Here is a 72,089-nt window from a genome sequence, read left to right on the forward strand (position 1 = left end):
AGATAGAGTGGAGCGTGCAGAGCTCAGAGGAAGTGGCCAGGTCGGAGGTGGCAATTGGATGAGTTAAGGGGTCGGAAATGTGAAGTGCCATGGTTCGCAGTGTTGGATCCGCAGTTTGGAAAGTGAGGAGATTGTCAGCAGCGAACTGAGATGATAGGGCAATGTGGGAGGAGGCGGGGGTTTGTACGCCAGTGGCGTGTTGGCGGCGGGTTATAGCTGCTACGGAAGGGTTGGGTGGGAGGACTTGAAATGTCCAGGACTCTCCGTGTAATGCACCTGCTTTGGCTAGTGCATCGGTGTGATCATTGAAGTCTTTATCTTGTCCTGGTTGACGTGAATGACCTCGAACCTTTTTCCAGTAAACGATCATGTCGTGTTTGGTGACAATGGCATCGCCTGTTTGGAAGAGTTCCTGGTGCTTGACAGGCTTGTTGTTAGCTGTCTTGAATCCATTCTGTTTCCAACCAGCTAAATGGCAGGTGAAGCTGAGATGGGCGTAGTTCGAATCGGTACAGATGAGGAGTTCTTTGATGTCGTGGGATGCAGCCATTTGTAGCATAATGAGGATGGCCACTATTTCTGCGTACTGCGATGAGTGAGGGCCTAAGCTGAATTGTTGCGGTGGGCAAGGGTCGTTGTTGAGCCAGACCACTCCCGCGCCAGCTTTTAAAATGCCCTTATGATAGTAGGAGCAGCCATCGACATATGCTGTGGGCATCCCTTCATACACATTCTCCTCAAAGTACCTGTGATTCGTCAGTTGTGGTTGTAGCGGTTCTTTGGATTCCGCTGAGGTGTACAACGTATCCGTTGAGCAGTTTTGGCAGGCCGCTAGCCCGTTTCCAAGTGAAGATTTGTAGTTTTGGGCATATCTTGCTTCAACGTCCCGTCCTTGGAGTGTCATTAGCCAGGTAGCTATGCGTGCGTTGGTCACCACGCCATCTCTGATTCGTTGACTGTTGAGGTAGGTGACTGGTTGATGACAAGTCTCGATGATGACTTTCTGTGCACCGATGTAATTAGAGAAACGCTGGATAGACCACACAGTGCAAAGCAAAGCTTTTTCGCAGTTTGAATACTTGCATTCTGGGGGAAGTAGTGTTTTGCTGGCATAAGCGACCACTCGCTTGTCTTTGTCATGGAGCTGGTATAGGCCTGCGCTGAGGCAATGGCTGGAGAATCCAGCGTCCAGATAGAATTATTTTCCTGGGACTGGGTAAGCCAGGCACGGAGCAGAGCACAGGCGCTGTTTGAGCTGGCTCATAGCTGTGTCCTGGGCTTCCGTCCAAACGAAGGGTTCATCCTTTCTCAGGAGGGAAGTTAGTGGTCGTGCGATGTCAGCATAGTTCTCGATGAACTGTCGTGAGTAATTGCACACTCCCAGAAAGCTTCGCAGTTAGTTGGCGTCTTTATCATTTGGATTGCTTGGATGCAGTTCGACAGTGGCTCGATGTCGTTTCGTCCGACGAGCAGGCCGACATAGTTCACCTTGGTTTTGCACCACTGTCCTTTGTGAAGAGCAATCTTAGCTCCTGCTGTTGTCAGCTGGTTTAGAACATGATCGATTTCTTTGAGGTGGTCTTCAACGCTTAAACTTTTCATCAAAACATCATCCACATAGACGAGGTTGCCTCTGGCTCTGGCGTCAGGGCATGCTTTGTTCAGGAAGATGTTGAATTCTGCTGGTGAGTTGGCGTAGCCGAAAGGGCACCGTGTGAAGGTGTACTGTCGATTGCCAAAGGTGAATGCAAGCTTATGTTGGTCTTCGGGGTGGACAAGGATCGTCCAGAACCCGGAGGCGACGTCCAGTGTGGAAAGGATTGTCGAGCCTTTGATTTTTGGGATTTCTTGGTCCAATTGGGTCATAGGCCATCGTGACAAGGGTACTTGTTGGTTCAACTTGCGATAGTCGATGGTGGGCCACCATTTTCCGTTGGGTTTTAGGACTGGCCATATCGGGGCAGAGTATGTGCTGTTACAGGGCCGGATGACCCCCTTTTCCAGCATGGAGTCAACAATTTCTTGCACTGGCTCATATGACGCTATTGGGATTTTATACTGCCGCACAAATGTGGGTGGCGCATTTGGGTTTGTCGGGATGCGCACGGTGTGGATGTTGGTCAGTCCACAGTCCAGTGAATCCTTTGCAAAGGAGTCCTTGTACTTGTGCAGAACCTCTTTGAGTCCTTGGCAATCCATTTCATTTTGGAGGGCATCCGCCTCACTCAGGATCTGCTGAATTTGTGCGTTGAACCCGGCGTAGGGTTCTTCTGCAGCTGAATCATTTGAGGGACTTTGGGCCCCGATGGTCACTTGTGTAGGTGATTCTGTCGCAGGCTGTGTTGAGACAGCGTAGACAGCGAGGTGAGTATCATCTGTTAGTTCTGAACGGCAGACACTTGCTTTGGACAAGTGATGGCAATGACTTCATGAGGTTTTGTGAATGTTATGGTGTCATTGTATTCGTCTGACATCAGCTGGGCTGGTATAGGGCCTATGACAGGTACCGTCAGTTCAAAGTCGTGGAATGGCTGGTTGATGAGCCATCCCAGGTGACTGGCTTTGGGAACGTGGATGTCTTGGGCCGTACAGTTGTTGAACAACACATACACAGCACGGGATGACAGTTCAATGAGAGGTGTGGCTTCCAGGGTCAGTCCGAGTTTTAGGTAGGTCCTGGAAGGTTGGAAGAAGCCTAGCTTACTGTTGAGAGCCTGGCCAGGTCGCATGTTGAGGCGGACACTGACACTCTTGCTGTAGGCAGGTATTGTGGCTTCTTGCTCAGTGATAATAGCGCATGCGTCTGGCATGGTTTGACCAGACTGGAGGTTCTTGAGGTTGACTGACGTTGTCAGTTGACATGACAGGGGAGCCCATATGATGTCGTTCACGGTATCAATGCAAGCATTGAGCCGGACGATGATATCCGCTCCAATGTAGATGTCATGAGGTAGGTCAGGGACTACGAGGAAGTAGTGACTCAGATGTCTGTTGTTCCATCATATGTCTACAGCGCAGACGATCTTGGAGGTGGCCATGGTTGTCGACCAGGGACTGAGAGGGAAGCGGCTGTGTTTAGCAACGTGTGGTAGACTTTGGTGTCTTTGCTTCAATATTCTAAATAGCTTCAGGCTAATGGCTGAGTTTTCTGCCCACAGGGCTAGTGTCGCATCTGACACTGATGTGCCGTGGACATCTATTGCCGTCATGATTCGAAGGGGGCCTACGTTTGATTCAGTTCTTGCAGTGAGCAGAGGAGAGGGTCCTGGTCCTTGCTGCTTGAGCTTGGTTCAGGCCTTGGTTCTGATACTGCACCATCATTCCGTGAATTGGGGGTGGTGTCTGTGACTTGGCACTGCGACTCGTTGGAGTCTAATGACTGGCAAGGCAGAGGTTCGCGGACTTATGTCCACATCTTTAGATGCTTGAAGTCTATTAGAGGTTCAAAACGATTAAGCAGATCTTTCCCAATGAGGAGTGGGTGGGGAGACATATATTGGATGAATGAGATCCATTGATCCCACTGTCAGGTGGATTGGAGCCACATGTTTCAGTCGTAGGCCCGTGTGGGAATACGCTTGGAGGTTCAGCTCACACCTTTGGAGTTTGAGGGTTCTGTTAGTCCTCTTTGCTCCTTCTTGGACTTCCTCGAGGAGTTCGGCAGACATTAGAGTAATGTCGGCCCCCGTGTCCAGAAGGGCTTCGACCCTGATGTGTCGTTTGATGATGATGGAGAGGTAAAACTTTCTTGCTATACCTTTCTCAATGAGATCGCCTAGGAGTTGAGGGACTGGAGTTTGGGAGGAAATTGTTAGGATGTCAGGACTGATGTGGTGTTCATTGGAGGAGTGGCAGACGACCAAGACAGCACTTTCAGGAACTTGATGGGATTCGTCAGCAGGTGTTTGTTGGACGCTGCTGTGATTTAGAGGATTGGGTGTTGAGTTAGTGTCTAACTCTGTTGCTAGGCTTTCACGTGGGATTTCGTGGTAGTTACGGTTCTCTGAGAGTGAGGTGAGGGAGTGCTGTTTTCTGTGCCTGGTTGGGTCAGCTGGTCGCTGCCTTCTCTTCCGGCTGCTAGTCAGGCTGAATCTGGTTTCTCTTTCTTTTCCCACTTCCGATCCTCCTCCTTTCGTTGGAAGAACTCTTTCATCATCATTTTCATCAGCTCTTGTGAGTCGAAACACAGTGGTGTTTGAGCTTGGTCAGCTTGGGATCTTTGTGACTTCTTTCATCGATTCCTTGGACTTGTTGCTCCAGGGTGAGTTTGTCGTTTTCCCTTGGAGTTTCCCATGAGCTTTTCCCTCTTGAGTTTCCAAATGAGCTTGGCTGGTTCCATGATCTCTCCCATTGATTCTCCTGAGGCCTTGATTGGTCCCATGACTTCTCCCAGTTCCGTCCAGGTGAGCGTTGACGTCCATGCGGTCCATCCCAGCGTTCGTACCTCTGTTTAGATCGGGTACCAGCGTGGGAGTCTCGTTCTTTGTTGGACGAGGGTGCATTCCACTCTCTGGGTGGCGGCTTGGCAGTGTCTTGGCGTTCGGTGCCCTCTAGAGCCAGCCCTTGACTTTGAGTGTTGAAGTCAAGAACTGCTGGAGTTTTGGAGCCCTTTTCTGAGGCCATCTTTTGTTTGCCGTAGGCTTTCTGCGCCAAGTCTCGCAACTGTTGAGCATTCATTGTTCGTGGGCATGCGAGAACGCCAAGATGGTGACTTACTCCGGGATGGAGGTTTCTCAGGAAGAGAGTTTTGAAGTTCAAAACATCTTTGTCCGTAACGTTAGGTCGCATTTCCAGATGGAAATCGATATCTTGGAGGTAAGCTTGGACATTTTGGCTATTTGGCACGCTTGCCAATGTTCCTGGCGAGCTTGTTGAGGTCTTTCAGGTCCAAGCCATGCGACGATCTGCGGCTGGTTGCGGCAGGTTCTTTTGGCTTTGCCATGAGGTGAAGTTCTTCAGAGGGAGCTGGTGAATGTTTCAACACCACCCCCTCCACCTTTTGGTCATGTGTCAGTCCAGGAACAAGTGACCCGGTCCTGCTCGGCAGGGGTGAAGTCGGTGCGCGTTGTGTCCTCGACGGCTCACGGTGCAGTTCGTAAGCGTGCTTGAGTTCCTCTTGGAAACTATCGGATTCCTCTTTGAGGTCGTCGAGCTGTTGTATTAGGCGGCTGATCTCGTTTCTTGACTCATCCAGGTGAGTTTCAAGGGCTTTGATTCTGCTGTTTTTATCCCTGAAGTCAGCCTTTGCCTTTTCCAGTAGCTGTTCTGCATACTGTAGCTTGTTAGAACGATCAACGTAGTCTGCCTTGACCTGTTCCATTTCTTGGGTGTTAGCTACTAGGGTTTCTTTTAGCTTATTGATCTCCTCCTCAGCGCCTTGTTCCACCTCATCAGTCCTTTCCCTTTATTCCTGAGCTTCCAGTTCCAGCTGCTCAATGCGTCGTTGTGCACGTGTCAGCTCCTGCTGGAGCTGTGCAGTATGCTTGTCGCTCAATTTGAGGGTGGCGATGAGTGTGTGACTTAAGGAGCCGGTGATCTTGGCTAATTCTTTGTGAGTGTAGCTTTGACTTGGGTCTTGTGCCTTGAGGCTTGTTATGTTGTCATCCAGCTGGTCCTGTGTCTGATGTTTGAGTGTTTCAGCAGTGTTTCGAGCTTAGGGAGGAGGCTGTCTGTCGCCAAACTGAGCCATGTTCCTAGGTCTTCCCAGTGGCCAACATGTTCTGTTGTGCGAGACATGTTTTGGCGGAACGAGGGGGATCTTGAACCGCGACTGACACAGACCTTGAAGAGAAAAACAAAACAAACCAAAACAAAACAAAACAAAACAAACAAAGCAAACAGGGGTGTAAGAGTGCAATGTAAAGTGTGTGCTAATGTTGAGTGTGGTTCTCTGTGACTGTGGTCCTCTGGGGGCGTGCTTCTAATTTGTAGCCTCTGTGGGGGAAAATTGAACGCACACACACACACAGCTGGAGAACAGAGAAAGGAAAGAAGAACACCAACAGAGCAAGGAACAGGGTAATACTTGGATGCTTCCCTTTTTCCTGTAAGGGAAAGTGAAAACAGAATAAACAAAACAAAATACTCCTTTCTGGTGTCAGATTTTTCTCTTGTTTTCTTTTATTAAGTCTTATTTAGAAGGGTGCTTCTAGTCAGAGGATTGTAAATGGGGGTGAAGGAAAACAATAGCAATGACAGTACTGGTCCCTTAATGGCAAATTGACATCACAACGCTAGTTTGAGTGTCCTTCGTGCGTGCGTGCTTAAAGTTTTCGACGTCTACCTTCTCGGTGACCTGTTTTAGCCTGGCAGGGTAGGATTTCACAGGGGGGACATTAAATGGAAACAGTTTTGAAATGTCGTCTCAAGTTTCACAAATACCTGTTCAAGGGTTAAAGTCCTCTGCTTGTGACAATCCTACAGGCACAATCTCAGCACACAGTAACAATAATCAAATTAGGAGATAGCAGCAAGGAGACCAGAGAAGAGGAAGAAGAGTGAGGAGTTGCTCCCAATTTTAGGATTAGTAACAAGGGTGTCAGCGTGGTGGCGCTGTTGGATTGATACGCTTAGGGGGTTGGTTTTGCTGTTTTAATAGGCTAAAATCAACTGTCCTAAGTTTTGAGGAAACTCTAATTTCCTTTTGGGGTTTTGCTTAATTGGGAGGTTAAGTCTCTTATGCCCTAAGTTTGCTGAGAAGTTAAATTGTCCAGCGGAATCCCACGGCCGGGCCCACCGTGGAGGCAATGTCACTTCACCAGCCAAGCACTAGGGGGAGCGCTATTTACTATTAGGCTTAAGCCAAGAGTAACTCCATAAAGTTTTAGCTGAGTTAATTAAATAACTGAAGGAGAGAAAATAAGGCCTAACAAGTAGGACCAGAACTTGATTGCGAATGAATTTAGTTTCAAATTAGAAATTGTGGTTTCTAATTATACTTTAATGATGTTATCATTAAAACTGATAGGATGATTAGGATTAAAATTGGTCAATAATGTATCATTGAAATAGGGAAGCCAAACCCAAAATTTGATGAAATCAAAAATTTCAGAGCAATAATGATAATCAATTATCAAAATCCAAAGATGGTTGTCATTCAAATTATCAGAGCAATTAACATTTCATTAATCAGCAATTATTGTTGCAATCTGGAAACAGGAACCGTAATTAATTATTAAATTGAATTAGAGTTTTCAAACTCGTAATTAATTATGAAATTAAATTACAAATTTTGGTTTCCCAAGGATAGCAGGTTCCTAGCATTCACTGATGTCATTAAAAATTCATAAGCGCAATTTATAATTCATTAAATTATAAAAACACTTATAATTATGTTAATCAGTCTATGTGGAAGCAGGAACTGAAATTATTTAATGAAATGAAATTAAACTTTAAAATTTGGGATTAATTATTAAATTAAATTACCAATCTTGAATTGAACTTGGATCCCTATAACAAGTTACTAATTCCTCCTTGTGTCATGAAAGTCACAAGAACAAATTAATCTGTACCATCCTAATTACTTCTAAAGAAAATTAAAAAATTTCAGGCCAGAAAATTAAACACTTTGATAGTCAATGATTAAGATCTTAAAGTTATTGTCAAATTATCAAAGCCCCCATGATTAACTAATCCGTGACTATGTTGCTAGGTGGGAGCAGGAGCTGAAATTACTTAATGAAATGAAATTAATTTCAAATTTGTAATTAATTCTGACATTCAATTAACAATTTCAAATACTTGACAATAGCAACGTATCAACTGATGTCGATTAAATAATAGGGACAGTTCATAATTTACTTAATCACTGTATTATCAAAGTAATGAGGCCAAAACCCAGAATTAATTCCTAATAAAACCAGTTATTAAACTGATACCCGCTAAAAACCTTACACAAATGCTTATTAAACCACAGGTGAGCTCGCTAACTAACTTCCCATGATAATTAGCCACAGTGCACCGTAATGGTTTATTTAAGTTTGCACTTGTTACAGTCCTTTTAAATGGGAGGAGAGGGATAGAACAATATTATCCGTCTGCAATACCGGAGGCCGCACTTTCAGGACCGCAGTTGTAGGACCGCACTTCTAGGACCCTATTTTTTTGTGACAGCGCCACCTACCGAGCCAGAGAACCGCAGTCCCAGGAATGCATTTCCAGGACCCTAGTTTTGGAGGACCGAAAAAAGTGCAACTAAGACAGTATTTCCACCCAGTTTTAACTACATTAGAATTTTAGAGTTTTTTTTTTTTTTTTAAGTTTTATTACACCCAAATACTACTTTCTTTATTGCAATTAAACCTGGTTCCTAGGACTGTTGAGTAATTATTGGGTCTAAGTAGCATAATATAATAACTCAAGTAAAATAAACAAGGAATCATGGTATAGTCTTTTCAGCCACTAGATCAACCACATTTTCAAGTACAGAGGGAAGACACAAGGATGACTCTGGGGTAGATTTAAGATTGTGTATATTTTATAAAATAATATAGCCTATTACAACAGTTGAACTTGAACACACAAAAACTAATTTGTTCATGACGTGAACCACATAGAAAGAACTTCATGGACAACGTCTTCACTGACTCATAAGAGAGAGAAAGAGAGAGAAGTGAATGAAATAAGGAACATTTAGTTGAACATGTTCTACTCTCTAATTTTAAATTTCATATTTAAAAGATCTTAGTTACCACAGAGTGCACACACATATACGATCCAAAAATAATGATATCAATCTTCATACCAATTAATGTTCATAATACTATTATTGCATACTGTTAAAAGATTTGGAAATTTTTTTTTTTGATGTTGTAGGAACAAAGGTTCTTGAAACATTCATGTCAATAAAGCCCATCTGAACTGAAAAAAAAAATAATAGAGAGAGATGCAAGACATCTGAATAGAAATAACATATTATTGACATGAATTTAAATATTTAAAGCACACGTTGTGATGTATGCAGCAGCACTACCTACCACCTGGATGCTCTCACCTCTTTTCTCAGTTGTTTCTCTATCACCCTATTCAATTCTTCCACTTCACTGAAATAGTAAATGGAGAACATAATCACTGCTAGGTTAACAGAAATACTGTTAACGCTTAAAAAAAGGATACATTGGACATTGTGTAAAAACAATTACAATACTTGACCAATTTATTTATTTATTTTTTGTCATACTATTGCCTGCCCTGAGCTGTGTCCTTGAAAGCACTTCATATAGAGTACAGTACACAGTAAATGACACAATCTAACACGTGGTATTTTAACAGTCAATTATTATGATGGCCTCTCTGTTATGTCTGACTATTAAAATGTCATATGTCTCAACCAACATTATAAAACCATGTCAAAATGAAGAGACGTACTCATAACATGTATTGTGGGGTAACTTTAAACAGGCTGACTGTGAGCTCGTGACAGTTAAAACATTAAGATTATTTTAACTTAATTCAAATGGAAAAACAACGAGTAATTAACAAGCTTTCACAACGAACGTGCTACAGTTTATTGTGCTGTCAATAATTCAACACAGGCTTATCATGCAACAGTTTCCTTAAATGAATGTGCTAATTAATTTTACAGCATTAGAGGCTAATATATGATGGCTATGCATTCAAGACTATTTAGCAAATCACTTCGGCCAAGTTAACTTTCAAATGAAATGCATCACAATTGTTTTTAATGTTAAACAAATAAATATTGATTCACATTTGATACTCACACTCTGACTGTCATCCATCTTCGCTGGTCCTCTAATTCGGTAGGTGGCGTTGTCACTAAAAACCAAGGGTCTTAGAAATGCGTTCCTGAAAATGCAGCCTCCGGTTTTGCAGGCAGATGCTACTCGGATAGAATGAGTAACGTAAAGCAGAGGGAGGAAATGACGTGACCAATCTTAGCGTATAGCTGTAAACGTTAAGTCACATCAACATTGCAAAACACTGCATTCAAACCTACAGGCTACAGAATGCTACGTGCTAATCACTAGCTTCAAATGCTACTAGTTCTGCCTAGTAGGTTTCAGTTAGCTTCAGTTAGCTTTAGCTTTGGGGCTATGTTATTGTTTACAACAGATTCAAAATGGCGTCGGGGCGGGGCCCACGCACTGAAAATTTTTCGGAAAAAAAAATCTCGGAGGACTTCCGGCCAAGGCTGTCAGTAACACGCCCACATTGGCCTGTGAGTTCTAAGCTGCGACTTGTCTAACTCACGTGAACTGGCTCTGCACTGAACAACCAAAAGCACTATGTAGATTCTTGTCTCTGTATCGCGCTGAATAATCTCAACTCGTTTAGAGCGAGATAAATTAATCCACCGATTAATTATTATGACGCTTCTCGGCCAAAGCGGTCACTATGGTGACCCACACCCGGATGTGAGTTATACACAGTTTCCCTACACACAGCGGTGTGGGTGCCTCTCACTCCTGGAAAAAAACCACAAGCACTATTTTAGATTTCCTATCTTTATAGCGCTGACCACTCACTCCTTCGAATGAGGTAAATTACTGTACAGATTTACTGTAATTAATACAATAACGCTGTCGAGGCCGCGGCGGACCTCAATAACGCTACTTCTGATCTGTTTTCACAGGAAAAACACAGTGGATTTTTTTATCACACAATTTTCATTTCTTGATCAAGATCAATAATTTTCCCACAGAACGCGTTTGGCCACTCCTTCTGAGTGCCGCTTTTTACATTCACTGTTTTAGTGAATCAAAGTGGCAGAGAAATAAACAATTAGCTTATCTGATATCCTCGCCAGGGAGATAATAGTTTAATTGTTTCCACATCGGATTACGCAATGCAGATCAAAAACTATTGAAAGGCCTTATGATAGGAATAAAACAAGGAACACGCTTATTTTTCCTATATCCATGCACTATATCCAGGCACATGCCTTTATTTATAATTTTAGCTTTAGGGAATCAAATCGTAGAAATTCGATTTTGATCTGATTAATTGATATTAATCAAACATGTATAATTTGTACCTTATTAACGACTCGACCAGCGAGTATTAATACAGTATATTTTAGCAATTCGGCTTATTGTGGTGGCCACGATAATAATACAGAATTGGTTGGGTAAATCAAAGAGCACAGGTAACAAAATCTTTGGCAAATAATTTCAGATTTGAAAATCACGGCACCAGACCATCCATTAAAAATGAAACGAGAGTTTATTTACTATTCTATGATACAATACTAACAAAACACATACACACACATACACACGTTATGGCAAGATGAAAGCAGTTTGAAGAAAGTTTAAGGCTATTCTCTTTCCTGAGAATCAAGACGACCTGAAGACGTCACAAATAGAAAACTCGACTATCGTTATCTTTTAAAGATTCATTCAATTCAGCTCAGCAAATAGAGATTGTTTGTTTGTTTACTTGCTTTGAGTTGAGTTGAAGGCTGTTCTTCTCTCTGGATGGTTGCTTGAGGGAAATCCCAGACTTTCGCGCTCATGTGTCGTTGTCGCGTGACGTCACTCGGGGAATCCTCTTTGGATTGGTGGCTTCCTGGCAGTGCAAATGGCAAGGCTTTGAAGTTCTTACGCTGCAGGCTTTCCAAGTTACTTTGGTCAGACGTGGACAGAGTGTCCTTTGAGATGTCCTTTGAGATGATCAGCTAGATGTTAAGTCTGTAGGCGGGTGAGGCGAGACCAAAGTTTCCAAGCAGCCAAGTTTTCCAGCTTAGTTTTTCTTCCGCAGCTTTTCCAAAGCTGGGTGTCTGTTTTTTATCAGACTGATGTAAGTCCATCCTATTCACTGTCTGATCCAATCATATTGTCTCTGTAGGGCGGAGCCCCGCCCAGCACGGCTTCTCTTCGTGCATACATTATCTTAATGTTTCATCCATCATGTGAGGCACATTTCTTAATAACTTCTTAATAACTTCCGGCATTTGAGATAAGCTTTAACCCAATACTACACACGGCCATCTATTCAAAAAGGCAGTTATAAGGCAAAGATCAAACTAAAACACACCATGCATAACATAAAACACCAAGCATATATATATATATATATATATATATAGATATATAGATATATATAAGACATCAAACATGAGGTATTTGTCATATAGAATACCTATAATTTTACCTATTAAGAGGGTTAAGTCATAGATTAAAAATATCCTAAGTTCTAATAACCACAGCAAGATAAACAAAACATCAAATACCACATTCATATATATATACATTGTCTCTTGAGTATATTGCTTTAATAGCAGCAGTCTTTTCTTGATTGTCCTTTTGGCAAAGTCCATAAAAGTTTGGGTGCCTCTTTTGTTGAAAGAGAAAAGAGGCGCGTATTCTCTTGGAATGCAGTGAAGAAAAGGGAGTTGTTATGAGGTCATGAGGATGTCTGTGGTGTAGGTTTGTTGAGGTCTGGTCAACGTATATCTGTCTTTTCTTGTTGATACCATCATTGACTTATGGTCGAAAGCAGTCAGGGGATTCAGGAAGGGTCTGTGCTGGAGCATGTCCAGATCCCACGTGCTTTGTACTGTCTGTTTATTCGACTTTATTTATGGTAAACCGGTCAGGAACAACATTGTCAGGAACAACTTCAAAAGGGTGGCCAGATGTTCTTCTCCCAGCTTCATGGGTCTCATGAGATGATAAGGAGAACAGGCAGGAAGCTAGTCAGATACTTTGGGCGTTGTGTTGGTCATTTGTAAAATTTTACGACGCTGCGATGGAGAGTAAGATTCCTTGGAATGTTCTGAGTTAAGATTATATGTGTGTGTTCTTTTCGACCAGGTTCTACATCTTCTTGTAAACAGTAACATTTTATACATTTTAACAGTAACATTTTTTAAAAACACTTGAACGTGGGTAAGTTTCATAAAAAATAAATAAATAAACAACATTTTAAACAAAATGCTGAAAAAAGACTTCATGAGTCAACATTTTATTCCATAACGTTACACAGTTTTGATGCTGTTTTATGTCGGATGATCGTGTTAGATTACTTGTGGAAGCATCTGTTGTTTTTCAGTTTCTTCTGAAATGGAGTGCAGCTGGAGGAAAACTAAACTAGAGGTATTTCATTTAGCTTGGCGGGAAAGTACCCTATCCTACAGAAAAGCATTTTAAACTGCTATATCTGATTACTTTTCATCTCTTCTAGAAGAAACAAACATAACCCTCGGTATTTATTCAATACAGTGACTAAATTAACAAAAAATAAAGCATCAACAGGTGTTGGCATTTCCCAAGAGCATAGCAGTAATTACTTTATGAACTACTTTACTTCCAAGATCGATACCATCAGAGATAAAATTGTATCCTTGCAGCCGTCAGCTACAGTATCGCATCAGATAGCGCACTATAGATCCCCTGAGGAACAATTCCATTCATTCTCTACTGTAGGAGAGGAAGAATTGTATGAAGTTGTTAAATCATCTAAACCAACAACATGTATGTTAGACCCTATCCCATCTAAACTACTAAAAGAGCTGCTTCCAGAAGTCATAGATCCTCTTTTGGCTATTATTAATTCATCATTGTCATTAGGATATGTCCCCAAAACCTTCAAATTGGCTGTTATTAAGCCTCTCATTAAAAAACCACAACTTGACCCCAAAGATCTAGTTAATTACAGACCGATCTCAAATCTCCCTTTTCTTTCAAAGATACTAGAAAAGGTAGTATCCTCACAATTATATTCCTTCTTAGAGAAAAATGATATCTGTGAGGAATTCCAGTCAGGATTTAGATCGTATCATAGTACTGAGACTGCTCTCATTTGAGTTACAAATGACCTGCTTCTATCATCTGATCGTGGTTGTATCTCTTTATTAGTTCTACTGGATCTTAGCGCTGCGTTCGACACTATCGACCACAACATTCTTTTGAATAGACTAGAAAACTTTGTTGGCATTAGTGGAAGTGCCTTAGCATGGTTCAAATCGTACTTATCTGACCTCCATCAGTTCGTAGCAGTGAATGAAGAGGTATCATATCAATCACAAGTGCAGTATGGAGTACCTCAAGGCTCAGTACTAAGGCCGTTACTTTTCACGCTTTACATGTTACCCTTGGGAGATATTATCAGGAGACATGGTGTTAGCTTTCACTGTTATGCTGATGATACTCAGCTCTATATTTCTTCGCGGCCTGTTTCTCAGTCCGTATCCGATCAGATGGTGGATCAGCACCAAGAGATGATGTCTACAGCCCTGATCGTCAGCAGAGACCAGGACACCCAGATGAGCCCCAGAGACATATCCCCAGTGAAGACCTTTTATTAAAATACAATAAAACTAAAAATATAACAAAATAACTAAAAATATAATAAAATACCTAACTACATAATATTGTTATTGTTGGAAATTGCAACAAAATAAAAAATAGAAATATAAACGTTTGAACTGCGGGTTTCGTCTGGCCAGAGGAGAACTGGTCCCTCGACTGAGCCTGGTTTCTCCCAAGGTTTTTTTTTTCTCCATTCTGTCACAGAGGAAGTTTTGGTTCCTTGCCGCTGTCGCCTCTGGCTTGCTCAGTTGGGGACACTTAATTTCTAGCGATTATTGCCAATTTGATTGCACAGATACTATTTAAACTAAACTGAGCTAGACAATGACATCTCTGAATTCAATAATGAAATGCCTTTCACTGAAAATTGAGTGTTTAATCTTATCATTATACATTACTGACACTCTGTCCTCCAATTTGATACTGGTAAGTGCTTTGACACAATCTGTATTATTAAAAGCGCTATATAAATAAAGGTGACTTGACTTGACTTAATGTGGGGTTTGGGTTTTGTTTTTGGGGTTCATGTTTTCATGTCTTTTATTTTGAAGTTTAGTCATGGTTCCTGTTTGTTTCATGCTTCCCTTGCCCTCATGTCTTCATGCTATTGGTTCCCTTGTTCTTTGTGTCACGTTCTGATTGGTTCTCTTGTTCATTGTGTCATGTTCTGATTGGCTGGTTCTTGTCATGTGTCCAGTCTTGTTTGTTATAAGTAGCCATGTCGTTGCCTTTGTTCCTTGTTGTGTATTGGTCCATGGTCCAGGCCCACCATTGCTCCACAGTCCCGATCCGCTGCCATGCCATGATCCAAATCCTGTTCCCTTGCATGGGCCTGGCCCTCCATCCCTCCCCCAGTTCCGCCTCCGCTCCACCGCCCTCCTGGACTTTTTGGGCTGGGTGTTTTGTCAGGGCGTCTGGAGCCACCCTTAGAGGGGAGGATATGTAATGTGGGGTTTGGGTTTTGTTTTTGGGTTCATGTTTTCATGTCTTTTATTTTGAAGTTTAGTCACGGTTCCTGTTTGTTTCAAGCTTCCCTTGCCGTCATGTCTTCATGCTATTGGTTCCCTTGTTCTTTGTGTCACGTTCTGATTGGTTCTCTTGTTCATTATGTCATGTTCTTGTCATGTGTCCAGTCTTGTTTGCTATAAGTAGCCACGTTGTTGCCTTTGTTCCTTGTCGTGTATTGAAGTTGTAACCCGTCTGTGAGTCTAGTTTGTCCATGCCAAGTCTCGGATTATGTTTGTATTTTCGATCACTTTGTAAATAAACTGCACTTGGGTTCTTGCTACGCTCTCCTGCAGTGGACTAATCATTACAGTGGTGTTATTGTGTTTACACTTGTTTCTCAACAGCTACAGCAAAATATCATTATACGGAAATTTTAATTGGAGGAGAGTGTTTAGAAAAATTTTCCAATTTCTGACAGGTGTTTGAAACCAACGTGCAAAATCTGCAAGAGAAAAACAACAGTTGACTCATTTGACTCAAAACCTTGTCTTTACTGAAATTACTGACCAGTCTTAATGAAATCTTCCCTTTTGACAACCTGCCCCACTTACAATCTCTCCTATTAAGTGTACAGAGAGAAAGTTGTGTTGAGATGCTTATGAGCAAGTTACCATGGATTACACTTATATTATATTTGCCAACCTTTAATCCATTTAATCCATATTTGATGTCATATCATTAAATTCATAAGTCACATTAGTTGACCATATAAACTCATTAAAGTATTTCCAGTTGAATTTGCATGATTATTGCAAATCTCTCTGGCTGCTTCTACAGAGAAACTCATTTCCACTTTTGCTTCATGAAGCTGGAAGAGTCACAAGCTCATTGCCCTTACTGAATGTGTAATTAAGCACATGTGTGGGCTGTGAATTGTTGACTACTCGTGCCTCTGAATCTGCACTGGACATTAAAGAAACACGGTGGCATTCTCAAAGGTCTTTAGTCCTTATTAATGTAGAGTGAATCTTCAGGATATTACTCTTTCTGATCAGAGTTTCCTTGTTTTTACTAATTATGTAGTTGCAGGGAGGATCATTACATTAATGAAATGGTCTGTAAATGTGCCAATGTAAACAATAATAAGGTTTCATGGGATGCAAAGACAGAGATTTAAGGTGGGTGTAATTTGAAAGACATGAGTCTTTGAATATGAGAAACTGTTTTCCCTGACTCATATCATTTTTTATTTTTACATACAAAAAATAAAACAATTTTAACTGTCAATTTAACATATACTTATCTCAAAATCAAGATAAAAGATGATTAAATGCTGTGTATGTATTGTTCATTGTTGGTTCAAAATAGCTAAATCATTAGGCTTAACTATTAATGACAATGTTTACAACAAATTTAACCTTGTTGTAAAGTTTTTCCCAGAAAACCTTGTGAAACAAAGGTGATGATTGAAGTATCCTCCACATATGGAAAATAGGATAAAAACTAACAAACTGGTCTTAGAGCATCCTTGAATTCTCTGGAGTGTGAACGTCAAACAGTTTAGTCAAAGTCAAAGGTTTATTTTTATCATGGTTATGAGGATGCCCCCAGCTTCAGGGCAAGATCTCAGAAGTGATTGAACAGCCCAATAATGTTTGACTGCTTCTCAGTGCTGCTCCTCCCTTTGGGATCCAGTCACCACAACAATCACATCCATCACAGACCCCAGACTGGGCATAACCTGAAGACAGTCTGATAAGGTCAACCAGCTCAGCCATTTGTTTGCATGTGTGTGTGATTAGAGTCAAGTGAATGGCAAAATCTTAGAATGTCTCATATTTTGTGTATCTACCTCTGTAATTAATTTTTAATGGAATACTATTTACACAGAAATTCATCACAAATACACGGAGAAAAGATGTATTAGTGCTTTTAATTATCTGACTAATACAAATTGAGTCACAAGAAAAACATAATTCCATTTTTATTCACTTATTTGCAAAACAAACTCATTAAATTTTAGTGGACTGTAATGGATCGGCAGAAATCCATTATTAAACATCACAAGCTTTATAAACATTTAAAGTGTGATGTATAAGAAAAGCTTTTTGAACAATTTATTATTCAGAATTATTCCCCCATTAAAATGAATACAACATAACAATCAGAATTTCAGTCATAATTAAGGAAATAATAATGAGATACATCAACACCAACACATAATACTATTCAATTCCAGTATTAACTGCAATACTAACATTTTGTTTTCACACCACAAGTTAACATCAACTGTGGAATGTACATTATATTGATTTATTCAACATCAATTCAGATTTTTAATTTTTTTTTGATTTTTTGAATTCATTTATGTGATTTATGACACTATGAGCATGGAGGCACAGTCTAAAGGCATGTAAACTGTGAATCTGATTACTGCTGATCTGAAACACTGTAAAGTTTAGCGCCATGCAATAAGTTACAGTGTAGCCTTACTTCAGGCTTACATAGGAAAGGTATTGATTTGAAGGCAACAACAATAAAATTACAATAAAAAAAAAAGAGTCATAACAACGATGAAGCAGATCATCCAAACAAAATGAGATCTCTCTCACCCCAGAGAGCCATCAAGCAAACATTTTAACCTTTCTTACTGCGTTGGTCTTGTTTTATTTACAGCCTCAGCAGGTGGTCTCTCATACCGTTCACTTTCTCATTTTTTTCTTTTTATGTTTCTTGTTATACCCTTATAGCCCTGGCCATCATACCCACATGTTACACACTCTTTTTCCATTCAGTATACTTCAACACACAACTCCGCTCAAGTGCTCAGCTTCCTCCCTGCTGTGAAAATACACCATGTTCTCTAGAGTTCACTCATGATGGTTCATGTGGATGGATTTCAACAAGACGGCACCAAAATGTGGTCCATATATACATCAAAAATCCAGTCATATCAGGAGCCTAACAAAAGCTTTATTTTACATGGAACTGGTCGATTCATGGGGCGGCCACGTTGCAATCACATGACCAGATGAATATATTATACTTTATCGTGATAACTACTTTGCTGAATACTTTCACTTGTGGATTAAATTAATTGTGACCGGCGTTGTGCCCATTTTCGACCCCCTGACAAATTATTACCCCTCTCGTTATCGTTATATGATTGCCTAATCCTAACCCCACCCATAATCCTAACCCCTCCCCCACACCTATCCCTAAACCTACCAATACTAGGGGGGTAATAATCTGGCAGGGGTCAGAATTGGGCACAACACCGGTCAGTTGCATCGGTAACTACAAATTGCTACATGCAAAATACATCCACACCACTAGGTGTCAGGTGGACTGCAAGTCCAGGACAATTAAATAAACATTAAACAAACTTTCTACCATAGGCGGAGGGTGAAGCAACTCCAGGGTAAGACTAAAAACAGCCAAATGTATTAAACATCATAAACCCATCTTTTTAGGCAAGAACCAGATGGGTGTCATGTAGGCTAATAAAATAAGGGGACTGAATTTGTATTGAACGTGATTACAATTGAATAAAAATAAATAAATAAAAAAAAAACATTAGAAATTGATAATTATATAACGTGTCCTTTCCACGGTTATTCAAACAGCAAATAAATTTTATATAGAACGTGACAGTATCACTAACTTTGATCTATCGCGAGCACTCTCAAAAAAAAAAAAAAGTATTATAATCACTGAGGCTGTATACATGAAATTAATCTCTTACTTACATTGTACATACATATGATTCTGCGCTTTGTCTGGATTTTGTCAGAGAACACGCTCTCAACAGAACTGATGAGTTTCAGCGATGACTCATCTGAATGGCTATTGCATTCCAAAGCTCAACAGAATTGTGTGCGATTTGTTAAAATGCGCAACACTGTAAAAATGCCTAAAATAAAATACGGTGCAACGTGAACAGATCTTAATTTAATGCCATAATCGACACTGTCTATTCATTTTCACTTTATTGGCAACAGACGTAATAGATTCAGTTTGTTTGTGCAGGAGCATTTTTGTGGCATTTAGTGGCATTTTTGCCCCAAGTCCCCATGGCCACGCCTTTTTTTCTACCATTTCATGGAAAATCAGTTATCTATACTGCACCATGAACTAGAGAGCTTCCTCGTCTTACTCATCCTCACCTCTAAGGCACACACACACACAAAAAAAACAGCAGTCTCAAATTTCCCATTTTCTTTGGCTTTCTTTAGTATTATCACATTCCATTATCCATTATTATCCATTATTATCATTGTCACAGACCCTCTGTCTACTATTCTAGTCAATTCATCTCTCTCTAAATGGTTCCATTTGACTTATGTTTGATATAAAGCTCATCTCGACACTGTCCACAAGTCTTTGAACAGAGTTTATAAGAGATGAGCTGAACATTTATTGTGTGCTGCTTTTCCGCTTTCCTTCAGCCACACATATTCTCAACCAAGGCTCACTGGAAAACTGTGCCTGTGGCAACATTTATGCAAAACGATAAGTTGCCCCTTAACACCTTTTGTAGTATGTTCAACAAAGTGAAATGTCCACTGAGTAATTCTAAAACTGCATTCAATTTTCCCCAAAACAGATGAACCTGAATTTGGCAAACAATGGAAATAAAATGTTCTGGTGAGTGGTGCTAAAGGTTAATGCTGTATTACATTTAAAAATGTACCACCTATAGTGGTTTACTATATACCAATTATAAAATAATTTTTACTTGGTTTACCAAAAATTTAAAATTGTAGAGGCTCGTTTTTCCAGTGAGCCATGTTGGACATTCTATCATTGCAATCTGAAGACTCTCCCCTCTGCAACTTGCAGAACAAGGCAGTGTTCATATGAAGCTACTTTAGAATGAAAGAATAATTTATTTTCCGTCATCCTGCATTCTTCTCCAGTTTGCACACGAGCGTTGCCTTTTTGCACACAGACTGTTGCTAAGGCGACGGAATGGCAACAATGTCTCGGTGTGTTGTGAGCAAGAGTCACTTCTTTGACAATGTAGCAGCCTCTGCTTTGAAAGCCCCTGTTGTGCACCAGTGAATTAAATAAAATTCATAATGGTGTATGTCCTTGTGTTCAGTTATTCCAGTGTTGGTAAATTACATAAACTGGATAGAAAGATTGTGTACACAATAGTGAATGTCTGCAGTCTGTTCCCTTCATAATATAAAAGAAAAACAAAAAAAAAAACGTTTCACTCTTTTAGCTGCACAACAAAGATATACATTTAATACTTCGAATGAAAAACAATGAATATCTGGATATACATGAGGGTTTTTTTTTGTATTTACACAGTTTCGGCACATTGTTCTTTGTTTTTTGTGTGTATTTTGTGCTACATTTCTTCCCATAAACATTGTAAGTAGGGCTGGGCGATATGGCCCAAAAAATTATCACGATAATTAAAAAAAAAAAAAGGATAATCATATCAGTCGATATCGATAATTATCACGATAAATGTCAAATCTTTGTTTAAAGCCAGATTTTTTGCTCCAAAGTGAAAGTTGTAGAAACCAGAACATTAATTTTCCTTAAAATAAATATCCAAATAAAGTTATTTTTTTATTTATTATTTTTTATTATTATTTCTTAGTTTCTGCATGTTCTAATGAGTGATATTGTTTAAAATCAAGAAACAGGTTTGGGTTGCCTGATAATATTATTAATAATAATAATATCACTTTTTTTGTCTCTTAGAAATGCACATTTGATAGTAGCTTGAGTTAGGAAGCAGAGGTAAATTTTTTTGTTCATTATCAAAATCAGTAACATATGGAAAAATTGTAGCAACCTCAGTTTTATATGGATACATTTATTCTGACCAAGTTTTTTTTTTTTTTAATTAAACATCGTTCTCCCATAGTAGCATACATTTAAATCATGATAAACACAGTTAAAACCACACATATGGTTTTAATAACATACAACAAACTCAATACCATGGTAAAAATATAACTAGGCCTATATGGTTTTTAGGTAGCCTATTTGTATGAAAAACAGTAGTCTAAAAACATTCAGTATAAATGCACACATGCTATAGCTTAACCACACATACTTACTATAATTATATACCTTTACTCCTGTAATGAAATTCAGTGTGAATATCCCACATTTCTGCCACAATACCATGGTGCAGTGAGTGTTACTAACGTTACAGTAAATCCATGGTAAATCATGGCTATGTGTAGGTTGAAAAGCCTTCTGACTGTCTCGTTGCACACAGTGTTTCTCCTGTTTGGCTTTAAACTATCACAGAGTAATTTGTGTTCATCGCTGAATTCAAGCGTTTCACACTGGATCTCACAGCGCTGTTTAATGCTCGCGTGACCGAGTAAACACATCTGCTCTAGTGAGCTCGCACCGCGCGGCAGTTTGAACCATAGACTGTATAAAAATAAAAAGATTGAACTGTGATCCCAGCGGATAAACGGTCCGTGTGGCGCGATTCAAATGAGTCGCGCTGTTTCGTTCTGTTTTTGGTGCATACGCATTATATCAAACATTTATCGAACTCTTCATATCGTTTTATCGAGGAAAATTATATCGTGATAATTATCATTATCGAATTATCGCCCAGCCCTAATAAGTGTCTCTGGTGCCAGTTCTGCAACGTTTAAAAGCTCCATATGCGATTCAGTAGCATGGACATTATAAATTCTTGTAATTATAACTCAATACTAAAACATTCTTCGCTTCAGCGGTCTCTTCTTTGCTGAGTGAAATAGAGGAATGGAATGGCTGAATCTTGATAGCATTCAGTAAATCGTTTCTTTGATGACATTGGTGGAGAAGGTCTGGTTGCTGCAGATGCTGATAGAGTGTCTGGTGAGAATGCGCTTCTGTTTCTTATGGCGGCATGGCAGAATTAGGTAGCGAAGCGTGGAAAAAAAAATTTGCCGGTAATTGGCCGAGACGAGGTTGTAGAGGATGGGGTTGATGGCCGAGCTGACATAAAAGAGCACATTGGTGACCATGTAGAAGTAGTGGTAGAAATTAAAGAGAGCACTGTGGAAGAAAAAAACAAAACAGTTTGTTGGTGCAGCATGCATATAAAATATTTTTAAAGTGGTCATATAATGCTATATCCACTTTTACAAGTTGATTGTACTGAAATGTGTGTTGGCAGTGCCTGTACACAACTATCCTATAATGATAAAAATCCATCCTGTGTTTTTTTTTTTTTTAAATCTAATATGTTTTCCCTTGTCTCAAATCGAGCTGTTCGTGTGACGTCACAAGATCGGAGGCCCCTCCCACGATAGTTGATTGACAGCAGCGTTTCAACACAGACTGCACTGGTGTCTTACCGCCCTGAGTGAGCTGTCATCAGTTGTTTCACCGCTGGAGCAGATGTAGACAAGAATGATTCCTAAGCGATTGAGGTGTTTTGTTGCTGGATGTAATAATGAACATAGCAGTAGTCATTTACTCCCGTCATCTGAGCGGCTGAAGAGGATTAGGTTTTGTGCTGAAGGGAATGCGCCCTCCATCTACCTAAATGCGTCTTTCGCGCGAATCATTCGTGATCCAGCTTCACCTCCAGAAAAAGTGAGTACAAGGTTTTTTAAATGAATCTTTGCAAATGGCCTTTCCTAATAATGTGCTAATTAGCAAGTTTCACGATGAATGCGGCTAAAGTAAACAGCCCCTCAGAGAGCGGCTCGGAAGAGAGGGGCGGAGTCAGCAGAGCTCATTAACATTTAAAGGAGAATGACACAATACCGCTTGCTCTGACAAGAGCTGTTTTTGACAGGGTGAAAAAGGTGCTTTTTACACTACCAATGAGAAATTTTAACCAAACTATGTTACGGAGTTTTCATTTAGACCCTAAAGAATAATATCAACTTGTGGAAAATGGGCATTATATGACCCCTTTAACTGGTAGCTGTTTTAATCTGAACCAAAAATCAGAATTTTGTGAATGAAATACTTTTTAAGTCTGAATGCCTCAGTCCCCAATTTATAGCAACTACATAGAAAAGAGTTGCCATTATGAAGGTGAGTAAATGTTCATCTCTTTTATCTATGTAGTTTAATTGCTGGTAAGAATATACCTTCTGTGGATATAAACATGACAATGATCTTCATTCAACCAATCCTTTTTCCCTTTACATAAAGTAACACGTAGACACACATCAAGCTATGTGGTCTGTATGTGTAATTTCAGATTATTTGTAGATTTAGTTTACTGCTCAGCTTTTGAAGAAATCAGTGTTCAGCTTCACTTATCTCCATTATTGCACTACATGTTGCAGATAAATAGCTTTAAACCGGAAGCATTTTCTGCTAATGGCTGTAGATGAATCGTGGTTAGTTCATATGTACAGTACTTTCTTTACCCTAAAACATACCTTTTCCTCTGTATCAGTTTTCCTACAACATTAAGAAATCCATATCTATTATAATACTTTTCAGTAAGGATGCACAACACTGATCAAAAGTTAGTTAAAAAAAATATATATATTTTCCCCCAATAATAATCTTTAAATTGTAAAAATAGTCACAATTACTGTCTTTTGATTAAATAAAAACATCTTAAAAGCATCTGGAGTGTGACTTTTCCAAAAAAACACTTTCAAAAACGTACTAATATTAACCCCACATTTGGGTTTACGTAAATGCTATTGTCACAGATGCTCACACAAAGAGATCCATTTGCAGTTTTATTTTCAGAGTCAAAAAACAATCCACTTGAGCAAAAACAGGAAACAAAGACGCAACACCAGAACAGAATGCAATACTGATACAACTAAAGACAAGATGAACAAGGTTTTTTTATTATATATGGTGAGGCTAATGAGTTAATGAGAAACAGCTGGCAGCAATGAGTGCAAAGGGAGATGGGAAACGCAGTCCAGAACACAATCAATGACTTAAAGAGTGCCCTCTGGTGGCTAAGCTGGGCACTCCAACAACTGACTGACATTACCCTCCCTCTAAAGAGCGGCTTCCAGACGCTCCATAAAGTCAAGAAAGTTCAGGAGGGAGGTGGATCAGGGGAGGGATGGTGGGCCAGGTCCATGTAATGCAGTGTTTCTCAGCCCTGGTCCTGGGCGCCCCCCAACACTGCGCATTTTGCATGTCTCCCTTATCTGACACACCCATTTCAGGTACTGGAGTTTCTTCTAATGAGCTCATGAGTTCAATCAGGTGTGTTTGATTAGGGAGACACAAAATGTGCAGTGTCGGGGGGTGCCCAGGACCAGGGTTGAGAAACACTGATGTAATGGAAGAGGGATTAGAGATGGTGGCACAGCAAAATGGCAGGACGGAGCCGGCAAAGCAGGAAGCAAAGGTGAGGCCGATAACCACCTCAACAGGACTAACATGACCAATAGACCTCCAAACGACACCATGACTGCAAAGAGAAGCACAAAGTTTAATAGCAGCCTCAACGGCTGCAATAGTACGAACAGATAACTCGGCTATGGTCTCCTTGACAAAAACAGGGCAGGCAGACAGTTCAACAGTCTCTTTAGCCGTAACAGGACAGACAGAGTTCAGGAGTGGGCATCACAGCCCAGAGAGGAGCTGAAACAGACACCGCTGCCTCGGGAGGTTCTGCAGCAGAAGCTGCCATCTTGGGAGGAACTGGAGCGGGCTCAGGGGTGGACTCGTAGATTGGAACAAGCTCTGGAATGAACTCATAGACGAGCAGGCTCTGGAGCAGACTCATAAACTGGAGTGGGCTCTGGAGCAAACTCGTGTTGCAACAGCAGTAAGAGCGGTTCATGAGTGGACTTTGAGGACTCCTGGATCGGAGCGGGCTGTGGAGTGGACTCTGAATGCTCCCATGCACGCAGAACAGCGCAGAGGCCAAAGGCAAAGACGGCCTTCTTGATTATGGCAGCAATCATGAAATTGGGCGGCTTGGTGGCAACCTCCGAGACTACCAAGATCGAGTCCTCCAGGACCAGAGCAGACTTAGCTGCCCTCCTCAGTCGTTGCCTGCGGGTCAGAGATAGGGAAGCTTCACTATCCTCTAGAGATGTTATGGCAGATTCAGGCATCTTCGGGAGCACTGCAGTGGGCTCAGATCCACATGACACCACTAAACTGCAGTAACGGAGATAGTTAATGAAATTCCAAAAGTCAAGAGTTTTAAGCCTCTCCATCTCAAAAGGAGGCAAGGGATTGTCCAAGCACTCAATTCTTTGCTGAGCTCAGAATTACAAAGTTCCAATCCTACCGCCAATGTCCAAAAAGTCTGTGCCAGTCCACCCACTTGCATCCCCGGTTGCCAAAGATCTGCCAACATCCTAAGCCGAGCTTTCCGCTCCTTCGAAGCAGGAGGAAGAATTTGAATGCCCATGGTCGACAAGTCAATAGCTCAGTCTAGCTGCTGGATCTGTAAATGGTGTCAGTATTCTGTCATGGATCCTCACACAAAAAGATCCATTTGCAGTTTTATTTTCAGAGTCCAAAAACATAATCCACATGAGCAAAAACAGGACACAAAGATAGCAACACAGAAACAGAATGCAATACTAACACAACTAAAGACAAAATGAACAAGGTATATATAGGGTGAGGCTAATGAGCTAATGATAAACAGCTGGCAGTAATGAACCAATAATGAGTGCAAAATGTGATGGTAAACGCAGTCCACAACACACAAACAATGACTCAAAGAGAGTGTCCTCTGGTGGCTAAGCTGGGCACTCCAACAACTGATTGTGACAGCTATGGCCCATGTAAATTGAAATCTGCTTGATTGTGAAGACTTTTATGCACTGCATGTAATTATTCTGAATGTTCTGTTGTGCTGAAAGTGAGAGCAATTTTTTTCCAGGAGCGGCTGAGAGGGAAAAAGGAAAGATTTTGCATAGTGATTTGAGTGTGTATGAGTAATATTAATGTGAAATGCTTCAAATGAAGGTTGCATTTGACCTGCCCCAGTGCAATCTGATGAACAATCTTATATCCCTTGGGTTCATGTCTCGTCATCATACGCAAAAAAAGGAAATTGGGTTTTGACTACACTGGGCAGACGTCATATTCATAATGCATCATTCCAGTGATATTTGATCACATCAGGATTAAGATATGTAGCATATCCACAGAAGACAGAATCACTGTGAATCTTTATCAGCTCAGGAAGGGTATTAACATTCAATGTCGCAATCCTTAAAAACTTTGACAAACTAGTTTTTTTCTTGATGGTGCACATTGTAGCAGCCTGGGACCTCGTAAACAAAACTGTCAACTTTCCCTTGGGGCTGATAAAAAATCTGTATGCCAGACAAATTAGTTTATGGCTTGATGTTTTCAAAAAGCTCTTACAATTTTTGTGTGCAACATACATCAGGCATTTTATAACCAGTCTGTGGCCATGCCATCTTAAGCCAGTAACAATGCTTGACCTTAATGACCTAAATATCTACCCATTCATCTGCTAATAAAAAGCACTACCTATATTTCTGAAACCCAGCAGAAGAAAAAAACAAAACAAAAAAAAACACATCAGACGGCCATCGGTTTTGGAGACAAATGGACTAAATCATCAGGAAAACGTGTTTGGCTCTGATGACTTATGAGACTGATGTTTGCCCTTTATCTCTCCATATATGCAATTTACACTTGTATTTAATTTCAAATGTAATGCTTTTATCATAATTTCAGTCTTCACGAGACACTTCTTAAAAGTATTTAAAATCTGAAGACTACTCTTTCAGCTTGAAGACCTTTAAAGTATAAATAATGAGTATAATAATTCATATGCAATTTATCTTTAAAGATAATAATTAGTTGGTCATCAGAGTGAAGCTTTTGATTTCCCTAAGGCAACACCGATGATGAACCCTGCATGTGAAAAAGCTAAACAGCACATAGGCTGGGAAGAATCATAAATCTGATGGAGAGATCTCTCCCTTTTCTGTGATTTTAATGAATGATGAATGAATTCAGTGGCTGACTGGCTGTATAGGAGATTGAGAATATTATACAGCAACCAGAGTGATTCTCTAGCAGTTTAGTTTGTCATATTGAAATGTATGCTTGTAAGACTCACATGTCCTGAGTCTCCTCTAATACTTTTCTTATAAATGAAAAGACCTTAAATAAATAAATAAATAAAAAACTGGTAGATTGGCATTATGAGGCTCGTATTCATCCATAACATCCACATTTGTATTTTGACAGTGATCATTTTGATTAATTTGACAACTGCTTAATCTTATATTACTTTCGATAATCTGTCCTCATATAGCTTTTTTTAATCAAAACCTTAATGCTGCCTCCCATAACATCTTTGATTCCTCTCATATTTTCACTCCTAGTCTTATGTTTTTTTTTTTTCTGCTTTACTAAAACATCAAATGTACTACAACATCAAGCACTGCCTCAGCTCACTGGCACATATTAAAGGACTTCTGTTTTAAAAAGAAAATGTAACGTTTGCAATCAATACTGTGGCCAAAATGTACAGATCTCTATCATTTCATTGTGTGGACAAGCATTACTATTGATACTGTTCATATTTAGGGTCATGATTTGGATTTGAACAAACACCCTGACAGTATTACATTTTGCCCTATAAATTGCCTTAAACCTTTGGTTTTATACATAAATTGCATGACTTACTAAGCAGAGGGGTATAATTTTTGAAAAATAAATAAATAAATAAAAAACCTTGTGAATGACAAAACTCCAGAACAAAAATCCAATAGAATTATGCTCTAAAGCCCTCTAGAATTACAAAGAAAGGGGTCCGAGCTGTGTAATCTAAACTAGGTTTGAATAGGGAAGCACCACACATATTTCTAAATCTAGTTGTAATTATCGAAACTTATGCATTTTTCAGTAAGTGTTCAAATGCCACGTTTTTCTGGACATTTGACATCTAATGAGGTGGTATGTGCACCTGAAGGTCAGCGTGATTTCACCAAGTACAACATGTTCCTGGACCAACATCCTTGTTGATCCTGGAACGTCATTCCAATCAACCAATCAGAATTGAGGGATAACTTTTCAGGAAATATCTGTTTTAGGCTTATGATCAGGGTTAGATGCTTCTACGCCGTTGTTAATCAGCTATCATTTCACACTGATTTTAGGAATAAATTATGGGTAGGGTTAGGTTAGGTTTAGGGGTAGGGTAATGTTGATCCAGGATCAACAAAAGATGTTGATCCAGGAACATGTCTTACTTGGCAAAATCACGGCCACCGAAGTCAGCCACCGATAAAAATCACATGTACAAGCTGACAAACTGTTCAGATCAGTTTGCACCATGTATGTAGTGCTGCTCTATATGAATTATAAGCTGAGTGTTGGAGCATATGGCACAGATTTATCGATCTGGCCCTAAATCATTGAAGAAAACTCCCAGAAATCACTACCACCACCAGATGCATCGTGATTTATGTGCACTGCTGTTTGTAGGCGCTGCCCAGAACAAAGCATTGATTTGTGGAGCTATAGTGTGCAGTGAGCTAGCTACAGGTTATAACTATTAATTTTTTTTTTGACTTTGTATGTTATTTACAGCTACTTTGTATGTTATTCATAAGAAGCTCTTGGTCTTCAGCAACTTTGTCTCTAAAAAACAGAAGAATTTGAAATTGGTTGGGAATTGCAGTTACACTTGTGCATCTTTAACCTCAGCATTTGTGCATGTTGTCCAGTAGAATATTGCAAATCAAAGATTTGAGAGCATGCTTTACCGTTTTATTGTATTGTGTTGTGATTTTTCAGTTGTCTTTGAATTGAAACTTACGGTGCCCATTCAGTGACATAGCAGTACATTAGTCTTCGAGCATGATATGGCAGCCAGCACACCACAAAAGCAATGACCACGGCACCTGTGGAGAATAAAATATATTAAAAAAATAAAAATAAATAGGTAAAACATAGTCATAATAAGCAGCATTTCCACCTTTGTGCAATAATCTATGTAAATAAACAGTTTTCAAGAGCCCTGCTGGTGGTTTCAGCATGTAATAGTCACATTTGGTAGAAACAGATGACTCATTATTTATTTCTTGACAGAAATGGATTCGTATCTGCCAGTTTTACATGAGCCATTTATTTTTCTCTGATCTGTCTCATTCTTTACTGATCCCATTTCAATTTAACCGCCCCTTCAGGTCTGATCCGAGTCAAGCAGGGATTGACTCACTAATCTCTGTTGTATCTTTGTATGAGGCTCTTGACTAGAGGCACAAACCTATTGAACTCTCATATAGTGACAACACACATTTGCTTCCTGATTCGGTTTCCTCACACTGTATGTCCATATTAATTTGTTTTTAGTTAGCTTCAAAATTATAAGCCTTATTCATGAAACACAAGCAGAATGAATTTCTGTGTAAACTGTATATGCACAACCATTCTTATTTAAATTGTCACATTGTCAGACAGTTGAATATCATAATTTAAACACAGATGGCTTTACATAGCAATTTATTTTGCTTGTGTTTTATGTATAAAACCTAATACAAATATAGCAGATTACAAATCATGTACGGCTAGAACATATCTGTGCCATCCATCAAGATAAATATGAATGTCAACATATTCCAGGTTACCCTCCTTAGTCATGTTGTTAAAAACCATTTGGCAGAAATTATCTCTTATTTCATTACAAAGAAAAAAAAAAAAAAGACTATTAAATGTAAGTGTGTACTAGAATATTGTCTCTGCTCTAGTAAATATTAATTCATATTCAGTAGTTTGTTTGTTTAAATATGTTCAGGAGCATTTAGTAATCATTATAGTCAACATTTAATAATAATAAATAAATTTAATATAATAAAAAGATAATTTCTGCAATTTGGTTTTAACTTGTTTTTGTACATAATATGTTTCAATATAATGTAACATATTTTTAAAAATATTTAATATTTGAATTTTTATATATTAATACATTTATTATTATATGTAAAATATTAATACATTAATTAGTTGTTTTATTTTTATTTATTTCTATACAGTTTTTACCTTTCTTGTGTTTTATTTGGCCCTTTGGTACAATTAAGCATTGCATTTTTCAGTGTTGGGGAAGCTACTTTGAAACTATCATTTTAAATAGGCAAACTGCAGTAAAGCAGATGAAAAATATGAACATAGTCAAAAACATAGAACATTAATTTTTATTGGAGATCTTTATTGATCTTCTGAATGAACTGATTCACAAGAATGAATCACATTTTCTGATGCTACATAGAGAGGACTGTTTAAGACAAACTGAAACAGAAGTTAACAGTGGCAGCACATACTTTCACCTCCTGCAAAATATTTAAATGTTCTGTTATCTTTTGTGCAGCAAAATAACAAATAATTTACTGGAACTATGACGAATATAAGCTTGGCAGATGATTTTACATCAATTTCATTACAACCAAGCACTAGTTCACCTCAAGCAAATCTATTCATTACAGCCAAACAATACACTGTTTGTTTATCTCTCAGCGCCAAAACAGAGAACTGCTAAAACTATAGGTATTTAATTTCTTTCTGGATCAAACTAGTCACCCATTTGTCACACAGATGGAGACTTAAATGGCTGTGTGTGTATAATTGTGTGCGTTTGTCTACGAAAGAGAGAGATTTATGGAGGGATTCCTCTTCCCTTTGAAATGTCAGCAGAAATGTTGACTCATATGATTTCCACTTTTGTAAATTATATGAACAACACTCCTTCTGTTTTGTTCTGCTTTTCTTGAATGATTAAATCTTGCCCAGGGTTCTTCTGATTACCCAAATTGAATTTGTATTTCTTTATTTGAGCAATTAAAAGATAAAGCCCAAGAGAAGGAAGCTGGAGACAGATAAATATTGGCCTCAGTTTGTGTCTTTTGAAAATGGCAATCTGTCTCAGTTATCAGGGGTTTCCACCACCAGCAATCACATTAGAGTGGAAGCTTTTCCTTTCTTTTGATCATTTATTGAGACGCATAAAAATATAGAACAGTAAAATAATTACAGGAGCCACAAGTCTCTTCCCCCAGTACTCACATTATCAAAGTAAAAAAGTTAATATTCTTACGTAACATTTTTGTAAATGTTGCTCTGCTCATTTCAGCTCACTGCAGCAAAATGGCCGACTGCTTTAGGCAATTTGGCTGTAACTCTTTCACTGCGGTTAATTCGAATCCTTCACCACCACTCTAAATGATCTTGTTTTCTTTGATGAATTTCATTTTCTCCTCATTCCACCTGTCTATCTCCTTATCTTATCGCTAATGGAGCAGTAAATGAGTGAGTCACTCTGTATCTGAATGTTAATGTGTCGGGACGATGTTGGCCCTCAGCCACAGATGAAATTCTAGAAATTCAATCATGAATACACATTTGTCTGATTCACTTTGAAATGAAAGGCACTTGGGTACATGCATGTGTGTGTGATATACAGTGTGGCAAAAAAGTATTTAGTCAGCCACCAATTGTGCAAGTTCTCCCACTTAAAAAGATGAGAGAGGCCTGTAATTTTCATCATAGGTATACCTCAACTATGAGAGACTAAATGAGAGAAGAAAAAAAAATCCAGAAAAATCACATTGTAGGATTTTTAAAGAATTTATTTACAAATTATGGTGGAAAATAAGTATTTGGTCAATAACAAAATTTAATCTCAATACTTTGTTATATACCCTTTGTTGGCAATGACAGAGGTCAAACGTTTTCTGTAAGTCTTCACAAGGTTTTCACACACTGTTGCTGGTATTTTGGCCTATTCCTCCATGCAGATCTCCTCTAGAGCAGTAATGTTTTGGGGCTGTCACTGGGCAACTCGGACTTTCAACTCCCTCCAAAGATTTTCGATGGGGTTGAGATCTGGAGACTGGCTAGGCCACTCCAGGACCTTGAAATGCTTCTTCTGAAGCCACTCCTTCGTTGCCAGGCGGTGTGTTTGGGATCATTGTCATGCTGAAAGACCAAGCCACGTTTCATCTTCAATGCCCTTGCTGATGGAAGGAGGTTTTCACTCAAAATCTCACCATACATGGCTCCATTCATTCTTTCGTTTACACAGATCAGTCGTCCTGGTCCCTTTGCAGAAAAACAGCACCAAAGCATGATGTTTCCACCCCCATGCTTCACAGTAGGTATGGTGTTCTTTGGATGCAACTCAGCATTCTTTCTCCTCCAAACACAACAAGTTGAGTTTTTACCAAAAAGTTCTATTTTGGTTTCATCTGACCATATGACATTCTCCCAATCCTCTTCTGGATCATCCAAATGCTCTCTAGCAAACTTCAGACGGGCCAGACATGTACTGGCTTAAGCAGGGGGAGACGTCTGGCATTGAGTCCCTGGCGGCATAGTGTGTTACTGATGGTAGCCTTTGTCACTTTGGTCCCAGCTCTCTGCAGGTCATTCACTAGGTCCCCCCGTGTGGTTCTGGGATTTTTGCTCACAGTTCTTGTGATCATTTTGACCCCACAGGGTGAGATCTTGCATGGAGCCCCAGATCGAGGGAGATTATCAGTGGTCTTGTATGTCTTCCATTTTCTAATAATTGCTCCCACAGTTGATTTCTTCACACCAAGCTGCTTACCTACTGCAGATTCAGTCTTCCCAGCCTGGTGCAGGTCTACAATTTTGTTTCTGGTGTCCTTTGACAGCTCTTTGGTCTTGGCCATGGTGGAGTTTGGAGTTGGACTGTTTGAGGTTGTGGACAGGTGTCTTTTATACTGATAACAAGTTCAAACAGATGCCATTAATACAGGTAACGAGTGGAGGACAGAGGAGCCTCTTAAAGAAGAAGTTACAGGTCTGTGAGAGCCAGAAATCTTGCTTGTTTGTAGGTGACCAAATGCTTATTTTACCGAGGAATTTACCAATTAATTCTTTAAAAATCCTACAATGTGATTTTCTAGATTTTTATTTTCTCTCATTTTGTCTCTCATAGTTGAGGTATACCTATGATGAAAATTACAGGCCTCTCTCATCTTCTTAAGTGGGAGAACTTGCACAATTGGTGGCTGACTAAAAACTTTTTTGCCCCACTATATATATATATATATATATATATATATATGTATGTGTGTGTGTGTGTGTGTGTGTGTGTGTTTCAAAAGGCACTCAGACTTTATTTGTTCTCAAAGCCTGACTGATCCCACTCCTCTCAATAGCTTTGGATTTATAAAGAAACATAAATACATATCAGTGACAGATCACACGGAAGAGGATTATGCCCTTTACGCAGCAGCAAAACATTGACTGCCTCAGACAGCGCTGTCGACACAAATAAATGATGTGTACAGCTTACAAACACATGCTGTCTACACAATAATGCTGTATTTTCAATAATGTGTATCAGGAGCTGCCTGAAACAAAAAAATAAGCTTCTCCATCTCATGTTTTTGTACCAGTCTGTGTTGATTTCATTTGAAATCAGTAGATATAAATGCAGTCACAAATGACAAAAATCTTGCCTGGTGCTGTGCTTTGATAAGACCTAATTAGCTCTATTATTTTAGGTTGTGAATATGGTAAATAGGCACTGCTATTGAGAATTTTTTCCATTAAATTTTGCCACTTTCATTCTTTCGGGGTGGGGGTGGGTCAGTCTCATTTAGCAGATTAAGACTCATTAACCAAATGCAACTTGAATTATTCATGGAGCTTGTGTAAGGCAAATTTGTGAGAGAAACAACAAAATGGTGTGTAATATCTTGTGGGAAGCAATTATTAGCATCTGAAAAGGACCAGAGATGTTGCTTCCTCTTCTCAGTCAGAGTGACGCTTCCTGTCACAGTTCTTGCACAGGGTCAAGATGAGCACCTAATCACATCGCAAACCAATGAGAATAGATCTTCCTCTCTCTACAAATGTGAATCCATAAGTCATTATGTCTTTCTGCTGTTTGACTTTGTCTCTCCTAAATGCTGTCACACAGCCAGATACCATCTTTAAGGACATTCTTTTCTTAAATGCACAGTCACTAAGAAGATATGATGAGAGATATTCCCTCAATGGTGAAATGTCCTTACGAAGTTATGTAAAAAAAAAAATCTATCTATCTTAACATTAAACTTAACTTGGCATCAAGAAGAAAGAGCCTAAAAAAGGCAACTTTATATAGGACACACACTTCTTAATGGTAAAGAAAACAAAGTAACATTTAGCTAATAAATTAGGGAGATATTTATAAATCTACAACACAATGAAACAAAGTAGTTGCAGACTAATTATAAATATTCATACTGAATAAAAATGTCTAGATCATCACAACAAATGCAAAGTTAAAATATAAGCTACAATTTCTAAAAACAATTGCATAAACACTTGTACTGCATATCAGCAAATATGTTTATAATCTGCAAAATTCTATATACACATTCCTGCAACTTTATTCTGTTGATATTATGCATATTTATTTAGTTTAAATATTCCTTGAGATTTTCCTCATATTTTATTCACATTTAACTAATCATTGTGCTATTTTAGTATTTTTATATACTATTATTATTTATTTGTCTTTTGAATTAGCTTTTTTTATTTTAGTATTTTAATGTGCTTTGTCCATTTTATTAGTTTTTTATATATTTATATAGGTTTAATGTATTTTATTTAAATGTTATTTTTTGCAAGTACTTCAGCTCAAACTTGTTTATTTTTGTTAAGTGCCAAGTCAACATTTCTGATTTTAATTTCAATTTATTTTATTTATAAACTATTTATATTTATTATTTATGCAACACCAATTCTCACTATTGACAAACTATTAACTATGATTTTGCCTCAATAAACTTCTAATTTGCTGCTTTTTAATAGTTAGCAAGGTAGTTGTTAAGTTTAGGTATTGGTAGGACTAAGGGATCTAAAATATTGTCATGCAGAATACGGCTTTAGTATGTGCTACTAAAGCACTAACAAACAGCCAATATGCTAGCAATATGCATGCTAATAAGCAGTTAGTTAATAGTGAGAACAAGTCCTTAAAATTTTAGTAGTTTTAAGTTTTAGTAGATGAGCACACACTTCTGATTGTATAAGGTTTGTATAAATGAAAAAGTTTTGCTATGGTTCTGTATTCCTACAAACCCCACTAGCCTACAAACTGTTATCCTTCTTTCTGTTTCATAATAGTACTTTGAATACAGAACATCACCAGAACTTTGATGCAGATTTACTGCTATGAACTTATGTAGATGTCTCACTAAGTGCCTGCTTTGGATCTAGTTCAAGAATGAAATAGTAATTCTGATTCTGAACTTTAACAGCACTCCATATAAATTCAAATTCAGCTGAAGTAGAAGCGAGTGGAGACGACATTAGATAAATTGAGAAGAATAGATAAAAGCAAAGCCAACACACTCTGACCCTGTACGAACCTGCCGGGCACAAGAAAGTGTCCTCTGCAGATTTGCCTTAATTAGAGTCTTTCAGTCAGCAATTTGCGGGCTCTTACATCAACTATGGATCACCTCACCCACTCACGCTGTCACACTGACAGATGAAGAGTTTTAAGGGCAAATTGCTTGATTCTTAGCAAACTCTGCTGGATCTATCAGACACTGCATGATCGGTGAACAACCTATAATGGAATGTGGAAATAATTGATTGAAGTTAGGTCAAGTGTGAGAGAACATGCATTTCTGTTGGGAAAACAAATGCTTACATGCATTAAAGGGTTAGTTCACCCAAAAATGAAAATTAGCCTGCTTTACTCACCCTCGAGGCATCCTAGGTGTATGTGACTTTCTTTTTTCGGACGAATCCAATCGGAGTTATATTACAAATTGTCCTGGCTCTTCCATGCGTTATCATTGCAGTGGGTGGGTGTTTTTTTTCAACAGTCCACAAGACGTCAAATAAAGCACACACATCCATAATAAAACGTGCCTTACATGGCTTCGGGGGGTGAATAAAGGCCTCCTGTAGCGAATCCATGCATTTTTGTAAGAAAAATATCCATATTTCAAATGTAATAAACACTTTTTTCTCCCTTCCGCTGACTGTCGTATGTGGAAGCAGTCCAGGCGGATGACGTAGGACATCGGCATTGCGTGATTAGTGACATGGAGAGAGAACAAAACAAAACCCTGGTCATGAATTAGAAGTACAAACCGAGGATTTGTAAAGAAAAATGTTGGAGGATTTCGATATAAGCCAAGAAGAGACTGGTTTTACTTTGCCAAAGTAAGGAAACTTTGCTTCCTTTGCTCCTAAACAAACTCGCGAGACTAGCATATCTAACGCCCTATTCACACGGGGCGTCTGCGTCAATGCTTGACGGAGGGCATGTCTGAAGCTTGGTGCTGACACGACCGTCATAGTGACAACAGCCAATCACATTACTTTTCTGGTGTTGCATGAACGGGATTGGCTAGCGTCTGCGCTAGGGTATTTGCATAAGACGATCTGATTGGCTGACGCCTGCGTTGGCGCTTGAAAAGTTTTCAACTTCTGCCACGAGCAACGCCAGTGAAGCGATGCGACGGACCCACAATTCTGTTTGGCAACGCTTGACGTCACTCCATTCAAAGTAAACGAGAGGCGTTGACACCGGTGACCCGTGTGAATGCAGCGTTAGAGGTGCGCACGCAACGGATACGTCCTATGTCATCCGCCGCAATGGCTTCTGCGTACCACAGTTAGATGAAGTGAGAGAGAAGTGTTTATTACATTTGTAATATGGATATTTTTCTTACAAAAATGCATGGATTTGCTACAGGATGCCTTTATTAACACCCAGGAGCCGTGTAAGGCACGTTTTATTATGGATGCGTGCACTTTATTTGACGTCTTGTGGACTGTTGAAAAGAAAACATCCACCCACTGCAATGATAAAGCTTGGAAGGACAATTTTTAATATAACTTCAATTCGATTCATCTGAAAGAAGAAAGTCATATACACCTAGGATGAGGGTGAGTAAAACACAGGCTAAGTTTCATTTTTGGGTGAACTAACCGTTTAATACTTTTAACCACAGGCAGGATTTTAAAACTGATATAATCACACATGCAGAAATGAGAAGCATTTCTTTTTTGTTCTTGTTGTTTTTTGAGGGGGCACTATAATAGCAGTCCTGAAAGAAATTGAACACCTGTTTTGTTTTGTTTTTCACTTGAAAATTAGCAATCCATTTTTGAAACTTTTTTGGACATTTTGGAACTTTCAGAAATCCATTTTGTGAATTCCATGCACAAAATCTGTTTAAGTACAAATTTGTGCACAAAATACACACAGTACATTTTAGCATACTTTTTAAAGGAGTACTTACTATGAATAGTCAACTTTCTTAAAGCATGGTGCTACAAAATATTATTAAAACAATGATTTAGAATGCACTTTAAAACTTTCAAGTTGACATGATTACAAATTTCTCTTTTAATTTAATATTATATTACTATTTTTTCACAAAGGAAGGAAGTGATATATGAAATGCTTTAACGTATAACTGTATTTTTTCATGAAATAATACATCGTGTCATGTGATTCCCTCAGTCCATTAAATTATTCAAGTTATGCTTGGTGTCCTTAAGGCGATTCTGGCACAAATTCGCATCTCTTATGATGCAGTAAATTAAACGAACAGTATGTTTTAAAAAATACTTGTCTCACTCATGGTGCTAAAAGCTGGTGTGAGAGCAGTCAGAAGTCTTAGACCGGTACACTGAACCTTTAATGGATGCTGCAGTCAACGGGCAAAACAGACTAGCTCTAGAGTCTTCCCTAGAGTACATATCTCAACTGCATCTCTAATGATCTTCCTGTTTATTATTAAGTCCAAAGTGAATTAAACGGCTTTTAAAATTCAATTTTAAAATGAACACATATTTTTATCTCTTCTTTGTTTGACCAGCACAAAACATTTTATAAATCCAAACAACGGTATGAAATCTTACAAAGTGCTGTGGGGAGTAAACATAATTTTCATTGCACACATACAATACTCAGTTTTCATTTTCCAGTAAAATGAAAGAAAAGAAGTAGGTAGATAAAATAAAGCTGTTCATGGAAGCAAGTAAGGCAGTACAGAGAGCCTGTGCTTATATGAGCTTTATAATAGGTGTCTTTTGTGATAAACATACATGTGACTCAGCCTTGTCCTGTATTTTATAAATGAAATGCTTTTCACTGTGAAGAGTTTATGGCTATATTCATCTATATAGAGATCTGTATTTGGTTAAATGAGAGAACGAGGCTCCTTATTAGCTTTCTGTTCATCGATCAATACACTCAGTGAGACACTGCACACCACTTATCATGATAATAAGATCACACACACACACACACACACACACAGACACACACACACACATTCTCCTACAGAATGGAATAGGAGGGCAAGTGTTAAAGGTTTCGATAGCATCTCTATAATAGGGGTAAGTTGAAGCTGTAGCTCATATAGACATCAAGATTGTTTGTCCTGCAGGTGTGGGTGTTTTGGGGTAGTTTGTGAAGGCTTCCAAGTCAATTAAAGTAAGGATTCCCACCCAAAATTCCAACCACTAATACAGGAGTGTGCAAAAACAAGGATAATGCACAGCTAGGTGTGCATTAAACAATTTTAATGCCCTATGCTGTCACAGGACTATGGTAATAGTGGGATATTTTGCTTCCACATTGTGCAATAAAATCATTGGACTGTATTGGAATGATGCTCAGCCAATCAGATTTGAGGACTGTTTGGTTGTTGTACAAATTTAAGATATACACCGTTCAAATGTTTGGGGTGGGTTGGTAAGGTTTTTAAAATGTTTTTGATAGAAGGAGATTATGCTCACCAAGGCTGCATTTATTTGATCAAAATATAGTAAAAACAGTGAAATATTATTATGAATTTAAATAACCCTTTTCTTTTATAATTTATTTTAAAAAAGGAAACAATTCCCATGATGGTAAAGCTACATTTTCAGCAGGTGTTTTTCCAGTCTTCTGTGACATGATACTTAAGAAATCATTCCAATATGCTAATTTGCTGCTCAAAACCCATTTCTTACTATTGTCAATGTTAAAACAGTTGAGCTGCTTTATATTTTTGTGGAAAATGTGATGCATTGTTTTTTTCCAGAATTCGTTAAAGAATGAAAGTTCAAATGGACAGCATTTATTTGAAATAGAAATCTTTTGTAACATTACAAATCTTTACTGACACTTTTAAATTTACATAAAAATAATAAATGTACTCATCCAAATGTTTGGATGGTAGTGTAAAGTCATTTGTTGACTACTTAACACAGTAGGTAATATCACTGTTGGAAATCCACCATCACAAAAGTGTTTGGTCTTCTTTAATATATATATTTTTTTACTCTTGTATACTACTGATTGTATGCATAGATTTTATATTTTATATTATTATATGGTATACTTGAGAAATCATAAAAGTACTCACGCAGCACCATGACTCCATGGCGCATTGATTGGGCACGGTTGGGTTCAACAGCAACACTGAGCATGGTAGCGTTGCCTCCGATGATACAGATGCGATTGTCCTGAGCAGACTCCCGAAACATGCGCAGCAGCTGACTGGCTATAACTCCATTTAATGCTGAGATCACTGCCATGGGAATCACAAAGGACAGGAAGGCATTCACCTTGAGGAAAAGGGAACAAGGTAAAAGAGGGACTTAAGTAGGCAAAGGACTTTGACTTTTATTTATTTGTATTTTTTGACTGCCACAGTGCTATCTCCAGTTGGCAGGACCTGCAAGGGTGTGTATGATAAAAGACTGGAAGTCAGCTGGACTAAATTTGAATTAAATTGATGAATTATTTGTGCATGAAAACATTAACATGCATGCATTTGACAAACACAATTATCCAAAGCAACATTGCGTTTATTTATTGCATTCAATCTATAGACTATATTTTATAATTTCATGCATTGCCTGGGAGTCAAACTTGAGTAAGCCTATGTCAAATAATAATAATGTTTTTTGTTTTTTTTTACTTACTTTTGTAATCAGTTATGTGTATACAAAGAGCCATGATCATTTTTATCATTCTTCCACCTGTATAAGAAGGTACTTGTGGCATCTCTTGATAAACTCACTTACCCCTAATGCACGCACACACACACACACACACACACACACACACACACACACACACACACACACAGTAATTATTGGTGCAAGATGTGGGGGCCTCATAGGTTTTCTTGAACAGGCCACATTCCTATGTCCGTCCTTCCATTTTGCACCAGCTGATCTTTTGTTCCTTTCTTTTTTTTTTTGCTGTTGCCAAAGCAAATTAATCTCATGCATTCTGACATCTGCACTGCATGAAAAACAGAGATTTTGCCAAGACTATTGAAATACTCCTTAGCGCTAATTTAGAAGAACATGGTGTTGGTTTAGGCAGTCATGTTAAATTGGTGTTCAGCAGACGACTGGAGTTAAAGAGCCCAGCACTGTTCCTTCCAGACTGAGAAACATAAAAGGGATCCGCAGGGAAAAAAACTTAAGTATTTTTTTTCAACACATTAAAAACCTACTGAAGGGAAAGAGGATGGGAATATTTAAAGTCTTTAATGAGAAAGGTCAGAGATGTTAGAACTGAACATGTTCTAGACGAAAGTGTTCTTTTTTGCTTGTTACTGCAAGGTTGGGCCAGGGCTTCTAATTAAAACCAAACAGGACTCAAAAGCAATTGCCTCAAGATTTCACCAGTAAGAGGATTTGGGTGCTAACATGATGTTGGGTTACATGGGAACAAAATATCATATTGTATTTTTTTGTTTTTGTGCATAGCTGCCTAACCATGACTAAGTACAAACTTGGTTCTAATCACGGTTTGCAGGTATAAAGCATATGATACAGGTATAATATACTGTATAATTGGCAGTACCAAAAAAAGGCAATATATGAAATGAGTAGTATGCCGTAGTATTTCATAAAATTCAGTATGCATATATAAATCATTTAAATATAAAGTAAAGCCTGGTGCAGATGTTTTACAGCAGTGAATGTGTTATAGCTGCCAATCATTGTGCCTGACAGTTTTAATTATGCTGTTTTCTGCAAATTATTTAGCAAAAAAGCTAAATATTTATATGCTGCATCCTCACCTCATCATTTTTAAACACATTTTATGTAAGCACTTTTAATTTATGTTCTAACACTTTGTGTTAGTTTATGTTCTAATGGTTTTAAGAACCTTAATGGGATAATTATTCACATATTACATAACTGCAGGCTGTCTCACTAATTATGTTTGTTAAATCAGTTCTCACACTGAACAAAAATGAGAATGCAAAGAAGAATCCTATGTGTTTATGAAGACACACAAAAACAAGAAAAATTAAGAGGGTTGATCTGCTATATGTAACGAAGCCATGGGTGTACTGGAAAACAAATGTGATTTCTTTAGGGATTCTTTAGCTGAGTTCAATAAGATACAAAAGCCAGACCAGCCATAATCCAATGTATATAAATATGGCAGAAATTACTTTCAAAAGTAAAGGAGCTTTCAAAAATCTAGTCTACAAGTCAATCTATTATTCAGTCATGGCAAGAAGACAGGCACAAAACGTTGTGCTTTTATTCTTGTTTGATTGCCCTGGCATCACAGATGGAATGTTTTGTGTGTGAATGCACGCACTGTTTTTTTTTTTTTTTAACTTTCCTTCAACCTGCAAAGAGCCCATCTCCATGGGAACCGCAGAGGTAGTTTAAAGGAGTTCAGCCACCTTATTAAATGGACAATTGTGTTTTGAGACAATTCAGATTTATTTGAATGATAGTGTTGATATAATGGAGAACCCCGACCACATATTTATACATGATTTATTTATGCATTATGCAAATGCACCTATATGAGCAGAGAAGAATATTATGCTTATTTGTGAGTTATGTTATTTTTTAGAATGTTCCCTGATTGGTGACTGAGGAAGGTCTGCACTGTGACTGTCTATGAATGTTTGTTTAAGAATGTCCAGGAAAATGACATTCCCCTATAATTTCTCCATCAAAGCGTTCCAGCAGGTATCCTCACTTAGGCAACAGTGCACATGCACACTCGAATAAGCATGTGGCAAATCAAATTCCACTCAAGTGTCTGCTTGTCGAGGGCCTTGTGCTCAGGTTCCTGCAGTCCTACATGGATTAGTTACACCATGACTGAAGATGTTCAATGTGTTTTTATTTAGTCTGGACACTGAAGCAGCAGTACAAGTATTATCATGGCTCTGTCTTCATGTTCCAGACATAATAGTGCTTCATAATAACAAATAAAAATATAATTAGGGCTGTAGATCAATAGAAAATTTCATTACTCAGTCAACTACCTGAGTATGGCTATGATTTCCATAAGTGCAAACCAGGTTGACAGCATCTTTTTTATGTCAGTGCTAAATGGCCTATGGCATCTCAGCAGTTTACCTCAACATTAGCACACTATGCCCCCTAGACCTTTTCTGAGTAACAGAACAGTTATTTTCATCTGTTTACAAATATTCCTGACATGCATACAGTCTCCATGCTCTTCTCTCCTGGCCTTCTGACATAAGTGGCACCACTGAGCCTAAGGCACTTTGTTGTTCTGGCTTGTGACAATTAATCTTTGTTCATGTTAGTTAATAAAAAAAAACAACTGTTCACTGTTAGTACATGTTAACACAGGTCCATCAAATAATAATAAGATACAAGTTTTGAGTTTAGTAAAGCATTTTAATTTAGCATTAGTAAATATTGGAATTATCATTAATGCTTTAGACATATTTTTATTGTTCGTAGTTATTTAACTAAAATTAAACAAATTGTAAAGCATTACCATTATAAGCATTACCATTATATTCAAGACAATACATTTACTGTCAGGATTGTGGACTGTCTTGTGTGTTTTTGCTCCCCATGTGCTCCGTGACCCAGTTTCTGTCTCCTGTTCATTATGTCATTTGGTTCAGGTGTGTCTAGTCATTAGTCCCTTAATTGTCTGTGTATTTAAGTTCTTGTCCATTCAGTTAGTGTTTGTCGGTTCTTAAACATCATTCTGTGTTTTCTACGTTCCCTGTGTTCCCTCTTGGATATTAAAGGGGTCCTATTATGCTCTTTTACAAAGTCTTGATTTTGTTTTGGGGGTGTACTAGAACATGCTCTCATGCTTGGTGGTTCGAAAATCGCATTATTTTTCACATAATTTACATTATTACAATACCTTTCTCCCTAGCCTGGCACAAAAGGCTCAATTAGTTCCGGGTTTGATGAAGGCCCGCCTTCCGGTAAAACGAAATGTGTTGTGATTGGTTAGCTGTCCCAGTGCGTTGTGATTGATGAACAGCTTAGACAGCGTTTCAGTACTCCTTGCCAAAACAGCAAGTTTGTCAATATTGCTATATCAATTCAGACCTCGAAAATATTGAGGATCGCGCAGAACCTTTGCACGCATGGATATTGCAAGACATATTAAAGTGGTAACGTTATTGTTGTTGTTGTTGTTTTTTTTTTTGCTAAATCACGATTTAGATAGGATGTCAACAACAGCTTAAAAATAACTGCATTTACTATGTAGAGATAAGTGCAACGGTAATATGTATTATGTTTATTGTTCTTTAATTCTAACATTATAACACGAATTGCAGTGAAACTGTTATACAGTTGAATTTATTTATACCATAGTCTCACAGAGTCGCACTACTAAATTCATTCTCTGCCAGCAGGAGGAGCTGTTGGAGCGGGAGAGAGCGAGGTTTCCCCGGTAAGGCTGTACACAAAACAGAGCTCCGTTCACAAACACTGCTTTATCAGACATTACATGCAAGATGAAATGAAAATGAGATCCAAAATTTTCTGAAAACAGTCGGTTTCCATCAGAAATAACAGCTGCACCGGGTTTCGATTTTGAAACGTGCAGTGCTCAACCAAGCGTTCTCCCCACCCGCCAACCATTCGAATTTCCGAAGGCGGGATTTGTTTTTGTGACATCACAAATACAGGAAAACAACTTTGTAGTCCAAACGATTCATTCGTTGTAGTTCTTGAAAATATCTCTCCTTTGGAGTGGACTTTGAGATTTATAAATTTGTAAATCTTTTTATGCCCAAACATACACACTACACACTGACTAAAATTCAAAAAGTGAAAAAAGCATAATAGGACCCCTTTAAAGACTAATTTTCACAAATTCCTACGTCTCCTCGTTCAGTGTTGTTGAGAGAGTGACATTTACTTTTATAGTATATATTATAGTATTATATATATTTATTGCAGTGCTGGGCAACGATTAATTGCGATTAATCACATCCAAAATAAAAGTTTTTGTTTATATAATATATGTGTGTGTCTGCTGTGTGTATTCATTATGTATATAAAAAGACACACATACAGTATATATTTCGAAAATATTTACATGTATATGTTTATATTCATATAATTTATATTATATATAAATATATTTAAACACAACACATTTTTCTTAAATATATACATGCTTGTGTTTTTATTTATATATACATAATAAACATAAAAAGTACACACCCATATATTATGTACAAACAAACTGTTATTTTGGATGCGATTAATCGCGATTAATTGTTGCCCAGCACTAATTTATTGTGTTGCGTTTGGACTTTTAGTTTGTTTCTTGGTTTCCTGTGCTGGTTCACTCCGTAGTTTTTTTGTTGTTGATTGGTTACCTTTGATTGTCTCCCCATATGCTCCTTGTAAGCCCATATGAAACCCTGGTGTTTACTATATTCTTGCTCAGTTGTTATATGAGTGTTTTGTTCTCTGTTTTCTTGTGCCATGGTTATCTGTTCGTGCTCCTATGTTCACTAGCTTGCTGGCTGAATTCCTCTTTCTGGCGAATTCTCTCGTTAGAAACAATAAAGTGCAGATGTGTGTATGAATCTGTAAGTAAGATATTCATTTTGTGTTTGAGAGTGCTTGAACTTTAGACTGTCATTGAAAATGTTCTTTAATAATGTAAATGTTGTTTGCTCTCTTTCTGTACAATGAAAGTGTTATGATAAGTAGTCTAACTTTACATTGTTACATTCACATTAAATATAAAGTCAGTCGTATTAAAGCTATGTTATGGCATGACGCCCATATTACTTAAGTAAACAGACAGATTTTTATGCATAGTCAATAGATTACATTATTAGAATACTTTGACCATCGCCCACTGTAGATCAATTTACATAATCTATAAAGGTGACAATCGAGATAGTTAATGCGTTTGGGAATGTTTTGAATAAAAAGGAAAAAATAAATAAAACATAAGAACATAAGTGCTATTACGGCTGTTGTGTGTCGCATGACGACCCCCCACCACCACCACCACACACACACACACACACCCCACACATACACACTCATGCCCCCTCAAAAATAATGAGTGCATGACACCCCTGAGTACTAGGGCTCTGCATGATTATTACTGCATGACATTTTCTTGGTCAGTTGTTATATGAGTGTTTTGTTCTCTGTTTGCATGGTTATCTGTTCTTGCCCCCCCCCCTTCTTATTCCCATTCTGTGCCTGCATTGTAAAAGATATTTCCAAAGATCTGTGTGGCACATCAAATTTGATTACATTTTATATAAATAATAATGTTGTTTGTCTTCTTCTTCTTCTTTTTTTTTAATCAGTTATGAACACTGCGATATTTTATGTTATTTTTATATTATGTTAATTTGTATTGCATTATTTAGTATTGTCACCCTGAGGGTGTTTTATCATTGGGCAACACTGTGCTATGTTTCATTTTGAAATTTGTATTACCTGTGTTATGATGGGGGTTATAAGTATATTGTATTTGAACAGAATTTATTTAATAAAGCTGGTTAACTTTACTGATTCATTTCAATAAATGCGTAAGCACAATAGCTAGAAATGAATACACAAGATTTGAGCATTAGCTTGTTAGGGTGTATGGCAAACAACATCCACAACATTAGAATTAGCAAGTCAATGTATGCATTCGTTGACTTTTTCTGGAATGTTTAGCTCCCTTCTTAAATGCTAATTTCACAGTTAAAATTCTGTCAGTTTTTTGTGTCCAATGTCAGACCACCTGAGCAGAACTCATAATTAAATTCTCTTTTTACTCAGCACTGCACCTTTAAAGCTAGGGAAAATGCATTTTGATGTTTTAAACAGATTATCTGCCTGTTCATTTTTATTTTTTTTTTTTCATCATCAAGAGATTTCTAAGCTGCCTCAGTAAAGCCACTGATCCCACCAGGCAACTACATCAAACCAAAAAACCCACAGATAATGGGAATACAACAGAGATGTTCTTATGAAACAGATGATAGACAGACTAATGGAGCAACAGGCACAGCCGTGCGTGTTAATAAAACACAGTTGTAGCACTGCAATAGGTTGGAGTTATTCAAATGAGCTCTTTGTGCCTTGTACTCAATTCGAGTACTGTGCAGTTTGATTTAACCAATTAATGACCCTTAGAGGCTCTAATGAGGTAATTAACTAAATCCTGGGCTGCGGTGTGTAGCCACAACCTGCAAGTGTGGCTCTTAAGGGTTATGAGCAATATTAATTCATATTTGTTCACTTCAAATAGCAGCACATGCCCATTGTGTGTGTTAAAGCTGAGGGTGGATTAGTGAGGTTTCTATGGTTACTGACAGAAGAACACTGTTTGTTTATTTGTACTGTCTTTTGTCTCCCATGCATTTTTATTCTCATAATCTTAATTGCCTTTCTTTCTTAAATACACAGAAATACAAATAAAGCCAGTATTTCTGTATTAAAAGAAAATTATGTGATTGTAAATTAAAACAACTGAAAATTTGTTCAACATGACATGTCCCTGGTTGAAATGCACTTTTAGAAAGAAAAAAAAAAAAAAATACAAAAGTTGTTTCTGGCCGGTACCTTTTCAAAAAGCTACATTTTTGTTCCTTACACGTACTAATATGTACCTTTAAGGTACCACTAAGACATCTATATATGTCTTTATTAATATCTTAATATATTATTATATCTTATATTAACCATTTGCACACACGAGCATTATCCGACTCGTTCCTCCCGACCGTAGACGCAGATTTACAAACCACTTTTCCTGCATTTTTAAGCCAATTTCTTGACTCCCCGCTTATGAACAACACATTTTTGTACAAAATAAAAGCTCCTTGTGTTTTCTCCGTTTTACCAATTTGAGCATCCATAAACAATGCAAAACACAGGCATTTTGAGTTTCTGCTACTGATTCGGAGAAAAATCACTTCCTGCCCTCCAGCTGCATTTCGTGCGTCATCAGAATCACGTGATTGCAAACAACCTGTAGCACATACAGTTTGTACAGTATAAAAACCATTGCGCCTATGGGATGTCCCCACTTTTCACAAAAACAAACGTGTGTGTGTGTAGTTCACCCTATGGTATGGGGACAAAATGTCCCCACAAAGATGGCAATATCCAGAATCCTTGTCCTTGTGGGGACATTTTTTGGTCCCCATGAGAAAGCAAGCTTGTAAATCATACAGAATGAAGTTTTGAAAATCTAAAAAAGCAGAAAGTTTCCTGTGGGGTAGCTTGTTGGGTGTTGTTTGTTGGCAGGATGCTATTTTTATTTATGTCAGTGTTAATCATGAATATCTTAAAGCAGATAGTTCACCAAAAAATTAAAATTCTGTCATCATTCACTCACACTCATGTTGTTAATCTTAGAAACACAAATGAAGATGTTTTTAATGAAATCTTAGTTTTTTTCTGTTCCTCCATTGGTCAAGGTCATAAAGAATTTAAAAAAAAAATCCAAATAGGAGTCATTTCACACATTCATATGGATCAGTTTTATGGCACCTTTATGACCTTTTGAATCTTATAAATGATGACAGAATTTTATTTTTTAAGTAACTGTCCCTTTAAGACAGGGGTGTCAAACTTAATTCCTGGAGGGCCACAGCCCTGCAGTGTTTAGCTCCAACCCTAATTAAACACAGCTGATCCAGCTAATCATGTCTTTCAGGCTTATTTGGAAAATACATGGCATGTGTGTTGGAGCAGGGTTCCTCCAGGAACTGAGACACCCCTGCTTTAAGAGTTTTAAAATGGAAAAGGCGTTGCATCTGGATGGACCAAAGTCAACAGTTTCTTCCTAAATTCTTCAGTGCTGAGCAAAACTAAATGCTGTGCTGTAATTTAAACAAGTTTCACTTTGTGGCACAGTAAACAATATACTGTATACCAGATTTTATTAATTAAAACAGTCAAAAATGTTACTTACTACACTATATCTGATTTAGAGATCAGTACTAGGGCTCTGCAGGATTTATGACAAAATTGATGAGGCTGATAAATCAGTCAGAGCTTTACTAAAATCATTCAAGGCTAGCATCACCCATGATGTAAGGTAAAAAAAAAAAAAAAATTATCTTGTCAACACTGTCTCTTTCTATCTTATTTACTGACTGAAAGGTATCATGTTGAATGTCGTCCTTTCCCCTCTTTCTTTGGCCTCAATTCCATCTCTCCTCCTATCTTCTCCTCTCTTTGATGAAATCTTGGCTGAGGTTTCTTTTATCTGTCAGACATCTCTCTGTCTGTCAGTATCTGCTGCCCTGATGTCTGTGAAGGTGTCTGGAGTAAAGAGTGCACCTGTGATTGCTTTGAAGAACTTTGACTGTGTAATTCACACCTCGGACAGGATCTTGGACAAAAGTAACAGCATATCTTGCCACTCAAGGCCACTGAGAATAAACTCAAAACGCAACTGACTGACATTTTACAGATTCACAGAAAGTCTGTAATGTGTCACTTTCATTTGCACCACAACATCGCTCCTCTCAAGCATACAGGCATCCCAGCTCTCTGGCTCTGTTTTCCTGGCTGACCACTGCTTGTGACAAACAGTGAATATCTCTGGCAGATCTATATGAGGGACACAGATGCTTCACAACATGTAATTATAGCTTCATGAATGAAGTGTTGGGCAGAGAAAATCAATGAGATCTACATACAATACCAACAACAATTAATAATTAGCAAATAAGAGCAACAACAATTTATAAAGTGTGTTGTGTTTTTTTTTGTTTTTAAAATGGTCTTGTTTATGTATAAGGTTTTTTTCCCATATAAATCAGCATATAAATATGCAACTCTCCGTCCCAACCTTACACTTGCCTAGAAAGTCCATACCATGTATCTCCAAAATGCGCCAAACAACCCGTCTTACACACAGTCCATCTCTCTCTCTTTCTCTCTCTCTCAGCAGCAGATATACCCGTCAGTACACTGTGCACTCTTAGCTCACTGTGGACAGACACAAACAGACGTCATCTCTATCTTTGCTGATTCCTGTGCTCACTGACATGTGTCATCTTAGATTTATTTCCGGTTGTGCTTAGGAGCAAATATATATCTTTGGGAGGGCTGACTAGGCTAGTTTTGATATAATTTTAGTTGAGACAATTGCATTAGAATGTGTCTTAAATAAATAATATTATAAACATGGATACATTATAATTGAATAATAGATAAATAATAATAGATAAAGGCAACAGTGGAAAGGAAACCTGTTGAAAAAAGCAACATGTACACTGCAAGAAAGGGAAAATTTATTTTCATAACACTATTACATAACGCTATGTTTTTGTTTACTGTTAAAAACAAGGGCTATCAATAGAAAAAAAAATATTATCTCAAAACACCAAAATAATATAATAATATGTAAATTCTGTAAATGTTTTAAAAACAATTTTATTAAAGCATATTTAATTCATATTTAAAGTTACCTCTATAAAAACCTAAATAAATATACACTTTTGGTCAAAAGTTAGTATTATCAAGATTTTTTAAATGTTTTTGAAAAGTATCTTATGTTCACTATTGCAATTATTTTATTAAAAATACAGTAAAAACTGTAATGTTGTGATAAATCATTACAATTTAAAACAACAAATGAAATTTGTTTCTGCAACATCATTACTTCAGTGTCACACGAGCCTTCTGAAATCATTCTAATATGCTGATTTGATGCTAAATAAACATTTCTTCTAAAGTTCAATACTGATAACAATTTTTTTTTTTCTTCGTTTTTTTTACTGATAACAGTATTTTTGTGGAAAAATAAAAAAATTTTCTTGGACAAATAGAATGTTCAAAAGAACAGCATTTATTGGAAATGGCAATCTAAAAGTATTAATTTCTTTTTAATAAATTAAAAATAATATATAACAAATTTTTGAATTGTAGTGTAGCATGGTTTGAAAAAAAAAAAAAAAAAAGAATAAATTAATAAATCTTAAATATCCCACTCCCTAGCACCCCAGTTTGAAAACCCCTGCTCTATTATCTTATTAAATGTACTGGCCCTTTTTTCTCTCTATATGCTCTATATGGGGACTCTCCATAGGCGTAATGGTTTTTATACTGTACAAACTGTATTTTCTATTGCTCTATACACCAACCCTACACCTAAACCTACTCCTCACAGAAAACTTTGTGCGTTATTACATTTTCAAAAAAAAAAACTTTAACAAATTTTTATGCCTTTTGAATTACGGGGACATAGACAGTGTTCTCATAAACCACATTCACGCTGTAATACCTCTGTCATACCCATGTCATTATACAAATTTGTATCCCCATAAACCACCCAAACCAGTGCACGCATTTTCAATAAATTTGCTTGAGCAAAATGTTTTGTCAGAGCTCACTCAACAGCAAAATCGTTTTGTGTCTATGTCTGTCTTGCAGGTGTCCTGTTGTGTTGAATTCAGAAAGCTGTGCTTTGTGAATGGTGTTGTACTGTTGAATGAAAGGGTGAAGTGTCAGAAGCTGAAAACTTTGAGTCAACCCTCCTTCTCTCCCTCTCTTTATGGTGAGACGAGTTCTAAACATCTGCCAGAACACAGTGCCAGGCAAATATCAGCTATCAGCCACCTATCCTCGCCAACATCACTTCCTGCTGCTATATATGTGTCAGGCTCATTTTATTTGTATGTTTGTGTCCATGTACTTTCAAGTGCATTAGATTAATTTCAGGTGCAAACTGTGCAATAAGAAAGATCACAACAACAAACAGAAGGGGGTGGAAGGTTTAGCGCACCTGTACAGATGCTCATATTCAAGAAGCCATTACTGAACACAAACACTTCGGTAACATACATATTTATGTCAGTTTACACTTTTTGTGGTAAGGTTATACACCACATCTCAAAAAGCAATAAAAGACCATTTATGTGTTCTTTCTGCAATTTTGTGCCCCACAGGACACTTGAAATTCAGGCATTGCTACAGCAATACATAAAACTAGATCATTTTTTTTCATATTGTAAAACCTTCTGTATATAAAAGAGGACATCTTGGGGTTTTCTGTGGTATCCAATTTGCCAAGATTGAAACATGATAAACTGTTTTTCCTGTAGCAAACAGCTGCTATTGCAACTATCATTCTTTTGACTGGAAGATCTCAGGATGATACACACACTCAATGACTGATGGAATTTGTCAGAATCAATTCATCCCTTATTCAGTCGTTCTCGAATCTCTCTGTTTTTGCATCTCTCCAGTTTTTCTGCATTTTTGCCTCTTTTTCAATGTGCATCAATATTCTCGATTTTCTTGTTTTGTCCCCTCTTTTTCAGTAATGCACAGTGCTCCGTCTGACTCAGATGGTGACTCACTGACTGTGTCCACTGTGCTATGAGTTCCAATTATCTACATGCATTTCAAGAACTGTATGCTGTAATGTTATTTCATATAGAATTAAGTGTAATTTTCATGTTTTTGTTTTGCCTAGAACCCCACAGGTGTGCTTGTGTTCAGCTTCAACCTTCTTTTTTTTTTCAAATATAGAAAGTTAGAGAGCTGAGTGTTACAAACAGGAGACCTCCTGTCCTTGTAAATGGATTGTGTTCCAATCTAAATTAGATTCAGTGGTGTAATAGAAAAGAATAAGGCAGGCACAAGGTTTAGGGCTGCACAGACAATTTTCCAAGAATCAGAGCATAATGTCTCCATTTCCAGGCAATCAGGATTTACTTTAGGGCACTGTAAGTGCTTTCCATTTTCGTAAGATAGTAAATCCTTATTTTTGAGCAAATCCTGACACTTGTTACTCAAACTAACAGATATGGGTTGTGGTAGACTTGCAGTAATTTATAAGAGAGAATAGTTAAATTCATTAGAATGACTGATTTATTTTGACATTCATGATCATCAGTGCTCACAACGGAAGCAATAAGGACCCTGCTGCTTGCCATTTTAACGTGTTTGAATAATCAAGACATCAACATTTCATTTGCAATTCCAAAATAATCAAGGCGGCATAATGCAAATTAAATAATTTAACTGCTGCTCTTGTGGTTTAGAATAAAACACAATACGCTGCAAAATGTTTTAATATTACTGACTCAACCCAACTGCATTGGGTTAAATCAACAAAAGTCATGTTTTTTCAAAGACAAGATTCTAGTTTAAACAGAAATAGCTACTTAAGGTAAAAACTACATACTTTAAAGATAGATTATGTATGTTTTTGTTTATGTTTGACTGTTTTATTTGTTCCAATAGTACTAGTGGTTTTGAACTTAACACTGACACCTATTGGCCTAGTACTTGGCTGGCTGTTGCATTGCACCGATCTGCGTACTGGAACTGCGGGTCGTCATGGTTTGTTTCATCACTCCAGCAGAGATTGCCTGTTTGGACATTTTATTTTTCCACTCGTACCCATTCTGTTTGGACTGGCGAATCAGCATGTCTGGACTTGCTGACATATTGTCAACTTGGACTTCTGTGTCATGTTGAACTGCTTGTTTGGACATTTTTGTTTTTATCCCACACTCATTTGATTTGAACTGTCTGGTGAATGGCACACATGATCTATACCAGCATTTTAAGCAAAGGCTTGGGTGTTATGTGTCTGTACGTATATTGTACGTTTTTGTCATACTATTGAGTTACTTGTTTTGTCTAGATGTATTTTTTTTCTGCTTTGTGCAGTAAAATTACTTATAACTGTCAGAAAGTAAAATCAACATTATTAGTAGAAGTAGTAGTAGCTTGATGACGCTGCTGGTCATGTGATGTCGCCGATGAGGGGCGACCCGCTCCATAAAAGAATTAAACAGCTTTTTCTGGAAAACTGATAAGAATGGAGATTTTATCTTAGGCTATGTGAGTCTACATTATTTCTAAAATGTGCTTTTTATTCATTATGTGAAAACAAATTACTGGGTGCACATTTAACATTTTGCACTGTTTAAATAGGCCTACTGTCCCTAATTAAATCGTGGAAATCCGCGACAATGTTTGGATGTCGACAACGTTTGTTTTTAAAATGAGCAGGTATTGAGAGATACTGCGCAACAGGTTGTTACTTTTTATTAGACACGTAAGCTTCTGCTAGCCTACTCATGCATAAGACGAAGCGCAGTTATAACCACGGCTTTATACAGAAATATAAGAAAATGCTGCACTCATCCCAATCATGGAAAAAGTGCCGTGAGCGCTCACCTGTAGGACGGTTTTAGCAGTTATCGAGGACACTATAGTGGTGCATATAAATTCGTCATGTATCAGTCGCTGTCCCATGGTGAAAAGCATCGGGGTGGCCAGGAGAAAAGACGCGACCCACATGGCGCTGATGAGTTTCTTGGTGCGGCTCCGCGACATGATGCTCTTCGCCTTGAACGGGTGGCAGATGGCCATGAAGCGCTCCACGCTCAGGCTGGCGATGTTGAACGCCGTCGCATACGAGCAGCCGTCCCGCAGAAAGTAGTACCCTTTACAAACAGCCTCGCCAAAAGCCCACGGGTGGTGCACCCAGATGAAGTTGTATAACTCAATGGGCATGCAGAGGATCAAGATGAGCATATCGGATATGGCCAGACTCGCCAGGTGATAGTGCACCGTACTCTGGAGGTTTTGAAGAGATTTCTTCGTGAGAAGTGTGTACAGGGTGATCGAGTTCCCCAAACATCCGATTACAAACAACACCACATAAATCACAGTAACAAAAACTTTAGAATAGATGTCTGTATTCACGTCCAAATCCTCCTCGGAGACGCTTTCCGTTTCATTGTCCAGAAATTGCTCGGACCGGTTCGCCGAAGAGAGAAGTTTCTGCGTTAAGATGCGCAAGTCTATGAAGTTGCGTCCTGATAGCGTAGTATTAACCTCCATGTTAGTTTTAAATATCAACACACAACGAAGGTAAAATTAAACAGCATTTTCCTTGCTATGTTTTTCACATTTGTACATTTCGCGAGCTGTGCGCAAATCTGTGGTGAACTGGGGCCACTGCTGTAAACTTACTCTTACAGGTCTGCGAAAGCGAGACGTTCAGAGGCTTTTATATGATGAGGAGGCGTACGAACGCAAACCTTGAGCAATGACGCAGTGCCATTCAACGATTGGTGTATTTTTTTCTCTGTGAGACTGAGCTATAACCTTGAACATATCAAGAGCGTCTCAGTTCAGAGCGCTTTATTGAAATGTCCTGGATATAAGGTTTAGAAACATGTTGGATATTGAAGTCAGATTTTTTAGCTGAAGTAAAATGTTCTCATCATTATTTTAGCACATTTGTTTCCATCTGTTCCAACTTGTAACAATAATTTCTGCTCTACTTTGAGTTTTTAGAGCTTTCTTCATTAGTTTAATTAAAAATTGGTGAAATGTGCAAGCTTGATAAAAAATGGGAGTGGTAATGTTACTTCCCACTGGAACAGGTAGTAAGATGTTAAAAAACAAACAAACAAAAATATTCTAAGAAAACAATTATAAGCAATGTATAAATTATGTTATGTGCTAATTTTTGAAAATGTTATTAAAGACCAGAAAATTACTGGAAGAATGTTTGTTTTTAACTTTAAGAGAATTTTGCCACACTATTAGCCAAAGTTCTGAGAACATTTCCTGTTTGTTGGGAATAGACCTACTCTTTGCTGCTGTTTGTCACTTTTGCACCACTTAGATTTTGCTTAAAATTCAAGGCAGCAGACTTGAGTTATCATTTTGAGTAGACTGCAAAATATCCAAAAAAAATATATATATATATATATATATATATATTCAAGCATTTTATCAGGCCAGTTTCCACTTTGGGCCACTTTCCTAGTCAGTTTAATGGTTTTTACTGTATTCTGTGACATTGACATGCTGGCTGCACAATATCTAGCTTAATATGCAGCTTAATATAATAGAAATATTGACATGAAAATTGTTGAAAATTGTAAGTTTATTATCATTAGCTCATTAGTGAGAGAGTGGAGAGACAAAATAGGAGCCCAGCTATGCAGGAAACATAGCTTTCTCAGATGAGTATTCAAAGGTAATTATTCAGAAATATGTGTCTCCGATTGACCAATCAGAATCAAGCAGAGAGTTGTGTAATACGAAAAGGTATTAAGTAAAGTGGGCAGTGCAGAAGCCTGATGGCTTGTATAGTAGAAACTGTTTTTTAATCTATTTGTTCATGACTGGATCCCCCAGAAGCATCTGTCAGAGTGTAGTGGTACATACAGATTGTGTTCTGGGTGTCTTCTTTTATTATTTTGTGGCTTTTCCTCAGACAACATGACTGGTGTGTTTTGCATTTTTAGATATAATTTGAATACAATTTGAATATAAATAACAAAGACGTATTCATTTATTATTTTGAGATATGTCAGCAAGTGCAACTGTAATTAATGACCCACACATATGAACAGTGAAAATGTTCAAAGGTTAATGGCATTTAATTCTATACAACAACTGTCCATCACTCAGGATAATGAAGATCTAATGATATTATGAGTCAGGCCTGTCAGGAATGAGGTGGATAGAGGGTGATGGATGGGAAAGAGCAGGCGTTTGTCGTCAGACTTGTCTCAGTGTTGTGATCTCTTTCGTCAGCTCTACAGTATCTCCTGTCTCAAGAATAATGGTCTCTGAATGTCCTATGATTAATAAATCTCTTCACCACCTGCCCCTAATTCTGGCTGTCGCAAGGAGGATGAAGATGAGCCCCTTTCTAATGTGGTCTGTCCCATCTTCATTAATTGTGACATTATGTAAATCATGCTTTTACATTTGGCCATTTTTCAAAATGCTAAAGCATGCCACAGCAGTTTAATTGAAAGCTTGACTTAACATACAAAACTTTTGAATGCAAACTTTATGTTAGGATGATAATAAGTAGTGCACATTAACATTATAATATAATAAAATGTTAAATAGTGCCAGTATGTTAATAAAATCAATGTTCTTGTCCAAATTGTACCTGTAACAGAAGTGATTAAATTATATTAGCTAAATTATGGGAGTTTAATTATTATGTCTAAAGAGAGTGTAGATCATTTTTAAATTCTATGGTTCTGTTTTTTCTAGAAATTAACATTGACATCAACATTTACAGTTTAAAAATAAATAAATTCTGTTAACTAACTAATTAATAGAACGGTCAGAAAGTATGGCTATAATTACAATATAATTACAACCAAAAATCATAAAGCTGGATTCAGAGTTAGAAACCGTCTTAATAGGCTCTTCGTTGGATCTGTCTGAAAGATAACATGCTGAATTTTGTTATTCCTTACGCTTGCATGCCCTCGTTATGGCTTTCCATAAAATCATGACTCCTGAGGTTAGCTCTCTCTCCTCCCGCTCCCTCTCCTTTTTGGTAATAACTTTTGTTTCCCACAATCATAAATCATGCAGAAGAAGAAAAAGAACAGAGGAAGAAACAAAACAAAACAAACCAAACCAAACCAAACATATTTCAAAAATTGATGAGATGATAAAAGCAGATTAAGAAAATAATACCACATTCATTTCAGTGTGTTAGTTAATGTCCTATTCATTTCATCTATCATATTGCAGGAGAATGTCTACAGCAGTTCACTAAATTTGAATCCAGATGTTTTATGCAGTCTGTAGCTACACTTTGTTCTTTGGCTCAGTTCCATGTAGATTAATTACCATTTGGATGTAAATGTGACCCCTTTTCTCATGTTAATTAGATTTCACAGTGATCAAGTTTGTAATAATTCTCAGTGGCCCACTCCTGATAACCAATTTGTAATTTATGGCCATTATTAAAAGTGGCATAACCCAGCACTCACTTTATTTTCTCTAAAGCACTGCAGATCTTTCACACAGCAGAAAGTCCATTGTTGTGAATGCACAGTGTGGGTCTGCTGCTGTAGTTAATGCTGATTTGCTCACATACTGCTTTGTATGTGCTTGTATGGTTAATGAAAACATTATGAAACAAATAGCACATTCTACTCAACTTCACATAAGTGCGTGGTCTTCTTGACGTGGATGGGAAAACATAGGTGTCAAACATATTTTCATAATTAGCCACCTCTCAAGAAGATTACAAAAGTCTTTCTCAATTTAAAAGTCCTGAAGTCAAGTGTTCTCACAATGCAACCCATCATTAATATTCAAATCCCATCAACATCAACTCAGGTCTTGAGAACTGTTGATTGCTTGAACATTTATCACTGTGTCGCCAGCATGTTATTTTATTGGTTGAAAGGAAGTTTTCCAGTGGGAGCTCTGTAATTTCCTCCTGAAGTGCCATGCACCATTGCAATTTTCTTCTGGCTGATGTGGCAGGCATATTGGACCTTATTATTGATCTGTGAACAAGAGTTTTTATGCATTGCATCTCATGCGCAACAGTGTTTACATGTGTGTAGCCTTTTAGTTTTGTAGCAAAGGACATCCTGGAGGCTTTCTCTGTATATAAAAGTACTTATTTTTTTTGCTTTCAGAACCCTTCAAAAAGGGCCACTGCACTGGTAAGACATCAGCAGAAACTTGTTGTTTAATATTGTATGTAATTAATAATGATAATCAAATATTTTATCACAATGCACAGACATTTTTGAATGGCATTCAATTGATGAATGATGCCCAAATGGTGTAGTTACATTATCGACCAACAGGGGCTCGCTGGGGCAGTCAGCCTTGATCTCCTGGTACTGCCAAAATAAATCTAATTTAAGAGATGCAACATATCAAGGGCCTATTTCTGTGGGTCATTCATCCATAGCTATAAAAGTAATGGCAGTAAGATAAGAAATATTTAAGGCAGAGATTTTGTGCTATAAATACCTTGCTCTCTTGTAAGCACATTCTTTGAACAGGAAATTAACAAGAAATTCATTATCGGCGAAGGTAGAATGATCTGACATTTGTGAATGATACATTTTTACACGGTAATAGAATTTTCATTGCCACAAAATTCCCATTGATTCACCACTGAGTCTGTTTTTATACTCACACTCATTTACATTATGTAAATGACATTTTAGGTTGGGAGCTAAACTACCTTGCAAATACAGTATATTCATGCATATTCTATTAATGCAGATGATGTGAACAAATTCTATACTTAGAAGAATCCCTCAAAATGAGCTTAGACAACAAGTCCTGGGCATGTAGTACAGATGTGAAGATGAAAAAAAATAATGTTTTTATTAGTAGTAGTATTACTACTACTACTACTAAATACATACATACATAAGCAGTGTCTGCGACTCCAATGAGTCATCTGAATTTATTAATAATTTGAGAAATAATCTGGTTTATTGGATTTAGATGTACCCTCTAAATAACACTGACTTCTGTTTTCATGGTCACAAGTGTTAAATATCACAACATAAAGGATTATAAATATAAACACTTTTGTCTGTCTTTCCTGGATGTTCTCTGCCCCTTCCTCTGAATGAATGAATAAATTTCCCTCAGAGAGACATTAGCCGTGGTTTGCCTTTGCTCTTTGACTCTCTTTGTCTGAATGCCTCCACAATGGCATTTGGTATTTCCTCTCCCAAATGCTTTACTGGTGCCATGAATAATTCATTTTGGTTACATTTGGTGGATTGTGTATTTCTTTTTCATTTGCCCACACAACTGAACCGTTAAGCTGTGAGATGTACTGCTCTATTACCTGTTAAATTACTTTAAGTGTCTTTTCTGCTGGTATAAAAAGGTACCCTGAGGCCAATGTGCCCACTGAAGACCATCCTGGAGAGGACAGCGAGGTGGTGGTTTAGAAAGACAGACGTTAAAAGTCAACGGTCCACCACTCAGGGATATATAGCACTTTAAGCTGAATATTTGCTATATGAGTACTTATCAGAGACACGTATTCATTTGGTGAAATGTTTTACCACTATTAAGCATTTTTATAGTTGATCACTTCTTCTTTCTAGAGATCTTTAGATTACATGCTGCATCTTATAAATCATTTTTGACATTTAAAGGGCACATCGCTTTTGGAAACAGTAGGTCTACCCTTCAATTACTCTGCAGGTGACAAATGAGAAATGCTGCAGTTTCGCAGATGTGTGTGCGAACCTGCACATCTGACGTTTGTCTCCAACACTCTTTTGTTTTCGTCATTGTTTGATGTGGAAAAAATAAGGCAGCTGTGATTATGTCCTGAAAGAGAAACTTGAATAAGAAAACTAATGTTATAAGAAAAAATCAATTCCTGATAAGGTCACCTGCGTTTCCATGAAGCAACATATAAAATGACCAACCACAGTTAATTTTGTTTTTATTTATCATTTGGGGGTAGGGTATTTGAAATAGATTAGGTGGAGCAGGTGGTCTGTTACACAAAGCTAGTTGAATTTCAGAGTAGGTTTACAACTGACAAAACCAAAGAAATCTAAGCCAGATGACGTTGGGTTCAGCGGTTTCACAACCCTTAGTATAAATGCTCTCTATCAATTTTTTGTTCCAGAGTTTATGATTTACTCTGCAGCATGTGCACTTGACAATATGACATCTGCAACAAATATCCAATCACAGGAAACACGAAGAGTATCATTTCACTCTCGAAATAATCAGCACAATTCACTTGTCTGCTAAATATTTAGAGATCGTTATGAAAAATGTAATGCATTTAAACACATTTACAAGGCAGGAAAAAACACTGAGGCTGCCACAGAAGTTTGAGAAGGCAGCTGAAAGAAAATATAAATATTAATGCAGGTAATAAATTGCATTATTTTAATTAATTGTTTATAGAGGTTTACAAAGAGACTAGAATAAAATATACGTTTATCTATTTTAAAAGCTTCAAATATTCTAAAGTTTGTATTTATAGTTATGCATTCATATTAATTTAAGTTAAATATTAATTGTCAAAATGTAATTGCCTATGTGTAAAGCTGTCATGGTGCACACCGCGGGGCGGAACGAGGAACATGGAGACATGGAATAACTTCAACTAAACAGTCTTTAATGAAATCCAAAAGGGCAAGACAAGGCAGGGCTGAGACACACAGGAACACAAGGAACGTAACGAGTAGACCAGATGAAAACTAACTAAACAGGCAGGAACTAAATACACAGGATAATTAACTATACACAGCTGGAACATAATCTAAACAATCAAACTAAATTAGGACAGGAACAGGACGGACCAAATATGGGCATAGAGGGGGGAAACACACAAAACAGGACTGACAAATGCATTAAGGACAATTCATTTAAAATAAATATAATTATTAAATAGTAGAAAAACTGGGAAATTTTTGTCTCTAAAATGCTCAGATATATGTTACTTTGCTCACAGCTGATTGGTCCAGGTTTGGTTTGCTATCACTTACCCAGAATAAACCTGTGGCTGGTTACATAAAACTAGTCTCACAAGTTAATCAGTTTTGTTTTTTTCCTCTTTATGACTGGTCATTATTTCTTAAGTCGGTTACATGTAAACAGAGGTGGAAGGAGTATGATAATATTTTATTCAAGTAAAAGTACCAGTCTAAAAATCTACTCAAGAAAAAGTAAAAAGTAGCTCATTTAAAATTTACTCAGAGTAACAATTACTTAGTTACTTTTTAACAGTGGGAGGGACACAAAAATTGGATAGGCCAAGGGTGTCAAACTCAGTTCCTGGAGGGCCACAGCCCTACACAGTATTGATATAACCCTAATTAAATACATCTGACCCCAGGCCCGGAGTGGCCATCGGGAGAACCGGGAGAATTCCCCGGTGGGCCGCTCTGCCCCGCTCATAAATTGGGCCGGCAGACTCGCCTGCTTTTTTAAAATTTATTTTAATTTTTTTACATACACAGAATAACGTCTATGTGTTAAAGTTACTGTGTGGCTGATAACTAAGCTAATATCACTATATTTGAATTTAACATTAAAATGTTACGTTTTCTGTTGTCAGAGAGCGCGCTCTCTCTCTCTCTCTCTCTCTCTCTCTTCCTCTACACAAGCGCGTGTCCCAGGTCGTTGCCATGGAGACAAACCAAAACCATTAATGCTGTGGTGTGAGTTAGCCAGAGTGCGCTAATCGCGGGAAGAATAAAATGGATAGTAATTTTTCTATTGATTGTCTGTTTCAGTTAAAAGTGATTTTAGCCTGTTCTTTCTTTCTTTCTTTCTTTCGAGATGCTTACTGATTTTCCATTTAGTTATTGATGACTGCTTGGCAGCTTTCAATTTTGAATTGAACTTTTTTTTAATTTTTATAATGTTACAGTTGTATGTTTTGTAGCAGAAATGTTTCATATAATTTATTTAATTATTTTATTTATTACATTGACGTGGATATATATATATATATATATATATATATATATATATATAAACAATAGTGCAAAAATTTCTTACTGCACTAATTTATTTTCGTTTGAATGCAAACCATTTTTTCATAATGTAACAGTTGGACTACTTGTTGCAGAAAACTCAGTATGTGATTTTTTATTGATATTTATGGCCATATTTACATTATTCATATTTTTTATTGAAACATGTCAAAAATAAATATAACAGGATAGTAAGAACAGATCTGTCACTTCATTTATCCAGATTCCACCACGGTGGGAGGGGGTTGGATAGGTGGTGGACTGGTCTTGAGTATTACACTCCCGGGCTGAAAATGGATCCCACTCCGGCCCTGTCTGACCCTGATGCTGCGCAGAATGGTCAGTGTATGACATCAAAGTACCGCGAGAGCGATAAGAGAGCAGATGGATCCTTATGCTTTCGAATTGCTCTAGCGGTACTTTGATGTCATACACTGACCATTCTGTGCAGCGCCGCTGCAAGTCGAACGTGCCTACACTGTAAAAAGTGAAAGTTGACTTAACTTAAAAAAATTGAGGAAATCCGTTGCCTTAAAATTATTAAGTACATAATAATTATATATTTTTTTAAAAAGTTAAGTGAACTTGGCAATTCAATTAACTTATTTTTTTAATTATCATTTACTTGCAACGGGTTTCCTCAATTTTTTTTAAGTTAAGTCAACTTATCACTTTTTACAGTGTACCGTCATGTTGCTCAGAGACGCAAAACAGTGCTGTGGCTGTGTTTGGGATTATTTTTGTTATCTAAATAGAGCAAAAACAGGCAATATGGTGTCTAAAATGCAAGTCTCTTAATTAACTTCTTGTTTATTGAACTGTTGTAAAAAAATATGTAATCATGCTGATTTTTGGAGAAAAACTGCACTCTTCATGTGATATTGATTTACTATATGAAATGATATAAATATAAATTTTCTGCCCCTATATCTTCAATTCCGTGATCATTTTAAATGCATTTTAACAGACTGAATCACGCAGTGAAAGAACGCACTCTAAATGCGCACACGCACTAGTCTAATCTACAAGACTTCATGGCACTCTGTAGGAGTGTTTTGTTTGGTTTTTGACTAAATACTGATAATGTCAAATCGCACATCGTTAAAACAACAATTACGATATTATCGCAGACTATATATCGCACACCCTTGCACACTTGGGTAAAGTTGGTTTTATATTTGCACATTCGGACTTCTGCATTCAATTACTTTGTTAACCACACTACATTGGACATTCAGCGGACATTCGCAAGTAAGTATGACATTAAAACAATACTTGCCCATTTTGATCGATTGTGAAAAAAATGTAGTAGGTTGACAATGATGTCGCTGATTAGAATTTGCAAAAAATAACTTTATTGCACATATAATTAGAAAGTTATTGAACGCGGAAATGTGTGAATGTGGGAATATAAATCCAACTTTACCCAAGTTGCGAAGGGTTGATGTCGATATTTATAAGCTGCTAGTTTGGTCTCCCTAGGCAAACACAGCTTACACTGCATAATAGTGCATAAACATGGCCAGGGGTTCACTTCATTTTCTTCGAGTTCAACTTCAGCAGATTACGACGGGGTTTGGTTTTCAGCTGGGTCTGCACCAATAACGCCTGTCTTGTCCGTCTGCATCTTTCTTCTGATTTTAGCGCCATTTTGTTCTCCTGCCCATTATTTACTGTAGTAGTTTCCAGGGACCGATTTTTTTTTTTTTTTAACTCAGTAATTAATGTGTTTTAAAATATAGCGAAGTACAATACTTCAAACAAAATATATTTAAGTAAAAGTAAAATTACAGGTTTTAAAAATTACTTTAAAAAGTAGAAGTACACAAAAAAGCTACTCAATTACAGTAACGCGAGTAAATGTAATTCGTTACTTTCCACCTCTGCATATAAACATAGGTTGGTCTAATTTAAATCCAAAATATTCAACACCTTACCCCTTGGTAACTGCTAGTTGGTCAGATTAGTTCTTAAGACACAGTTTTAAGTAAAGACTAGAGACTAGTTTATGCAAATTTATTTATTTATTTATTAATTAAAAGGTATAACAATTGCAATTATTTTTTCCACCAACATCTAAATATTGCATTAGATGCTCTGGATGAGGGCATCATTAGCTAGTTTGAGAGCATCATTAGCTAGTTGCAGCTTCAGGACCTCTCCCTTCTGCTAGTGTGGTATAATGCACCTGTCCATAAATCAGAAACAAACAGCCTCTTTCTATTCAGCTAGAGCCCCCTCCATTATAACAGCCACGTAGCCATCACTGTCATTATGCTAAGATCAGATTTTCAACTGGCTTTTGTGTGGACTGATAAAATCCAAACCATCAAATTGATAAAACACATGTAACTTCTGGCCATAAATCATTTGATTGACTTAGAAAACTCATTTGCACAGATGGATCACAAAACGTGTAGCCCTTCCGCTGTTGTTAGAAGGAAGTGAAAATCTATTTTAGTGTATGAAGTATTTTGTGGCAGCATTCTTCACCCAGCTGTAAGCGATTTGGAATAGTATGTAGAAAAAATCATACTCTAAGAAATCACACAAATAACTCTACCGAGAGATCATGCTGATATCTGTGCCAAAAACAGAAAATTAAAAAGTGGCGATAGCCGGTGTCAAATTGTTTATTTAGCAAATCAAAATAATTTCTTCCTGTCAGTCATTTTGCACATTTACAGTGGAAAATCCATAAATGGGAAGCCAGAAGCTGAGAGTGTGAACTTGTTTTCACTAGTTTGAAGGGTGCAAGAAGGGTTACTAAATTTTCACAAACTATATATATATATATATATATATACACACACACACATATATACACATACTATGAGGTGCCAAACAGGAAATAATTATATAAAAATCTGAATATATAGATGTAAATCTGAATATATAAATGTAAATTGTGAATATATACTTATAAGTCTGAATATATTGTTATGTCTGAATATATAAAAGTAAATCTGAATATGTGGTTATAATTCTGAATATATAAATGGAAATCTGAATATATAGTTATAATTCTGAATATATAGAAGTAAATCTGAATATATGGTTATAAATCTGAATATATAGAAGTAAATCTGAATATATGGTTATAAGTCTGAATATATAAAAGTAAATCTGAATGTATAGTTATAATTCTGAATATATAAATGTAAATCTGAATATATGGTTATAATTCTGAATATATAGAAGTAAATCTGAATATATGGTTATAATTCTGAATGTATAAATGGAAATCTGAATATAGTTATAATTCTGAATATATAAATGGAAATCTGAATATATAGTTATATTTCTGAATATATAAAAGTAAATCTGAATATATGGTTATAATTCTGAATATATAAAAGTAAATCTGAATATATAGTTATAATTCTGAATATATAGAAGTAAATATGAATATATAAAAGTAAATCTGAATATATGGTTATAATTCTGAATATATAAATGGAAATCTGAATATATAGTTATAATTCTGAATATATAAATGGAAATCTGAATATATAGTTATAATTCTGAATATATAGAAGTAAATCTCAATATATGGTTATAAGTCTGAATATATAGAAGTAAATCTCAATATATGGTTATAAGTCTGAATATATAAATGGAAATCTGAATATATAGTTATAATTCTGAATATATAGAAGTAAATCTGAATATATGGTTATAAGTCTGAATATTTAGAAGTAAATCTCAATATATGGTTATAAGTCTGAATATATAAAAGTAAATCTGAATATATGGTTATAAGTCTGAATATATAGAAGTAAATCTGAATATATGGTTATAATTCTGAATATATAAATGGAAATCTGAATATATAGTTCTAATTCTGAATATATAAATGGAAATCTGAATATATAGTTATAATATTGAATATATAGAAGTAAATCTCAATATATGGTTATAAGTCTGAATATATAGAAGTAAATCTGAATATATGGTTATAATTCTGAATATATAAATGGAAATCTGAATATATAGTTCTAATTCTGAATATATAAATGGAAATCTCAATATATGGTTATAAGTCTGAATATAAAGAAGTAAATCTGAATATATGGTTATAAGTCTGAATATATAGAAGTAAATCTGAATATATGGTTATAATTCTGAATATATAAATGGAAATCTGAATATATAGTTCTAATTCTGAATATATAAATGGAAATCTGAATATATAGTTATAATATTGAATATATAGAAGTAAATCTCAATATATGGTTATAAGTCTGAATATATAGAAGTAAATCTGAATATATGGTTATAATTCTGAATATATAAATGGAAATCTGAATATATAGTTATAATTCTGAATATATAGAAGTAAATCTGAATATATGGTTATAAGTCTGAATATATAGAAGTAAATCTCAATATATGGTTATAAGTCTGAATATATAGAAGTAAATCTGAATATATAGAAGTAAATCTTAATATATGGTTATAAGTCTGAATATATAGAAGTAAATCTGAATATATGGTTATAAGTCTGAATATATAAATGGAAATCTGAATATATGGTTATAATTCTGAATATATAAATGGAAATCTGAATATATAGTTATAATTCTGAATATATAAATGGAAATCTGAATATATAGTTATATTTCTGAATATATAAAAGTAAATCTGAATATATGGTTATAATTCTGAATATATAAATGTAAATCTGAATATATAGTTATAATTCTGAATATATAGAAGTAAATATGAATATATAAAAGTAAATCTGAATATATGGTTATAATTCTGAATATATAAATGGAAATCTGAATATATAGTTATAATTCTGAATATATAAATGGAAATCTGAATATATAGTTATAATTCTGAATATATAGAAGTAAATCTCAATATATGGTTATAAGTCTGAATATATAGAAGTAAATCTCAATATATGGTTATAAGTCTGAATATATAAATGGAAATCTGAATATATGGTTATAATTCTGAATATATAAATGGAAATCTGAATATATGGTTATAAGTCTGAATATATAGAAGTAAATCTGAATATATGGTTATAAGTCTGAATATTTAGAAGTAAATCTGAATATATGGTTATAAGTCTGAATATATAGAAGTAAATCTGAATATATGGTTATAAGTCTGAATATAGAAGTAAATCTGAATATATAGTTATAATTCTGAATATATAAATGGAAATCTGAATATATAGTTATAATATTGAATATATAAATGGAAATCTGAATATATAGTTATAATATTGAATATATAGAAGTAAATCTGAATATATGGTTATAAGTCTGAATATATAAAAGTAAATCTGAATATATAGTTATAATTCTGAATATATAAATGGAAATCTGAATATATAGTTATAATTCTGAATATATAAAAGTAAATCTGAATATATGGTTATAAGTCTGAATATAGAAGTAAATCTGAATATATGGTTATAAGTCTGAATATATAAATGGAAATCTGAATATATAGTTATAATTCTGAATATATAAATGGAAATCTGAATATATAGTTATAATATTGAATATATAGAAGTAAATCTCAATATATGGTTATAAGTCTGAATATATAGAAGTAAATCTGAATATATGGTTATAATTCTGAATATATAAATGGAAATCTGAATATATAGTTATAATTCTGAATATATAGAAGTAAATCTGAATATATGGTTATAAGTCTGAATATATAGAAGTAAATCTCAATATATGGTTATAAGTCTGAATATATAGAAGTAAATCTGAATATATAGAAGTAAATCTTAATATATGGTTATAAGTCTGAATATATAGAAGTAAATCTGAATATATGGTTATAAGTCTGAATATATAAATGGAAATCTGAATATATGGTTATAATTCTGAATTTATACATGTAAATCTGAATAAATAGTTATAATTCTGAATATATAAATGGAAATCTGAATATATAGTTATATTTCTGAATATATAAAAGTAAATCTGAATATATGGTTATAATTCTGAATATATAAAAGTAAATCTGAATATATAGTTATAATTCTGAATATATAGAAGTAAATATGAATATATAAAAGTAAATCTGAATATATGGTTATAATTCTGAATATATAAATGGAAATCTGAATATATAGTTATAATTCTGAATATATAAAAGTAAATCTGAATATATAGTTATAATTCTGAATATATAGAAGTAAATCTCAATATATGGTTATAAGTCTGAATATATAGAAGTAAATCTGAATATATGGTTATAAGTCTGAATATATAAATAAATCTGAATATATAGTTATAATTCTGAATATATAGAAGTAAATCTGAATATATGGTTATAAGTCTGAATATTTAGAAGTAAATCTCAATATATGGTTATAAGTCTGAATATATAGAAGTAAATCTGAATATATGGTTATAAGTCTGAATATATAGAAGTAAATCTGAATATATGGTTATAATTCTGAATATATAAATGGAGATCTGAATAGTTATAATTCTGAATATATAAATGGAAATCTGAATATATAGTTATAATATTGAATATATAGAAGTAAATCTGAATATATGGTTATAAGTCTGAATATATAGAAGTAAATCTGAATATATGGTTATAATTCTGAATATATAAATGGAAATCTGAATATATAGTTATAATTCTGAATATATAAAAGTAAATCTGAATATATGGTTATAAGTCTGAATATATAGAAGTAAATCTCAATATATGGTTATAAGTCTGAATATATAGAAGTAAATCTGAATATATAGAAGTAAATCTTAATATATGGTTATAAGTCTGAATATATAGAAGTAAATCTGAATATATGGTTATAAGTCTGAATATATAAATGGAAATCTGAATATATGGTTATAATTCTGAATTTATACATGTAAATCTGAATAAATAGTTATAAGTTTGAATATACAGAAGAAGTAAATCCGAATATATGGTTATAATTCTGAATATATGTGTTACGCTCTGCTACTGTGTTGGAGACAAAGGAATGTAGAGACAAAGGAAATTCACATGCATCTGTCTTTATTAATACAAAATAAAGCCACACCGGTCACAAGCAGGAAACGCACATAGCAAGGGGGTTTGACATACAGTACTGGAACCAAGACACAGGGACACACAGGGCTTAAATAATCAAACTAAACAAGATAATAACTAAACACAGCAGGACACAAATTAACCAATAATGAGACAAAACTAGGAAAGGAAACAGGAAGGACCAAATAAGGACATAACAGGAACTCAGCGGGAACATACATGTGACAATATGGTTATAATTCTGAATATATAAATTGTCAATATATGGAAGTAAATCTGAGTATATATTTATAAGTCTGAATATATAGAAGTAAATCTGAATATATGGTTATAATTCTGAACACATAAAAGTAAATCTGAATAGTTATAAATTTGAATATATACATGTAAATCGTGAATATATAGAAGTGAATCTGAATATATAGATAAGTCTGAATATATAGAAGTAAATCTGAATATATAGATAAGTCTGAATATATAGAAGTAAATCTGAATAGTTATAAATTTGAATATATACATGTAAATCGTGAATATATAGAAGTGAATCTGAATATATAGTTGTAATTCGGAATATATAAATGTAAATTGTGAATATATAGATTTAGGCTTTTCAAGCACCTCATATTGGACAGGCAGTGTGCCATTCACAGCGAGAAGCTGCTCAGTGCTCTGAATGGCCTTTGATGCACCAGAGCAAGTGTCACAGATGTAGTAGCCCAGTTGCACACCTGGAAGGAAGCTGGAGTTATTGATTGTTTCAATAGTATTTACAACAGCTAGAGTCCTTAAAAGCTAAATGAGATTTAATCTGCAAGGAAATTAGGAAAATCTTGATTAGAAATGAAAACAATAGCATATACTTTCTAATCTAGGAAATAGATTCTTACTATTTTCCTGTATATAAACAACCTATGAGACAGTTTTGTACAGTTTATAACAATCACTCTACATTTGTATGAAAAATTAATAGGGCTTGATATTGACACTGATTTTCAGATTTGATTTGATTGTAATTCACTAGTTCTCAGTTAAACTGATGTAAATTTGCTTATTCTAGCTGTTCTATTAAATTAAAATATTCTAGTTACAATGTCAATAGGTGTCACACAGTCACCAGCGGAACCATCCTCCTACACACGCTCCCTCTCTCCTGATTACTGCACCCACTTACCGACACCACATTTAAGCACACTCCACTCACTCACTCATCGGCTAGTCTCAAGGTAGCAAGCTATTCTCTGGTTGCGGTCTACCTCTTGCCTCGGATCTGCCGGCCTGCCGTTTGCCCGCCAAGGAAGGAATGAGTGCCCAGATAAGACTCTTTATACTGTTTCCTCTGATGTTTTAGTTACTCTTTACCCGGAAGCATGATCTTTTGATTTGTGAATAAATTACTCCCCTGCTTGCCTGAACCCTCTTGTCTGCCTACTTGACCAGACTGTTACAATAGGCTACGATGAACAGCAATAAAAATTGTGAAATATATTTAGTTTTGCTTCTATATATTCAGACTTATAACTATATATTCAGATTTACATTTATATATTCAGACTTATAACTATATATTCAGATTTACATTTATATATTCAGAATTTCAACTATATATTCAGATTTACTTCTATATATTCAGACATAACTATATTTATGTCTGAATATATAGAAGTAAATCTGAATATATAGTTATAAGTCTGAATATATAGAAGTACATCTGAATATATAGTTGTAAATGTAAATCTGAATATATAGTTATAAGTCTGAATATATAAATGTAAATCTGAATATATAGTTATGTCTGAATATATAGAAGTAAATCTGAATATATAGTTATGTCTGAATATATAGAAGTAAATCTGAATACATAGTTATGTCTGAATATATAGAAATAAATCTGAATATATAGTTATGTCTGAATATATAGAAGTAAATCTGAATATATAGTTATAAGTCTGAATATATAGAAGTACATCTGAATATATAGTTGTAATTCTGAATATATAAATTTAAATCTGAATATATAGTAATAAGTCTGAATATATAAATGTAAATCTGAATATATAGTTATGTCTGAATATATAGTTATGTCTGAATATATAGAAGTAAATCTGAATACACAGTTATGTCTGAATATATAGAAATAAATCTGAATATATAGTTATGTCTGAATATAGAAGAAAATCTGAATATATAGTTATAAGTCTGAATATATAGAAGTACATCTGAATCTATATATTCAGATTTATTTCTATATATTCAGACATGACTATATATTCAGATTTACTTCTATATATTCAGACATAACTATATATTCAGATTTACTTCTATATATTAACAATTTATATATTCAGAATTATAACTATATATTCAGATTTACTATATATTCAGACATAACTATATATTCAGATTTATTTCTATATATTCAGACATAACTATATATTCAGATTTACATTTATATATTCAGACTTATTACTATATATTCAGATTTACATTTATATATTCAGAATTACAACTATATATTCAGACATAACTATATATTCAGATTTACTTCTATATATTCAGACATAACTATATAATCACAATTTATATTTATATATTCAGATTGTTATATAATTATTTCCTGTTTGGCACCTCATATATATGTATGTATATATATACACATACATACAGACAAACATACACACACACACACACACACACATATATATATATATATATATATATATATATATACATATATTAGTGGTGGGCCGTTATCGGCGTTAACGTGCTGCGTTAACGCGAGACTCTTATCGGGCGATAAAAAAAATATCGCCGTTAATCTATTCTCAAAGTTGGGTTGGGAGCTGGGTCTATACTACGCAAGCTATGATGACTTTCACCTGATATTTTAGCGCGGATGTATACCTAGCAGAATTGCACTGTAGGGGGCGAGAACGAGTCTTCGAACCTGTGTGTATGCGTGCTAAAATGGATGCAGCTATGAAGCAGTCGGGTTTGCTTCAGGGAAAATGTATTTTTAAGAAGCTTGCCAATGAAGATCGGCAAGTCATTTCTGTCTCTACGTTACATGGTCACGCTCTCTGTATCGCGCACAGCGGAGTTCCGCCCGGTTCGCACACACACACACGTAAGCGCACACACAAGTAAGCACACTCCACTCCTATTTGTAAATATTAAGCCGCAAAACGTCTATTTAAATATGACTTCTGCGTGTCTCTGTGTTAATGTATGGCGCAAGACGCGCGGGTTTGTTTACTCATACAGAAGCCCGCGTGACGCTTGCGGTGATATTAACGTCTGTCGTCTCACTAAATGAGGACATAAATACATGAACAACATCTCCAGAACTGCTCTGAGAGTCACTTCACGAGCACTCGAGCGTTTCATT

At 36.4% G+C, this 72,089-nt stretch overlaps 1 protein-coding gene and 1 pseudogene across 1 annotated transcript; both read right to left on the bottom strand.

Moving 5' to 3' along the window:
- Positions 1–4,081: 4,081 nt before the first annotated feature.
- Positions 4,082–5,736, bottom strand: LOC131531767 (uncharacterized; annotated as a pseudogene).
- A 15,207-nt stretch (positions 5,737–20,943) lies between these two features.
- ntsr1 (neurotensin receptor 1 (high affinity)) lies at positions 20,944–54,245 on the bottom strand. Its single transcript, XM_058763699.1, has 4 exons — positions 53,577–54,245; positions 39,539–39,740; positions 28,963–29,047; positions 20,944–22,250 (listed from the first exon to the last, which is right to left on the bottom strand). Exons 1-4 carry the CDS (start codon positions 54,243–54,245, stop codon positions 22,001–22,003), a joined length of 1,206 nt encoding a protein of 401 aa, XP_058619682.1. The 3' UTR covers positions 20,944–22,000.
- Positions 54,246–72,089: the final 17,844 nt, after the last annotated feature.

Source organism: Onychostoma macrolepis, chromosome 23 (assembly GCF_012432095.1).
Source record: "Onychostoma macrolepis isolate SWU-2019 chromosome 23, ASM1243209v1, whole genome shotgun sequence".
NCBI classification, from domain to species: domain Eukaryota; kingdom Metazoa; phylum Chordata; class Actinopteri; order Cypriniformes; family Cyprinidae; genus Onychostoma; species Onychostoma macrolepis.

What these genes read in the sequence shown, in the direction of transcription:
- ntsr1 (XM_058763699.1), bottom strand. Translation starts at nt 54,245, where the DNA reads ATGGAGGTTAATACTACGCTATCAGGACGCAACTTCATAGACTTGCGC. An exon ending in CTGCTAAAACCGTCCTACAG is followed by an intron (nt 39,741 to 53,576) that starts GTGAGCGCTCAC and finishes CTTTTCCTCAAG; the next exon opens with GTGAATGCCTTCCTGTCCTT. An exon ending in CCATGGAGTCATGGTGCTGC is followed by an intron (nt 29,048 to 39,538) that starts GTGAGTACTTTT and finishes TATTCTCCACAG; the next exon opens with GTGCCGTGGTCATTGCTTTT.